Genomic DNA, 72,089 nt, shown 5'->3' on the forward strand with positions numbered 1-72,089 from the left:
ATGACAAAAAATGAGCTATTTAGATGAATATCTGAGTTTTTTAATTGGTTTCAGGTGTTGTAAAAATGAAGAATAGGATACTGGTGTCACAGCGCCTCCTTGTGATAGCTCAGCATTTTTGCCCCCTAGGCCCTACATGGTCACATGACTGAAAGCTATGAACTGCATAATGAGGCACAGTGTCCATCTCTGCCTTGGGTGCTTTTATTATGAAACTGCTTAACCTACATGAAGCTGAATATTTCCAGAGCATCACTAGAAGGAAGACACTTGTGATATATTAGAGTGTTTCTTTATTTGAAGATTATCATCACAGATTAAAATTTGGCATTGGAAAAAAAGGTGTTTCTTTGACAACGTTAACTTTAAAGTCCTGTTTACATAGCTGTTGTTTTTGTTTTACAAGATTTATTTTTAGGCTTTTTATGTCTTTATTCAAAGAGGTAGAGGAGCCACAGGCCAGACTTGAACCCAGGCTGTGACCCCATCACTAGACCGTCTGCAGCCCCCAGCTGCTGTTTTTTTGTGCTGATAGCTGCGTTGAGTTAACAAAGTAAATTTCTGATTAACTGTGTCCACCCCTGGAGGTAGAGCCTTTTACTCATGTAGACACGTGTTTCTAAGTTTCCTCTTACTAGTACTCAACTGAATTCAAGTCCAGTCTAAAGCACTCCCACAGTTACTTCACTGAATCCTATAGACTACTCCATTTCTTCCACAGTCTATTGTGCTACATGTATGCATAGATGAAAGAGTAAAAACCTTGTACCAGACCCATATATCAAAATGCTAAAACATGCACAGAACCAAAGTCACTGAGAGCAAAAGAGCACAGCTTGTAATTTCCGACACTGTGCTCAATGGAAGTAGAATAATCTAATGGGTGTTATCTTATCTGTGGGGAAAGTAATTGAGGTCGCAAACTCTGGCGCAGTCAACATTTCCACTTCTGCGAGGGTCCTCTCTTTATCTAGCTTCAAACAGCAACTATCAGACAACGAAACACTGAGTTGAAAGAACTGTACCTGAGGTCAAAAACATTAACAGAGTGGGAATATTACTATGCAAGCTGCATAGGTAACTAATGTTTAGGCTTGAGGGATCCTACAGGGCTTTCTGATTAAATGTGCTCATGCGTTCTGTCGCTATTTCCATCATACAGACGGGGATGTGTTAATAAGAATGCAGCACCATGCTCCTGCTGATACCGCGGGTTGTGTGAGAGACAACAGCAAATCTGCATTCAGCTACGGCAGATGTTGTCTTATGCTTAACTTCACTTAATGACCTCTGCAGAGTCTTTCAAAGCTGTCCCTCATGTCCAGATCAAAGACTGGCACCTACTGCCCACTAAAATGAAGAGGACACTCTCTTTCTTCCTGCTTAATGGGAATTATTCGTCTCTTGTGTCTTTTCACTATACCCCACTGCATATTTGCTGAAGCCAGACACTTAACTGGAGAAAGATTTAATGACTGCATTTACATACATGCAGTCTGTATTGATCCACCTCAGATCCCTAGCAGTCAGCAGATTCTGAATCACCAGCATCAACATTAATGTCATAACATGCCAGGTTTAGAGACAGGCCTGTAATGGCTCCACAAACAACTTTAATAGCACACTTAGCTTTCAGCTACTGTGCATACAAAACAACCAGCAGCATTGTCAGGCTTCACATGGGAATCTCATACAGTTGCAGGAGAATTTTAAGGATGTTTTGTTGCTCACAATTTCCTAAAAATGGACAAGAAAAATTCCACTTATTTTGAAGTTTTCTGCTTCAGAGTTGTATTTCCCCTCTGTACCCCATAAAAATTTAAATATGTTATGGAGCCAAGCTTCCCTTAAAGCTTCTCAAAATCAAATTAATCACCACTGTGTGAGAATTGCAGTTTATGGCTGAAGCCAGTAGAGGTGAACCATGTCTGTAATTGCCATATAATACTGCAGCATGACTCGTTGGAAGTGAAATGTGAAAACTGCACAGCCATCATTTTCTCTCTCATATGTGATTTCATGCAAATGTTCTAAACCCTTGGAAAAAAGCGCTCCGTTTTTATAATGACTTTTTATGCCACATTTCATTAGAGATAGGAGTTGGCCGCTTGCCTTAAGGGCATTAATACCCCGTTAAGGCTCAAAGGTAGGAAATCTTATTCATATATGTATGCAAAATAATAAAAAAAACTATGTCTTAGGGGAAAAAGGATTTAAGTGTATAGCACTTTACTGTCAAATTAAATTTCTGTTGTTAGTCTTAAAGCCTATGCCTGTCACCACAACATAATAAAAGCAAACTGAACCCCCTCCTAAAACCAAGTAAATTTTCATGTTTACTCCTTGAATACGTAGCCAGATGGTTTGTGTTTGTGAGGGATTTGACACTTCTCCCCACTGAATCTTCCAGTGCAACAGTGAAGTGAAATGCATTTGGTTTGTCTGAGTCAAAGCATGGAAAACATTTACAAAAAGCTCATCAGCTATGTCTCTTAACAGAACAATGTCCCTGTTGTTATTCAGACTAATCCACAAACATCTCAATAAACTATAGCATTAACAAGAACAGCTAAAAGTCCTAATCCTGAACAGAGTAGTTATTTTAGAGGGTGGAATCTAGGCTTGTTTTTAAAAAGCAGATCAGTAGGAAAAGAGCCAGGTATATTTTCTGTCCTTTTACAATAGCCTGATGGTCATATCTGTTGGCCATTAAACAAAGCTTATTAGTATCAGCAGTAGGAAGAAACATGAATGCCTGTATCCTTGATCAATGCTACAAAAGCTTTCTGCAATCACATTTTAACTAGAGCTCTTCTACAGGTATGAAGTCTTAAAAACGGGGGCTGCTGTTGGTGGACAGTAACCTTTGCCAGACTGTCATCAGGCAAATCTGTCTTGCAAAGCTCAGATCTACAACATTTCTGCTGAACCGAAAATGGTTCTGACCAATCAGCGTCATTTTAGGAGAACAGGGCGGTAGCTACAGACTGCCATTGTTGTAGCAATTAACTATGCTATTAATCACCTACAGCAGGGGTGTGAAACTCAATCACAGCAGGGGCTGGATTCTGGATTTAGGTCTAACCTGAGAGCCTAACAGGGTCAACATTTAACCACAAACTATCAACCTCATTTTCACCAGTAATAATAATAATAATAATAATATATATATATATATATATATATATATATATATATATATATATATATATATATATATAAAACAGCTATGATGATAAATCATTTGCAGATTCAAAAAAGTAAAAATGATAAGGCGCAGGGGTTGGCGCTGTTGCCGCACAGGTGGTCCCTGGTTTGCTTCCCTGTCAGGGTCTTCCAGTTTGGAGTTTGCATGTTCTCCTCCTGTTTGGTTGGTTCTCTCCAGGTTCTCCAGCTTCCTTCCACCCCCAAAAACATGCTCATTAGGTAATGTGGTGACTCTAAACTGGCCGTGGGTGTGAGTGTGCCTGGTTGTCTGTCTCTGAATGTCAGCCCTGCGGTTGACTGGTGACCAGTCCAGGGTGTACCGGGCTGCCTCTCGCCCAATGACAGCTGGGATAGCCCCCCCCCCCCGTGACCCCTAACGGGATAAGTGGTATAGAAAATGGATGGATGGAAATGAATAAAGAGCAAATAACAGCTATTGGCAGAAAAGATGTTTTCACTTTTCTCCCAACCTTTGGCACGAGTTTACGATAATGCCGGTGGAGTGATTGGCTAAGCTGGAGCCACCACAGCAGTTTAATCAGAACTGCACCACATTTCTTTATTAAAACATGAGATAACAGCAACACTGAAAGCTTTTCATGGTGGAAACAATGTTTTTCCTCTTCTTCTGACCTGCTTGGACAGACTTGGCAATTGTTATGGGTGGGTTTCTGTAAGCCTGTATACAACAGCTGCAGGTGAAGTGATGGCTTGGCTGTACCTGTAGAAAAGTAGCAGTTTAATCAGACCTCGACTGCATTTATTTATTCAAACAAGATCAAAGTGCCAAACTGAAAGCTTACTTTAGCAGCAGCATGAATTTTAGCCACAGACCCTTTGTTCAAATGCTATGGTGGCGTTAGCCTGTACAGCTCAGGTTAGAAGAAGGTTAGAAAAGAACATAAACAACATATCAGATGTTGAAAATGAGATATTTTACAGTTTTATAAAAATCAATAGCCCATTTTATATTTGATGGCAGCAGCACAACTAAAAAAAAGAAGGGGCAGGGCAACAAAAGGCTGGAAAAGTAAGTGTTAATGAAAAAAAACTGAAGGAGCATTTTGCAGGTTAATTGGCAACAGGTCAGTACAATGAATGGGTATAAGAGGATCATTTTAGAGAGGCAGAGTCTCTCAGAAGTAAAGATGGACAGAAGTTCACCAATCTGCAAAAAACTGTCTAAAAATTTTGGAACAATTCCAAAAAATGTTCCTTAGTGTAATGCTGTGAATACTTTGAATCTCCCACCATCTTCAGCACATAATATCATCAAAAGATTCAAAGAATCTGGAGAAATACCTGTGAGCAAGGGACAGGGCTGAAGGTCAGTATTGGATGCTTGTGATCCTCTGGTCCTCGGGCATTGCTGCATTAAAAGCAGGCATGACTTTGTACTAAAAATCACTGCATGGGCTCAGGAACACTTCCAGAAACTACTGTCCATCAACATAGTTCACCATGCCATCCGCATTAAAGGTATCATGCAAAGAAGAAGCCATATGGAAACACAATCCAGGAACGTTGCCATCCTCTCTGAGGCCTAAGCTCATTCAAAAGGGACTGAGGCCAAATGGAAAACTGTTCTGTGGTCAGATGAATCAAAATTTGAAATTGTTTTTGGAAACCAAAGATGTCATACCCTGTAGACTAAAGAGGAGAGGAACCAACCAGCTTGTTATCAGTGCACAGTTCAAAAGGTATGGGTATGGGTTACCATCAGTGTCTATGGCATGGGCAGTTTACACATCTGCAAAGGCACTATCAATGCTGTAAAGTAGCTAGAGGTTTTAGAGCAACACATGCCCCTATGCAGGCCATGGCTCTTTCAAGGAAGGCCTTGCATAATTCAGCAAGAAAGAACTTAATCACATACCGCATCCATCACAACAGCAGTCCAGACCTTTGACTAATAGAAAAAAGAAACTGGCACATCATAAAACAAAAAATCCAGCAAAGAAATCCCAGGACCGTTGAGCTGCTAAAATCCAACATAAGATAAGAATGAGACAACATTCCTCTCCCAAAACTCCAGCAACTGGTCTCCTCACTTCCCAGACATCTACAGACTTGTTTAAAGAATAAGGGATGCTACACAATAGTAAACATGGCCCTGCTCCAACTCTGAGATGTGCTGCTGCCATTAATACAAAAAGAGCTTATATTTTTCATGAAAAGGTAAAATGTCTCACTTTCAACATCTGATATGATTATGTCCTATTGAGAGTGAAATATGGGTATATAAGAGTTACAAATCATTGCAAATCATTTTTATTTACATTTTACACAGTGTCTGAACTCTTTTGGAATTGAGGGTGTACAATTACAGATTACAGCAGAGGAAATAGGTTGAAAACTGTATATTAAATCCCTTTGTTAAATTATTTACTCATATAAATTGTAGTTTGACTCATAACACTCCAGCACATACCCATTTATAATCAAGCAAACCTCTTTGTACTCTTGGTTTCTGGATGTGCACCGTCAAGATGGAAAATGTAGATGAACATACCCTAAATTTCTGCACACCATCCACTTTACAGCATCAAAACAGTGCCTGAAACCTGGATCTATGAAGAGAGAATGGTTGATTTTCATGTCTCACCCTCTGTCGTCATATTTTGTTAATCTCTGATCAATTCCCTCAAAACTTGGTGCATGTATTGTCCTCAGAAATCAAATATCAGTTGGCATGTTGTTCCAAATGCCAAAAACAAGATTTCTCTGCCCCATTGCATTGATCGGTCTGAAGTCATAACAATGGAGACTGAAACTTTGCCAGACAACATAACTAGATTCCACAAAGGTAAAATTCAGAAGTGTGATTTTACTTCTTTAGACATTATGTAGTGTTCAGTCAAAATACTCATTTAATGTCTCATAACTGAGCAACACAAGTGTTCAAAAAGGCTCAACAATGTCTCTCAGTGTTCTAATTTCTCTCCCTTCCATCTGCTTTTTAATGTGCATTCCTCTTTGTAATGCCTTGTGCTGTGTGGCTGTTTAGTCAGTAGTGTACGTTTAAAAAAAGTCTCTCCATCTCTCCATCTCTCCTTCAGTCAATCTATCAGGTCGCCCGCTCACGTCAGGCTGTCTTGTGGCGGCGAACTTGTGAATGACTGATCGCCGTCTGAGGTGCGTTGAGAGCGAGGTGCTGCCAACAGAGAACCCTTGGCGGCAAAGGGAGTAGTCGAGCACGTCAATCAGACCTCCACATGACCTTGTGTCAATTCAAAGAGCTGCACTCCAAGAAATTCAACACAGAGGATTCAGAGCTGAAAAGCTTTTTGCTACAGTGGTCAACAACAAGTCCAGATTCAGGAGGTAAGGGGTCAGTTTTATGAAAATGTACATATGTCACATGTAAATCTCCATCCATACATCTTCCTCTGCTTATCCAAGGTTCATGCAGTGGCAGCAGGTGAAGTAGGTCAAAAAGTAGGCGTATGGATAGTTTCTTGGTGGTCATTACATATTTAAGTCACGGATGATGGGAACTACCCTGATAAGAAATAAAAGACTCACAAGAAGCTGTTTATATGCTGGACTTTATGGACATACGGGCTATATGCATGCACTTAATATGGAGTTGGCCCCCCTCTTGCAACTATAAGAACCTGCACACTTCTTGAAAGGCTTTCAACAAGATTTTGGAGTGTTTCTGAGGGAATTTGTGTCAATTCATTTTAGAAAGCATTTTTCAGGCCAGGCAATCTCTGGTCCAGTTCATCCCAAGGTGCTCTATGTGGTTGAAGTCACCATGTCTTTATAGTCCTTGCTTTGTGCACTGGGGCACAGTCATGTTGGGATGGAATAGGGCCTTCCCTAAACTGTTGCCATAAAGTTGGAAGCATAGCATTGTCCAAAATGTCTTGGAGATAAGGAGCCCAGCCCAAACCCTGAGAAACAGCCCCATGCCATTATCCCTCCTCCACCAAACCTGGCACAATGCTGCCAGGCAGGTGATGCTCTCCTGACAACTACCAAACCCAGACTGACTGCCAAACATAGAAGCTTGATTCATTACTCCACAGAACATGTTTCCACAGCTCCACAGTCCAGTGTTGATGTGTTATGCACTACTTCATCTGAACTTGGCATTGAACTTGGTGATATGAGTCTTGCATGCAGCTGCTCATCAATGGAATCCCATTCCATGAAGCTCCCATTGTACTGTCTCTGTCAGGACAGGGAAGTTATGGGAGCATATGCCAGTTTGGCACTTCACCGTACTGCTCTGACCTCCTGATGGATAGCCCTCCTCAGGTCTGTACTAGGCCCATGGCCCATCCCTCCAAGTATCCTGAAGCTTCCCTTTTCACGACGCACACGGTCACCCTGGGATCTGGACCAGCCCACCAGGTCCTGGACACCCAGCATGTGGTGAGCTGGATCAGAGCTGAAAAAGCGTGGCAGGTGCCCGTTAAAGTGCTGCTGCCTTTCTCTTATCAGGCAACTTCTTGCTCCTTGCTCTTGCTCTTCTGAGCACATCAGCATTCGACACACCGTCTTGCCAATAATACCCAAAGTTGTGCTGAAGGGTAGGAGTCCAGTCAGCACCTCTGACTCTGGCTCAGTCAACGTCCAGGCCTCATAAGCCAGTGGACGTTCTGAACCCTTCAGCTATAAAATCAGCAGAGCGTCGGCAACTTTTGTGCACCGTATGTCTCAGTGGTCCTTGACCCAGCTCTGTGATTTTATGTGGTTTTCCTCGTTGTGGCTGAGTTGCTGTTGTTCCTAAATGCTTCCACTTTCTAATAATATCGCATACAGTTAACTGTGGAATGTCCAGCAGGGTTGAAATTTCACAAACCATCTTTTTGCTAAGATGGCATCCATCACAGTACCAATTTTAAAGTCTCTGGGCTCTTCAGAGCGACACATAAGGTATCACAAATGTTTGCAAATGGAGACCACATGGCCAGGTGCTTAATTTTAAACACCTGTGGCTACAGGTCTGATTTGAACACCTGAATTCAATAATTATCAGGTGTGGCCAAATACTTTTGTCCATAAAGTATATTATTCTATATGTTGATCTGACTCTAATCTTAAATGGAAGAGAAAGTATTTACATTATTGTGTAAAGATCAGCACTAGCCTGAGTCTTGTTACTTGGCTCTGTTTAAAATATATGAGACAAAATTCTTGCACAGCACACTCATGCCTGCTAATCATTTTATGCTGCGAACAAGACAACTCATTTAACATCACCCCCTGTGGAGAACAAGCCTTTTGATGTTCTGTTTCTTTTTTTTCTCTTCAGAGGAAGATTGTGAGCCTTTCAAACTATGCCTCATATAAGTGTAACTGCACATTCAGAGCAGAGTTGGAGCACGATGATCAGATACATTTATAGCATAAGCCAGAAAAAAAATGCATGAAAAACCTTTGCTGCTGTGAAAGAATATACAACAGTGTTGCATGGCAACAGTGCATTTTTAAAGTAAATCACAAAAATGTTTATATTTGTTTCTAAATCTATCCAACCCTGTGTTTGCTTGTAGTCACAAATGTGTTAAAGTTTGAATTAAAGCAATTGTCAGCTAAAAAACTCAAGGTGAAGCAGCACAGCGGGGTGCAAACATGGTTTGTTAGATATTATGTCTCATAATGAAGTTTTGTTCAGACACTGGAGCATTTTGCTTAGCAGAGAAGTTTAGAAATGAGCATTTTTCTCTCAACTTTGTGGTTTAAAAAAAAAAAAAATAAAGCTTTGTTTTCTATCTATACATTTAGATTGAAACACCCACACATGCACACACATGTAGCTAGAAAATTTCACAATGGCACACAGATATTCAAATGCAAAGATTGCATCCAAAAGCAAACATGCCATCATATGCAATGATTCTTTAATTAAGAGGTAAGACAGATGCTTTTTTGTGCAAAAAAAATAAAATGCAAAGAGAAAGGACATTAAACTTGGAAAAACTACCCACACTGTTGTCAAATGTCAGCAAAGTTTGACCGTGGAATCCCTTGAATATGAGGCTCAAGAAATGAGTCTTAAAGATGGGTAGAAGGAAAATAAAGTAAAAAAGAAGTCCTGATTTCCACATTCCCAGTCAAAGGTGCCATGTAGGTTGGTTTTAGGATTAGTTGACATGGCTTGAGGGATGTAATCTGTTGTGACAGATGTCAGAGCAGGGAGCATTACGGGGTAGAGAGCAGGGCAGCCGGAAGATGGAGAAAGTTCAGCTTCAGAACAACACACAAAGAGGGACAGCAAAGAAACGAGGGAAGTCCTGTTGAAACAGAATGATTTGATGGGTGAATGCAGTGTCATCAGCATCAGGTTATGAACGGACATTCATCGGCTTCAGACTGAGCTATGTTCACGCTTTTGTTCAGCCTTTTAGGCTGAAACAAGTAACAAGCCTGTTTGACAATGTAATGAGTAGAAAGTAGAGATGTTTGTGTTCAAATGTAGGGAGTAAAAGTCAAAATTGTTGGAAAAATTAAAATACTCAAGTAAAATACCGATACCTAAAAAAATCTACTTGAGTACAATTTCCAAGTGTTTGGATTTTGTTATTTCCCAACTCTGTTCAGTGGGTAAAGCAGGCTGAGACATTATGACTAAGAAACAGCCTTCTGTTTGTTTCTGCTTTGGCCTGCTTTGCATTGTAACAATGTGATCACATCTGGGGCTGGGCAATTAATCTCAAATGAGGTGAAATCACAATATAGCATGCTGCAATTTTCAAATCCCAGATGGTGCAATATTTCTTTAACCTGAAATTTGAAACAACATACCTGTTTAAAAGTTTTTTTTTTTTTTTTTTTTTTTTTGCAGAGACATTATGCATTACCTATCATGCAATAATTTTAGTGGCATATTTTCAGAACAGCGTACAAAAAAATCATATTTTCTTCAGTTTTGTATGTTTTTCCTTGTTAAATACAAGAATTACTAGTATATTAAAATGACTACTCCCTTTAATCCAACAGTTCATATCCAATCTGCAAAATGAGTCAAAATCATCACAGATATTTTTTCTAAATTTTCCAGCCCTAGTTTAATCTAATACAGTGTTGGTTATAGTTTAGAATGAAGTGTAACTTAAAAAATAATTGCATATTAAATTGTAATAGCAATATTGGGTAAATAAATCACAATTAGATTATTGTCCCAAATCGTTCAGCCCTAATCACATCATGATCTACAGCAGTGTTTCCCAACCATTTTTCCTTGGAGCCCCCCAACGCCCGCATGTACCCAAGAAAAGCAGAGCCCCCCTAGGACCCAAGAGAGAGAAAAAGTGACACACTGCCGCAAAATATCAACATAGATTTTAATTGTTTCACTGATAAAGCCATAAAAAAGGCCTATGCATGCTTTTCTTATCAGAAAACCTCTGTAGAAACTACTTAATAACTGATTTATCATAGTTTTAGTGAGTATTTGCAAATCTTATTTTGGCAGCCTCAGAGCAGACAAAGCGTCAGATCTTTGGTGCCCCCCGGGGGGTCCTGGACCCCAGGTTGGGAACCAATGACATAAGGAAAATCCAACAGTGCTTCTTTAATCAGCTGAACAGGAACAAAGCAAACAACTGAAGACTCACATCAAAACACTGATATCTTTAAAATCCATCCATCCATCATTCTAGCTGTAAGGATTTACCTCTAAGCAGGAAATCTGCCAAGAACTGTCCAACTTCTTCAGACTGAGCAGTATTCACCAAAAATCCAAGAAAACTCCAGAAGCTTGAGTGATTGTAATGCAGCACAGATCTATTTATGGCAGAGGTATTCTTGAAATATAAACATCTAACAATCTGAACAAGCCTGATACCGGAGTGTGGTGGATTATTGCACATTTCTCCATTTGTGATCTCTGGCTCTAGCATTGTGTTATGAGCACAAAAAACCCTCATATTTCCTCCTCACACATTCCTCAGATCTCAGCAAAATAGGCTGGTATCCAATAAATTGCCTCTGCGCTAGGAACAAGCCCTTCTCCTCATACACAATTTAATGCAATGCCTTGGTAATATTATATGACTAAAGAAACTCTCTTTGGGAAAATAACTGGATTTTACCCCCCAATATAACGTCTCTGAGGGGCATAGAGGAAGATTAATGTGGTAAATATGAAGCACTATTTTTAGGTTTTCTCAGCTGCTTAGCATTGAGTCAGTGCGATAGCTGCAACACGATGTAAAGCAGACTAACAGTAAACCTGATAAGGAGATTCATACTTCACTTCCCATTCTCCCATTGCGGCTTTTTGTAATCTAATTTCTGGCTCATTTCCTCTCATTTGGCCTCAAAGTGTTGTTTCAGATAGTGATTCAACGATGTTTAGAGCGAACGGATGGATGTGAAAGTCTGTCTGGGACATAAAACCTGCAGATGGTTTCAACTGGCAGGGTTTCTTTGAAAGAGGTCCCACAGCCTGATAAGAGATAGGATCAAGTCAGCACAGATCATCAAGTCGTGGCACTTTACAACCCCTGCTGGGGGACTGTGATTTAGCTGTGGGCTTCAGGACTCTCAGTGATATCTGAGAGTCTCTTTACCCACACGCCGTAGGAGATGAACACACAGATTGGAGCTGATAGACTTCAGACGTCTGTCAAATGGGAGAGATAACCGGGCTGGCCTGTAGGTTGAGCAAAGCAATGGGACAGTCACTTGATGTGAATTGAATTGATTTGTGCACAACAATATTATAGCCTATTTGGGCAATGATGGATCAAGAAGTCTTCCTGTCACTGCATAGTACATGCACAGCATTGGCACCATTGTGTGCACATAGAGTATACAGAATCTATAAGGAGTATTCACCCCTTTGGATGTTTACCCTGTTAGTGATTTATAAATCAATCATGGTCAATGGAATTTTGCATTTTTGACCAATAGAACTCTTTAATGTCAAAGTGCAAACAGATTTCTACAAAGTAATGTCCGAGATACGAGAGTTCAGCTAAATCCACCATCAAGAAATGGAAGGAATATAGCACAAGTGTAAATCTGCCTAGATCAGGCCATCTTCAAACTGAGAGTCTGCGATGAGTTACAAGTTTCAGCAGCTGATATTGGAGGGACTCTGCATACAACAACTGTTGCCCTGGTTCTTAACCAGTCAAAGCTTTATAGGAGAGTGGCAAGGAGGAAGTCACTGTTGAAGAAAACTTGTTCTAAATCTTGACTAGTTTACCAAAAGTTATGAGGAAGACTCCATGGTTAAGAAGAAGTAAGTTCTTTGGTCTGATGAGACAAAAATTGTGCTTTTTGGCCATCAGACAAGATGCTTGGCGGACACCAAACACTAAAAATCACCACAAACACGCCCTCCCCACTGTGAGGCGTCGTGGTGGCAGCATCACGAAGTGGGAATGTTTCTCAGCAGCTGGCCCTGGAGGGCTTGCATACAGCGATATTTACACAGAAATGGTTTAAAGACAAGAAGATGAGCGGCAGAGTCAAAGCCCAGCCCTCAATCCAATAGAGAATTTGTAACTAGACATTCACACCTGATCCCTGTACAACCTGACAGAGCTTGAGCAGTTTTGCAAAGAAGAATAGAGTAAAATTGCAGTGTCCAGCTCTGCAAGCCTGACTGATACCTGTCCACACAGACACAGGGCTGTGGTTGCAGCTAAAGGATCTACTAAATACTGACTTGAAGAGGGTAAGTATTCATGCAGTCAATTATTTTATGAGACATTTTTATTCAATTGACATCACTTTGTAGAAATCTGTTTTCCAAATCTGTTTTCCTTGGCATTAAAGAGAGGTTTTTATGTAATTTGTCAAAAGAGTGAAATTATATTGTATAATTATACTACTATACTACTAAACCAAAGTAGTAAAAACCAAGCAATATTTCAACACCAAAGCAATAAAAATGACCTCACTGGCTCCCAAAACTGGTTTATTTTGTTATTTTTTTAATTTATTGCTTGTATTTTAGATAGGATTTAACAGCTGAATGCATACCAAATTTAGACAAACTATACAAATAAAAGGGAAAAAATAATTTCCTAAAGGTTATATGCGGCCAAAGTGAAATATTTCCTCACTATTATCAAACACAATCTATTAAAAGTCTGCAGTGTTTCTGCTCTGTCTGTGGTTTCTAATTCTCTTACTGAGGACATTTGTGGGTGTCATCATTTGTGTAGTGGTGTGAATCTGTCAACAGCCCACTGCTCAGGACTTATAGAAACCATAGGGACCAGGTGGCATTGCTGTCTCTCCCCTCCCCTTTATCTGTCTGGAACAGACACTGACATAGCATGTGCATCTTTCTACATGAAGGCTTTGACATGTTTCTATTTTTTTTTTTTTTTTTGAGCACAAACACAGTGAAACAATCAGAAAATGATAATTACTGGCACTCGTTCTCTCTTTTTCCCCATCCATGCCTTTTGTTACCAGCAGCTTTGGGCTGATATCCAACTATATGTTTTTTTTTTTTTTATCACTATGGTTATTTTATTAAATGAAAATAATGGATATGATATCTGTTGAAAGCATGTGTTATTGAAAAATGATGACAACTTTTTCAGTAATGTGTAAAATATTTCAATCAGGAGAGACTTAATAAGAGTTAACAATTTATTTTACGAGTCTTGAAATGTTTGGAAATGTAAAATGTCTTTGGCGAATCTACACTATCGTGATGTCTTAACTTATTTGAAAGGGTAGTGAGGCTGGCAACTGGACAGGATGCCCCCTTTATGGAGTCTAGACATTGGTGGTACTAATGGGAGGAGTAGCATAAGATTAGGAGTAACTTCTGACACCAATGAGATGACTTGGAGGTGGTGATGAAGGGGTGATGGATGGCACAGAGCTGGATCTGGACACTGATGAGATGTAATGAGGTGGCTGGGGTGGAGGAGGGTTGCAGTGGTTGCACTGAAACAACAGACTGACTTCAGAGGAAAGGAGAACAGATTTTAAAATATGACAGCAGCAGGATGACTAGATTGAGAGAGGTGGGATTGATTCAGAACTTAAATGCCAGGACAGGGAAAACAGAGTGGGGAATGGAGGCCATGTGAATGAGTGATCATAGTACTAGTTCAAAATGAAAACAGTCCTGCTTGAACTTAAGATAAGCTTCATTTGGGTAACTGGGAGTTTTAACTGTGGATTACAGGGCCTTTCTACAGCAGCAGTGATGTAAATAAGTCCACCACTGCACCTTGATGTCTCATTTTCCCTTTAAAAAACTTAGAGGCAGTTGAGTGGACAAGTCAGAAGTTATCAGCACCTTGTGTTACCAAACATTCAATTTTTACTGTTCCCTTATTTCCTTTGCAATCCATAACTAATTCCTTTTTCAGAAGTTAAGTTGATGTTATAATCTTCTGTCTCACTGAAGTTCTTTATTTCCTTTCAAAATAAAAGCAGGCCTGCAACCAGAGGTTCCCTTAGTCAAAGACAAAATAAATATTCAGAATTAAATTAAACCTGTTTTTGATGTAAAATAGTAGAATTCAGAATGTGACAAAAAGGGGGATAAATTGTGATTAGCTCCAGAAGTTCTGAGTTTAGTTGCAAGATTTCTTATTGTTTGACAGCCATGCTTTAGCCACAATAAGCATCTTTCTGTTTGTGTTAATGTCCTGTAGATAAAGTCATATCTGTTATCTCTTCGCTATTTTGTCTATCTTTTCCTCATGAACAGTTTTCTGATTAAAGTTTCACTGATATATTTAGTGGTCAGACATAAAATGCTATAAAAAGTCTTTTTTTAACAGCGTGCAATTTGGGTCTTTGTCCACAATTGCCATTTTTTTAGCCTGGCAGCAAATCAAAGTGGTCCCTTGTTGTCAGCACTCAAAAACAACCTTGACGTTTGCTATTTTTTGTTAATGTGCTCAAAGCGCTCTAGGCTGAAAGTAGTTTAACTTTTGGAGTAGTGCCACACTCGACTATGTCACTTCAACCTCAATGACCAGCAGTGGTGAGCAGAAATCTGGCCTGACTTGTCTTTTTGAGGACACAGTTTCCAAGTTTACAGCTGCAGATGCCAGGGCATAGTTCCTTGATAGAAGTTCTTTGCAGATGACATCATGAACTCCCCAAGAAGTCATTAATGCATAGAACAATGCTATAAGGCCATGTTTTTAGCTGTACATGACTATGGCAAGCATCCCAAATGCGAAAATAAAAATATTCTTGATTCTAGGCTGCATTTGTGCTCCTAAAGTAAATATTCAGGGGAAAAAAGAGTTTAAAAATACTCACAATGAAACAGCAGCAGGATTAAAAAGCCTCCGTCTAAAGCCACAGTGCACGTTTACGATCTGTTTCCACAAAGTAGTCCAGTTTTGTACAGTTTTGCAATGTTGTGGCACATTAAACTCTGATGTTACTCATATTTCCTCAGCTGATGTCCTTCCAGCCTCCTTGTTGTAATGAAAAATCAAGAGATCCAGATCATCTGGCTCAGCTCAGTAGAGCTGGTCGGTTGGCTCCCAAACAGCTCTTCATTTAGTAACAGTTTGACTTTTTAAGTGTGGATTAAATAACAGCAAAGGATGGAGGAATGGAAACTGGCACTCAAACGGGAGCTAGCTACTGCTGCTCTCATTGAAGAGCTGCTTTGTAGCACAGGCTAGCTTGTAAATGGCACGTCTTTACTCAGTCGCAAAAGGTTTATTCGTTTGAAAGCATATTAAACAAATAAACCATTTTAATTAAGAGCATTTGTGACAAAATCAGGAATATTTTATATGTTGCAGAAGTGCAGCTAGCCTCTTAGCTCAGTATAAGACTCCTCAAGACTCTTGTCTCCCTTCATTTAGCTAGATGACACTAAACACTGGACGGCCTGCATGACTGAGCAAAATGCGATATTGATTGCCTCCATGCAGTAAAATCAGTTAAAATATGGGGAAAAAACACTTTTTTGTAAAGTGTAGGATCATACTCAATGTAAGCAGATCTTTTCTGGTAATTGCAGATCCATTTATTGCTTTAAAGCACTAACTTTCCTCCATTCCTATTCATTCCTTATGGCTTTCCTACCCCCAAATGGACACTCACATGCCATCTCACATGCCATCAGAATCACATGACTGCAAAGAACCTATTGTTTATGTGATTTTATGTTGCTATTTCCTTAAATAAAGGATGATATTTAGTGCACAGAGTTATTTCAAAACAACCAGTTTCTACCTATGAAAGCAAAACTCAGCTTTTGTATCAAACTCTAGAGGAACACCTTGAAACTGAGATTGTTGGCACTGCCAGTGCAAAATATGCTGCCCATATGAATGCTGCGACAGTGTTCATAGGCAGTAAAAATAACCGTACATTCATTTGTCCTTGTAAGAGTCAGTTAATAGGACCTATCTTTCGACTATTTAAGTCAGTTTTTTTTTTTACAAAGCTTGATATAAAAATAATGAGCTTGGGTTTTACACTGCTAAACTTTAATTCGTTTATAAATCCTCTATCTTGGATAAGGAAAAAAAAACCCTCAAAATATAGACAAAGACTGTAAAATACAGTATAAAGAAAAGACTATCAGAATAGAAGAATGCATCAGAGAGGAGGTCAGGCAGCATCCAGGTGCCGTCGAACAGATAAGGACTGTTTGGCATGACCTCCTCCAATACCACGGAGATCTGGAAAAGGAAAACAGACTTTACAAAAACACAGGAGGCAGAGCTGAGGCCCACTATCTGTACCGATAGGAAAAAGGAAACAATCACACAGAGGGAGAGAGGGATAGGGACAACATGCAAAAAAAATAAGAGACGAAGTGTGATGGGCGGCTGAATTTCCTGAAGCTCCACATCCAAATCATGTTGGATGCACTGACACCTGAGGGAGAAAGAGGGTTTAAGTTGTCCCAATGGTCCAACAGGAAGAAAAAAATCTGAGTCTAGGAGGTAAGAATATGATGAAGAAAAAAAGGGAGTGCCAGACACACAGCGTAGACGTCACGTGCTTGTGGGACAGTAAACAGAGAGATGAGGTGGTGGCTTCCAGAAAGTAACTCTTCTGGAAGATATTCATGGATTTAGTGCTGGCTTAACAGATTCATCGAGAGTGACCTGCCAGAAGGGTAACGGTAACAGGTACAAGGCCTGAAGTAATCAAGGAATAAGCAGATTTAAGAGATTTAAAGGCCTCAGCAGAGTCAGACTGCCTGATGTCAGCAGGGATTATTCCAGAGGAAGGAAGTTATACGTTGAAGTCAGTGGGACAGTTTTAACAAGGTCTGTCACTGCAGTTTAAGGCAGCAGGGCTGCAAACAATGACTCTTCAAGTGCAGTCAGAGTTGACAGACTAATGTGGCCAATGGCAAATGAACAGCAGCAGAGGAGAGAGGAGAGAGTATTGTTGCTTCAGATTCAATAAATGGGTGATCTAACACCAAATTATGTGACAGACAAGACAACAGGGGCAGAAACCATTATTTTCCTATGTAGAATCCAGTCAAGGGTGATACCATTTCAGTGAAAAGCTTCAAGTTTGAATAGGCGGCAAAAACTTCACAAACAAAATCAGGGTCTCATTCCAGTGAATCTTGAATTTTCCAGTTTTCAGATCTCTCAATAATGGGTTATAAGGTCTCAGAAAATCTCTCTTGATGAGAATGAAAGAGCCTTAATTAATTTAATGTTGTTCAAGTTTGGAGTTTACAAATACACCTTTTAGATTCAGGTGACATTGGAAGGCTCAGCTTTAGTTAACGCTAAGCCAATATTTGGTTATAAGCCACATTTTAAATGAACTAATTCTTATTTCAAGAGCACTGTCAGGCAGTGCTTGGAAAGCAAAAATGGCTTTTTTCACTGAAAAAGAGTCAAGTCAAATAAATTTTCCAATGTCAGGTCAAACACTTATTTTGAACCACATCACCTGACAAATCCTGATAACAAATCTCATTTCTTCAAGACCAGAATAACCAACAGGGAAACTGGGAAATTGCTTAGGGGCCCAAGATCTGTTGAGGACAAAGGGCAGTTGGCGCATAACCAAAACATCTGATTACATCTTGCATTAATTTAGCTGGTCTGCTAGTGCCACTGCAAGCTGACATACCCCTCCTCAATGGTGTGGGGACAGGTCAAAGGTAAGGCTGTTCAGCTTGGCGTTGGTTAGCTATTCTCTGCATTCAGACAGTGCCAAAACAGAAAAAATCAGGATGACAGCTTAAGAGGAAGGGCCAAATAGAAAACAACACATGCATATACCGATTATAGGCCGGTTTGACACCTTCCCGTGTAAACTCTGGTCCTGTACTTCTCCAGCCCCCTACTTCTCCTGCCTGCGCAAGGCCCATGACCCATCTCTCCAGGTATCCCCCCAGCTGACCCCTCCATGATGCGCTTCCCTGGCATCTGGATCAGCCCACTGGGTCCTGGGCACCCAGTCTGCCATTAGGCCCAGGAAAGTGTGGCTAGTACCTGTGAAAGCACAATTACCGTTTGCGCATCATGCAGCTTACCCTTCCTGTCCTAATATGGCATTAGACACATGGTCTCAACTGTGATACCCAATCTATTATAATCTATTAGCCTTTGAATTTCTCTGTCAACACTGTGAAAAATATTTCACCAACCCCTGAAGATCTGAAACTTTCAGGGCTTAAGCCTGTAAGCCACCCAAGCCCAGTTTGTACACTGTCTCAGGCTTTCTGGATTTAACTCTCACTTACTGGATTCTGGTCCAAGATATTTGCCTGGGCCTATAAGGCCTATACACATTTTTTTTTTGTTTATCATCCAGATGCTGGACCTGCCATCTCTAGCTGTTCACAGTCAAGTGAAAGTGGGGATGACAGTCACAAAAAGACTCATTTTGTGAGACTTGAAGTCTTCCTCTCCTTTTCATAAATGGATTGCTGATATGATGTCAGCCATACAGCTGGAAAGTCTGAGGATCCTGAGGACTGGTTCGACTAAGGCCTCTCTGGCTATGGGACCCACTTTAACCTGCCTTGACAAGGCTGATATGGTGGGAGCAGCCACACTACTACTTTTCCAATCTCCAAATCAGAGACTTAAAACACATAGCACACTTGTATGCACTGTACGATTGATGCAGGTATATGGAAGTGTATAATACCTGTGGTTATTTTGATATCTATGCCTATACATATGTCTAAGCCCAGTAGTTAAAGTTGCTTTTTAGTTTTTGTGTTGTTTTATCTGTGACACGTGAAATAATTTTTAACACAAGTAATTTGTTGCTCCATTGGGATTTTTTTAAAAAAATTGCTACTTGCGATACAGCCCTTGTTTTTTATAATATATCATAATATCAATTTTTGATGATTAGCAGTGGCTGAAAATGCCAGTCTAAAATTAGTAGTAAATAATCCCCTACAATTTTATCTTTGTTGATGGAGGTACAGAGGGCTGTTAGGGTCAAGAGGACTCTAATGGGGCTGATAACCATTAAAGAAATGATTTACTCTTGGGACATTATTTGCTTTTAGGATCCCTTGTACGACAGACAAATGCAAAACTGCATCATCTGCATGTGGACTGTTTTCAAGCATGAATACATCTAGCCAGCCCCATGACATCAATAGTGACGTGAGAAGATGTGCATTTAGACTGGAACAAATCTATTTTGGGGCAGTTGATAAACAACATTAGCTACCGGTGATTTAAGACAACCAATCTGGCTAGGATTTTAGCTTTCAGGGAACTAACAAAGGCTTTCACCTACTGCTTGGTTTGGATTATTTTGAGACAAGTTAGCCCATATCAATATCAGACAATACTGATACATGTTACAATGCCATGTTAACAAACATAGATGTTCCAGGCATTCAGTATTGAGAACTTTGGTGTATTCAGAATATGTTGGCAGGGTTGCATAGCCTGTTTATAATTCATTTTTGACACCAGAGTCCAGCTCTAGGTATTTCAACATGCTGACACCCGTGTGTGTTGTTCAGAAGCCAAGGTCAAGCTCAGCGGCATCTCTTTTGTCCGGTCCTGGAGACTGCCAGCAGTTTTCAGGCCCTTGGGACTTCCACAGTATGACCAGTGGCTCTACTTTGACCCTACTTTGGGCTTAAACAGTATTGGAACTAAAGCCAGGCATACAAGCCAACCCTATGACAGTCTTGTCTGAATGTCAGCTCATAATGTGCAACCGAATCACTTATGACATGTCAATTGCACACAATTAATGTAAGGTCCAATAGTTGTGCATGACCCTCTCACTATTTCACACTGAGATGGAAATTGTTTCGACACATGCTCTCTTTCAATCTCTCTCCCCTAGGTGGGGGAGGGGGTTATTGCCAAGTAAATTTACACATACAAGAATTTGACTTGGTGTTTGATGCAAAACAAATAGCAAAGAAGAGGAATAAGAATAATCAGAGGCTAATAAAAATGTTAAAGGGCTAGGCTTAAATAGATAACTATAGAAAAACTAAGTGGTAAAATAGAAATATAATATACAACATAAACAAGGTGCAAAAGGAGAGACTGCACAGACCTGCAGGTACTGATGATAAGGTTAAAGTGCATTTTTTCCAAAGGGGTTTTACATTGTGAAGTTAAAGATATAAAGTTTAGTGTGCAATAATGTAATGCATAGAGTCTTTATAGGCATACATTGTTTTTGTCCACTGATTCTTGGTTCAGAGAGGGCCTGAGTGGGGAGGGCAGGAGTACTGCTCATGAGGCTGCCAGCAGAGGACAGACAACCGTTCTTATGGCGTAGGTTTTGGACTTCAGCCTCATGTTAGAGAGGAGTACCTTAAAAAAAATCCATGTCCAGGGTGAGAGGGGTCAGATGTAATTTTAACAGCACGCCTCAGCATTCTGGAGGCGTCCGGGTTGTGGAGAGTTGGAAGATTGCAGCCAGTCACCCTCTCTGCAGAACGAATGATGTGCTGCAGCCTGTTCCTGTCCCTCACCTTGCCTGGAATGATCAATGATGGTGGTGTAGAAGAACACCATTATCGTCTTTGGCAGGTTGAATTTCTGCAGCTGCAACATTTATACTGGTTAATGTAAATGTCAGTGCAAATGTTATTGTCAGCAAATTACTAACTGATAATGTTCTGTCAAATTAATGTCCTTGTAAACAGATTAATAATTAATTAAGTAAAATGTCTGATTATCCATGCCCATCTCTGTGTATTTGTGCAGTTTACACCTTTTTTGTTGGAGTTTGCTTGCAGTTACTTGCAGTCTTTCCTCTCCTAAGCCTCATTTCCACATCTTTAATAAACTACATGTGGTATTAAAAAGCACTGATGAAGCAGAACTTTGGACAAATTTATGTATAGAAAAACAAAAAATAATAGGTAAAGGGGTGTAGATTGTTGTGAATGTGGCATTCATTTTTAAAATGGGGACAGGGAAAGGTAAACTGTGGCTTGTCAATCTCAGGGAATGCAACTTCACAGCATCAAAGTGTTCTTTGTCCTCCACTGTGAGAACAGTTCATTAAAAGTACTAATCCCAACATGTACCTGTTAGTTTGTGATTATAATTGAGCATCCCATGTAGATTTTAAATGTCACAGGCATACAAAATGAATTTGATAACATTAATTCAGTACATGGATTTGAAAATATTAGGCTGACCTTTATAAAAAACGTCTTTGAAAGGAGTAAATGCACAATATACAGCTGGAAAGAATTTAAATGTAGGAGAGAAACACTCAGAGAGCAAATCAAATCACTGCAAAATAAAACAATATTATGACAAACTGTGTGATGCGAGGAGTTGAATTTAAGTGAGCTGTCTCTTTTCTGCAGCTCTAAACATAACCAAAAGAAAAAAAATAGTGACAACTCTTAACCCAAAAACCTGCCTTCAAACTGAACCACTGTGTTTAAATGCATCAGTATAAAGCGGAGAAACGAGCGGCTTGAAATCCACACAGTAAAACATGGATGATGCACTATTGATTTGGGCCTCCGGTAGCTCTTCTTTGATCTCTCCAAACTGAGAAGGGTATGTCTGGCAGGTGTGTTGATTTTAACCTCGGGCCTGCAGCTTTCTTCGACATAGCTGAGAAAAATACACGGGTACAGTTATACATAGATCTGATAGAATCTTATACAGAGTACAGATACTAAAGCTGCACTGAAGCTGCAGGCTGCGTTTGATAAACTTTATCTGAGCATTGGTGTTTTGTTTTTGTTTGAATATCTAAGGCATGTAAAATGGATTGATCATCATTTGACAGTGTCCTCTGGGTTTGCTGCTAATAGTTGTAAAGATTTTACTGAAAATAATTAATGTGAATTTTATTTGACTGTGTTTACTTTATGTATTAGAGTTTTCAGCCTTAACATGTTAATCTCAGTGAGATTAAGGCCCTGTGTCCCTAGCCACTGTTTTTTCTTCTCTTGGCAGTATCCGTAAAATCTTTTATAGCTTAACACCCTTAAAATGTTCTTTTAGTCAATCAAAAATAATAGGAAAGATGAACAATATAAAAGAATGAACAGCAGTTGAACACCAGGGAAATAAAGCCCTTTAAAGACAAGTTGGTATGTCTCCTGCCACTGGTGCTGACAAGCTGATGTCCCACCCCTTCTTGATTTTGATTGGTCACTAAGAGAGAAGTGACATTGATGAGTTCAGTGCTGTCCCAAAATGATAAACTGTTTTCAACCAAGAGTGTGGCAACAAAAACACAGCTGACGTAGAGGGCGTTCAGCTTTCTGAGTGCTAAATCATCGGACTACATTCGTTTTGAATGGAAAATTAGTTGCCAGCAGAATGAAAAGTGTCTGTGGACACAGGCCCCTGAATATTTTTAAGCACATCAATCCTGTGCTATTTTGTGTAACGTAGTTAGTAGTGGGGCAGCAGACAGATGCTCCTTTCCTTATCTTCAGTCTACTCCACCTGTACTGTGATTTGTTTGTGAAGTATATTGCAGAGCAAATTTCTCCCTCTCCAGTCAATCTCTGCAACTCCACTGCCCGTGATCCAGTCCATCTCTGGTGTGTCCCAGAAGTGCCACTCCACTGTTCTTCGCTGGAGACATGCACCAGGTCTGTTTTCTAGGGGTGGTCTCTTATTGAGGCTGATATTTGGCATTTCACGGATTACTGATAACCGATGAAACTGATTGACCTGAGAGTGTGCTACTTGTGTGTGTGTCTTCCCCTATGGCTTTTTTACTCTCTGCAGTCTCACCAAAGGTTGTGCACACACCACAGTCTGACTTGTTAGATATCACATGAGAACCAGCCAATCAGCCCTTCAGTCTAGGTGTCACTGACACAATGATTGATGGCATCACTTTCTGTTTTCTTGCAGCTGCTGTGTTGCTTTGTGCCATTTCTCATGCTGATAGAGCGAGGACATTTTTTAAAATTTTCCTTCATTTTTAGGTCAAGCTATTTTACTTATGCCACATTTTGTGTGTCGTAATAAATGCATATCTGTTCCAAATGTCCGTTATGGGTATGATGAACCACTTATAATTGGTACAACCAAAACCAATATTGGTCGGCTCCCACTATTTCACGCACTGGGGGCTGCCAAATTGTGTTGATCCTCATATGGCAGATTGACCCAAACAGCCTGAAAAACATGCAAAGTGTTCAGTCAATTTTAATATACAACACAATGCACGGACTCCAGATCATAAATCATCACTTTATCAACGTAACGTCTCATCCTGTGGCACAAGCTAAAGGTCACTGGGAGGTAAGTGGGCCACAGAGTTACTGTCGCACCACTGATGAGAAAAAGCTCACCTTTAAGGTAGAGAGCCAAAGGATTTTACATATGATCATACATCCTTTGTAGAAAACATAAACCTTTTAACTACATAGTGCACTCACCCATGGTGGAAGCAGTAGAATCGTGGAATCATGCTAAAATGAATGGCAAGTCAACAACTGGAAGGCAAAATAATCCACTGTTGACATACTATACATCGTCATAGTTCTCTGTGATCTTGAGTCTTGTGCCACTCAGAGTGCTATATTCATAACTCCAGAACTGCTTGTTCAGTGCAAAGTGCTTCACACATGCAGGCAGAATATGTGGAAATTAGAGGTTAGTGTCCTGTTCTCACAGCGATGAGAATTAAGGGCACTGCTCCTCCTTTGAAAGTCTCATTTCATAAAAACAAAACAACAAAAAAAAAACCTCAGTAATCAGCACCTTGTTATATCAAACATTGAAATATTTTACGTTTCTATTCAAAGCAAGTTCTATTTTTATGGTTAATGCTACAGATTGCAAAGTGAACACTTAGCAAGGAACAGTAACTGGATAAACATTCTCAAACCACCTTAACTGGGTAGTTACACAGAGAAAACAACTAAAGTGGAACTAGTGAGAAGACCAGATGCTGCTACATTAATTGGGAGTAATTGCATTTCAGTGAGTCATTTTGTACATGCATTCCAGCATATTTCTAAATGTTAAACACTATATTTGACAGGATAAGCTCTTTGAAGCTGAAACCTACCCCTAAGTCATGGTGTCAGACCAAATTGATGTAGCAGTGCAACACTGATTTAAGTAATAAATGTGAAAACCATGATCAAAGGCACATTTCTTTGCATTCCTTTGATTCACAAATCAAGATACTTGTCAGGACTGCTATGCATTATCAATACAGACAGTTTTAAACAAGCAATCATAGCTGTGTTTAATTGTCATTAACTATCAGAACTCATGATTAAGATTTGTTTGACAGTCCTGACATGTATGCACATGAGTGTTTTATTCCTGTCTCTGCTGAGGTGCATACTGTGCATAGTTCCAACTCTATATTCACAATGAGCGTTGTTGTTTTAATGTGTTTTTATCCACCATGAAAACTTGCCTGTAGGGATAAATAAAGTTTATTGGATTGAATTAAATTGTATTGAAATGGCCCTGCTATGGCTACAGTGAACTCCAATGAGTCAAAGCCTTCCTAATTTGACACACAGCACAGACAAATCTTAATTAAATAATAAGAAAAAGTGATGGAGTTGGTGTGCAGCGTTTTGCTGTAAAGACACATTATTGCTCATTTCTGTATCTTGGCAGGCTTTTTTAAGGGTTGGTGGTAAATATCCTCATATATTGATGTAGACAATGCTCTGTCTACATCAATATATTTGATTTTCCACATTCTGTGTCTAATGTCAGCATCTTTTTTTTATTAATTCTTGCATCTTGGTCCTTTTACATCAATTTTCCTTGTGCAACCTTGTGTATGCTAATTTCATGCCTTCCTTCAAAGCAGTCCCTTAAGCAGAAATAAGTTCTGTTATTTTCTTTTTATTAGGGTTAATCTTTCATGTTTTGGATTACTTGGTGGAAGTTTTAAACCATTCGGAAAGCAAATTCTTAGCTATTCCACTCATACAGTATGTGTGTTATGAAGTCCTTGTCTTCTTTGTGTCATTTTTTCAAATATAAAGAGAATTTCAGCTTCAATTTTTAAACATTGCCTCCAGACTTCTTTGTCAAGAGCTGTGACCACCCACAGGGAGAACACTGGAGAGGATGAGGAAGTCACTATTACAACTCTACGGATAGCTTCCTATGACACCCATATAGATATTCTTTTTGCTGGGGTGAGCTTGTGTGAATAAATTATGCTGTCCATATTAACTCAGGATCAACTTTGATGCAGCTTTCATATGCTCTCTGCTGTTGGGAGAGAATGAGTTGTCCTGGGTGCTGGTTTAGGATCGACTCAGAGGCTCCCGCTGTTTTTCTTTTGAAAATGAGAAAACATTCATGATGCTGACGTACACTGTGTAAAATTAACAAATCATTGCACTTAGTTTAAATTAAATTTTACACTGCGCCTCAACTTTTTTGGAATTGGGATTGTAAAAAACATTTTTGTTAATGTTTGTTTAGCAGCATTAAGGCAGCTCTTAGTCTTACTTTTAATTATAATAAATTTTAATTATAATAGAATTATCAATTATAATAAAATTTCTGCCTTAAAAATTAGACAATACCCACAATGCTAATCTGGAGTCAGCATCATAAAAACTTTCTCTCTTTCTGTAAGGTTTAGAAATGGGGAGTTGTCCATGGTGCTAATTTGTGATCAGCTTGTCAGGTGCCATATTCTTTGATTTAAAAATGGGAGGTTTCCCATGACAATTATAGCCTGCTGTTCAGTCCACTAATCTCTAAACACAGTTTCTCCATACAGATGTAGAATCTGTACACATGGGTCGGGATTTCCAGCATGTTAAGTGCTCTGATTTCTGTTTCATGTCCAAGCTTTATCCAGGAAAGACAGTTCTTGTAGAAATAATTTTTAGAACCCATCTGTAATCATCTTCTGATAATGCTGTGGGCCAACCATTTTCAGACAAAATTTTCTTTTCCATGTACCATAGTCAATCTTAAATCCACAGCAGAATGCACATAAAAAACGTGACTTTATTTCCGTACACTTTGAACCTGAAACTGAAACACATCCTGACGTTGTTTTTCATCATTACCACTTACTTTTCCAGCCTTTTGTTGACCTGCCCTGACTTTTTTGAGATGTGTTGCCCCCATCAATTTCAAAATGAGCTAATAATTTTCATGAAATTGTTAGATAGTCTAAGTTTCGAGATCTGATGTTTGAATAAAACATGGGTTTATGAGACTTGCAAATAATCACATTCTGTTTTTATTTACATTTTACACAGTGCCCCAACTTTTTTGGATTTTTTTAATATTTGAAATTACCTCACCTCTACTTAACATTCTCTCATTTATGAAAAATGAGAGGTTAGCCATGATCTTGATGTGGGATCAGCTCTCTCCTCCAGTTTGGTGTTGGAAAAAGGATCTGTCCATGGTGCTGATTTTCACAAACGACCCTCCTGCCTTGTTAAAAACAGTTTTTGGTGCTGCTTGACAGAACTTTGAGGCTTCCTTTTTAACGGGGAGAAATTTATCCTGGTGTTGACTTGGGATGAGCATTAAGGCAGCTCTGTCTCAATGACTTCTTTTTGAAATTGAGGAAATATCCATAATGCTTACTTGCAACCATCTGTGACACAACTCTCTCTTACAGCCTGCAGTCTGGAAAGGAAGAGTAGTTCATGCCGATTAAAAAACAGTCCTGAGTCAGCTGTCTGCTAAAGTCTGGACTTAAAAATGAAGAAATGTCCACAGGGCAGTCAAGTTTGAAGCATTCCTTTTTTTTTATGGTCAGTCCCTCCAGACATGAGGACTTGTCTGTGTTACTAATAATTGGAGATCACCTTTTTGGTTTACCACCCACTATCTGATTTTGATGATGGGACTCCCCAGGAGATTTGGAATCAGTTTTCCAGCAGCTTTCTGCCACAGTCATCGAACTGAAAATGAGGATCTGTCCGTGGTGCTGATTTGGGATCTGCTGTAAAGCAGCTCTCTCCGGGCTCTTGTCTGGGAGTGAGGAGTTGTCCATGGTGCTAATTTGTGCTGAGTTGTTTTAGCTGTGAAGTGACTTTCACTGTTGGACTGTTGTGAAGAAGGACTCTGTCCCACACTCTGCTAATTGGAAAATAAGGAGTTGTCCAATGTGCTGATCAGCTGTGAAACATTTTCCTGCTACAGTCTGCTGTTTGGAAATGTGGAGTTGTGCATGGCGCTAATTTAGAATAAGCTTCGTTTCAGCTCTTTGCCACTATGATGATGACTTGAATTCAGCCTCGGAGCATTTCTTTGCCAGTGTTTATGGTGCTGATTTTGCCAGAAGGCTGTAAACACCAACTCACAACATTTTTAGCCTTCATGGCCTTGGATGAAAACACGTTACGACAGTTAAAATGTTGCAGGTAGCTGCTCTGTGTTGCACATGCCAAGTAGATTTGTATTGTAAGAGTTTGAGCAAGATGTGTTATGAATCAGCCTGGTTTCTCAGAAACAGAGGAATGTGGTCTTTTACATTTGTTTCCAGCTTTGCAACCCTGTGGACCATTAGTTATAGACCGGAGAAAGCAATACAAGAAGTGTGAGCATGGACAGAGTGGTGGAAGGAGATGACATAATACAAGATAGCAACATGGCAGCTGCAGTAACCTTTGGCGAGTATCTTCCCTTATAATCATTTTCCCAAAGGAAATAAGCATAGCAGTGGTGTAGTATGCTAGGAACACTTCTCTTATCATATTTGGACCCTTTACCCATAGTCCCTCACCCCTCTGCCCCCTCCTCTCCTTCTCTCTCAGCCCTGTATTGATCCACTGCTGGTTGTGTCTAACAGTAGTATATTCACAGATATTTATGTTTGTAGCTGCTGGTCTCCGGTTCCCATTATGGGCTTGAGCGATAGACATGGGCAGTGTTTCAACACCTCGCTGCTGAGGAAAAATGTAATATTCAAGAGACATGTCCTTACTCAGCACTTCCACTCAGAGAGCTGGCTATGTAAAATGACCAGGGACAGCAAGTCTACAGGAAGCATAAGCTGCAAGGAAAGAGATGATTGGAAGAAAAACCTTTGCTTTACCGTGTACACCACATTCATACTTTTCTGTCCTTCCTGGGGATTTCAGTGAGTTAAAGCCAAACAAATTACTTTCAGCTTAAGTATAAAATTGTTGAATAAAAATCTTGAATTTGAGACTCTGCAAGTGTCAGGCCTGAGACAGAAAAAAATATTTTTCTTACTGGTTTGGTTTGAAGGTTAAATGGTACCTCTGCTGTGCAGAGGTTATGAGGGTTTGACTCCGACCTGCAGCTATTTACCACATTTCATCTTTCTCTCTGTCATCCATGTATCTGACTCCCTCCACCATCCTGGGCTGGCAATGAATACACGAAAATCTCTTCTGAAAAGACTCATTTTTAAAAAAATGTTTTCAAGATTTAGATTCTTTCACCAGAGTATTGGCTAAAATCAAAGAAACCTTCAGTGCTACTGCAATGAAAAGTGTGCATGGCAATACAGGGATTTATACATTTTACAATTTTTGAATTCAATTGCAGTCTCTATTAGCACTGAAATGTGTTCAGTGTTTCACAACAATGAACCCTAAATCAGTGGATTTTTTTTTTTTTTTTTTTTTTTTTGCACTGGCAAATACATTCTTCATGCTCCTTGTTATGCATCGGATGTTTTCAGCAAATGTCTATGTGCTACAGGGTCAAATCAACATTAAAAGAATAAAACATCAGTAAAAGCAAGGAAAATTCTAATTAAGTCTACAATATCGTCAAAAGAATCTGAGAATCTGGAGAAATCTCTGCAGCTAAGGGTCAAGGTCGAAAACCAGCATTGAATGGCCATGACTGTCAAACCTTTAAATACAGATATTATTCTGTGCTGGAGATTACAATGTGGACTCAGGAACACTTTGGAAAACCATTCTGAGTTACCATAGTATGTTGCTAAATCTACAAAAGTAAAACTAGACGACATCCAGAATCATCACTGACTTCTCTTAGCCCAAATTTATATCTGAGATGGACTGATCTAAAGTGGATGTTATTCTGCAGCCAGGTGAATCCACAATTTAAAATCTTTCTTTGGAACTAACGGCCATCAAGTCATCCAGGCTAGAGGAATGCTCAAGTTTGAAAGCCAGCATCTGTGATGGTGTTGGGGTGTATTAGTGCCCGTGGCATGGGTAACTTGCACATCTGTGAAGGCAGGTGCCTTATCAGAGCTAAACCAGGATGTGAACAATAATAAGGATGCAAAAAAATAAAAAATAAAATAAATAATAATAATAATAAAGAAAAGAAACTCAGACAACTTTGATATAAAAGAATTGATGATTGAGTGAACAGGCTTTTAAAAAATAGTCCAAAAGTGGAAAAAAATGCAAAAGCAAAACAAAAAAGGGTCAAGCTTTACGCAAAAGTGGCAAAAATGAGCAAGAAGCTGAAAAGTTGGTATAAAGTGTTAAAAATGGGTTCAAGGTAACAAACAGGGGTTGAATAAATAGGTGAGAAATTGCAAAAATGTCCCCAAAATGGGTTAAAAGTGGCATAATGAATCTGCAAAATATGGGCCACATGTGGCAAAAAGAAGCAGAAGTATGCAAAAAGTTGGTTAATTGTTGCGAAAAAGTGACAAAAATTGATGGAAGATGTGGTGAAAAAGGTAAAATACAAAAACAACAGTAAAAAAGAATTATTCCAACATCAGAACCCTAAAATAGCTTCAAACACTTCTCAACCAGCACCACTGCTACTTATCAAACACACATGCAATGACATCATCAAAAAAATCAAAGCTGTGGAGGACCCATTCTCTTGGTTTTTCAGACAGTTCTGTAGGAAGACCTGCCTGTTAAGCTGTGTTTCCATCGGGAGTCCGGTTTGATTCAGTTCGGTTTGGTATGGTTTGGTATGCTAAACCCCCAAATAGTTTGCGTTTCCACAGACACCTGTGCTCTCACTTGGTGGGCGGGGCTGTAAAAGCATGCATGTGAAGTCACATGCAGCGCGAGTCAGCTGTTCCAGCCGCAGAGTTATAGAAAGGATGAGTGACAGATATCAGTCAGGAATAAGCAGTTAACAGCTCTATTTCAGCTGAAAGTGCTTTTAAAAAAAATAACCACATCTGAATTATGTTAACTGCTGTCAGTAAAAATCATCAGCTGATGGAATATGTGTACAGGGACGGTTTGAGTCGTACCGCTACGTTAATATGCGAACATATCTAGTCTAGAGCAGTTTATACGACAAAATATGAAAGTTTCGAGCTGTACTGTGAGAATTCGCTGCATTAAAAATAAAGTAAAAGTTCAGCTGGTATTAAAATCAAGATAGATTAAGTCAGAAATCCAGGGTGCGCTGATCTTGTTTTAAAATAGGCTGCAGCCTGAAGTTTTATCAACATGTTTAACAACTACGGAGCGATGTTTTCACAGGTTACCTAACGTAAGAAGTGGATTAATAACTAGTTACAGATGAGAATGAACTGTTCTAAGGCTTCATATTCACAAAACTTCAGCATTAATTTAGTTTCTCATCCATCGTGGATGGATCAGGCTGATTTGAGCCTTTGGGCTCTGCTTTGTGTTCTTAAAACCAGGTCCAGATAAACGTCAGGAAACTGGATTTTTGGCCAAATATCAATATCCATAGACTAGGAAACAGTTTGGATCTCCGTCGAGCGTGAGAGTGGCCCCTTTAAAGGTCACATGTTATGCAAAATACACTTTTCAGGCTTTTCTAACAAAAATAATGTATCAGTTTAGACGACTTTATTAATCCCTAAAGGGTAATTCAGTTTACACTTTACCCTGCCTTATTCAAACATTCTAAACAACTGGGGAAACAAAAACAAACGCCAAAAATTCACAGCAGCATATAGACAACCACATAAGTACCAGAAAAAAATCCTTCCCTCCCTGCCTCTCTGCCTACACTTTTCATAAAACATGCGCTAAAACAAGTTGTTCTCTGATTTTCCCCTTATAATGTCATGTAGGGAATTTGCACCGCCCCCAGGGTCAGTCTGTCCTCCCTGCTTGGGAGAAAGTTCCACCCTCCTCTCCTGATCCTCCTCTCAGCTGGCAGCTGAGTCTGAGAGGGACGGAGTCAGGGGTAGAGTCAGACAGCTCATTAACATTTAAAGCTACAGACACAGAAACAGCAGGCTGCACACCAGCGCAGGACTTCCTCCCACCACCAAAAACATGCTCGTTAGGTTAATTAGTGACTTTAAATTGGTCATAGGTGTGAGCGTGAGAGTGCCTGGTTGTCTGTCTCTAAATGTCAGCCCTGTGATTGACTGGCAACCAGTCCAGGGTGTACCCTGCCTCTCGCCCAGTGACAGCTGGGATAGGCTCCAGCCTCCACCAACGGGATAAGCGGTATAGACAATGGATGGATGGACACAAAAACAGCTTGTTCTGAGAAGGGCTGAAACAGAGGATTTTTTAAGATGTGCAAAAATCTAATACTGGAGTGTTTTTTTCAGCAACAAACTTCACAGGTATGTTTTGGGAATTCTGAGACCAATATAAACTTGTCTTAAATGGGTTAAATATGTGACCTATAAGGAAAACTGGCCTGAGTAACTGCATTGAATCTTGACCGTACAGCTTTGCAGACAAGACCTTTGTAATTATAGGAAAGAGTGAGTAAATGTAGACCAGATTGAAAAAGATTCCCAGCACTTTACTGCCAGCGTGTCACTTTATTTTAAGCACACCACATATGTGTGTTTTCTGCTACAGCACAGAAAGGGCTGTGAAGTTTTCCCATATACAGTAACATATATTTACTCCAACATGGCCTTTTTTAGTTCAGTTTTTCTTAAAAATTAACAAAAATACACCCACATCTGCACAGCCTTATAGTCTAGTTTCCATTGCTGACCTCAGACCATCTATCCTTAAATGGATCCCGCTGCCTGGCATCTCCTGTTGCTTATATACTCATTATATACTTTTTGATGATCGATTCTCTGAAATTAATTAAATAATAAAATATAAAAAATGCAAACAGAGTGATTATGTGAAATGTATGATTAAATCATTCCCCATTCTATACGCTTCCTACTCGTAATCATTTGCCTGAGGCTTTAACAAGTTTATCAATTTGTAACCAGCCACTCATGAAGTCCTCGCCGGGGATTAGCATGAGAACAAAACTCACCTGTTTTTCTCCTCACCCTTTTCCCATCTCTTCTTTCCCTCCCTCTCTGTCTCTGATTCTTTCTTCTTCTATTCATCACCTCTCCATGCACAGCCTCCGCACACCGGCTTTTTGGTACACTAGCGTCGTAACCTTCCTGACCTTGCTGACTGAGCCTCTGAGAGACTCCAGCTGGTTGTGATTGGTGGGCAATCTGCAGCGGAAAAGCTCTCACTGCCTCTCTTTGTCTCTGCGTCTCACTCCTTCTGTCATGTTCTCGTTCCTCACTCAATGCATGTTTCACACACAAAGACACACTTTCCGATTAGCAGGTGAAATATGCCGATGGCTCTGGCGCACTTGACATGTTCACCTTCTGAAACATCCAAAGAGGAATTTATCTTGAAAGCTCTATACTTTATTTCTGTCCATTGTGCTCAAGAATTTCTTCATTTTGTCTTGCTGTTGTTTCTAACATTCATGCAGATTTCTAAAAAAAAATTAAGCTTTAATTTAATTTTCGTTTTCAAAAAGAAAATTGAGGGTGTTGGAAGCAGATGCTTTGACCGGCAGCTTTCAGCCTTATGACCCTAGGTATGTTAGCCTGTAAGAGCTTCTTTTGTAAATACAAAAAAACAAATACTAATTTCTACGATTCTGAATAACTTCAAAATGTCCAAAAATGACTACCTTTAAATGTAGCTCAAAGAAATGGCCAGGCCCCTGAAAGTCTTAGAGAATAGGCACTTTACGTATGTTAATAATATCAATATATTCATGTTGTTGGATCAGTTGCCTTTGCACTAGCCTCCTCGTCTGCAGTCACCTTCTTAGTCTGGCTCTAAGGTGACTGAAAAAGCTAGTACGGACCAGGAAAAAGCCCTCTCTTGAGGCAGCTGGACCCTGGAAAGCTTTCCCTTTTACCCTCCAGTTGGGCAGCCTTTACTTTTTTCACCCTAACTACATTTCAACTGCAACCAGCAAAGCTGCTGCAAACATTTTCCTCCAGTCTCCCTGGTGCACAGATACTTCAGAAGGTGTTTTTTTGCTGTGCTGCTAAAGTATGCTGATGACACAGTTGTATTTTCGGAGGCCCCTTCTCTGAGGCGAGCTGTACATGAGCCTCAGGAAGGTTTCAATCAGCTTCAACTCTCCCTACATCAGCTTAGACTAGTTCTAAATGCTAAGAAGACCAAATTCATGGCTGTTTTCCATTTCCACAGACACCACAAATTTCTACCCTCTGCATGGGAACATAATCAAAGTTTTCTCATAAAAGTATTTAGGCGTTGGGTTGGATGAAAAACTTTCCTTCAAAGTTCATATTAAAAATTTTATAAGGAAGCTTAAAAAATAAGGCTTGGTGTCTATTTTAGAAACAAATGCCGTTTTAAAACACTAGCCAGATTAAAACTTGTGCAGGCCACTTTTCTTAGTGGGCTGGACTATGCTGATGTGATCAAAGAGTAAGGAAATGTGTTAGAACAAACAAATAATCTACCATACACACATTTCCTTACTTTTTGTGCTAAGTTTATATGCATGCTTCCTCTTCTGTACTCCACCATCTGTGTATCACAGTGCTTTAAAATCTTTAACAAACTCTGGTGCACGTACTCATCATTGTACACTGTGACTCCTGTGTTAGCCATCACTAACTCTACACAGACAACTTTATTTGCATATTTTTGTGTATAAGGTGGTGCTGGGTAAACTCCCCTTATACTAGTGTAACCTCATGGAGGCCTCCAGTAGTTTTCAGCTGTGTTCTTCATTGTGGATTTCTTACCAGGTTCCATGGGCTTGTTCTGAGCTGAGTAAAAGAGCTATGCTGATTTTAGTTCCTGGACCTGCAGCAACTTGCAGAACATCCTATTTAAACAGTCTAGTCTCTTTCGACCATTTCAAAACAATATTAAAAGGCGTTTTAACTGAAAAATGTGACTTCTTCATGTAGCTGGTTTTATCCTTTTCTCTGTCTCTCGTGTTTTTTATGCCGTGTTCGGTGTATTTTAAAGATTCTCTTGTTGTTTTGGCCAAGTCTCCCTCAAAAAATAGGTCATAATCTCTTATCCAGAGAACCTGGTTGAATAAAAGTTGAATAAGAAAAATAAGCAAAGGTAGTACTGAGGGTCTGTGATGTTTACATGGTTGTGTCTGACATGTTGCTTTTCTGTACTGTTTATAGAGATGTGAGACCTTTATCCCACCCCGTTCTCACTAAAGCGTGACCCTTTTCATTTGCTAACTCTGCTAAATGAAAGTGAGGCATTGAGACAAGTCAAATGCCCCCTAGACCACCACATAGAGTTGAAATAAGCAGAAAAACAGCCGCACCTGCTGATCTCCACTTTAGGGATCTGCAAGTCAATGCTGAATGGAAAATTACAATAACAAGATCCATTGTTTGGTTTCAGCTCAAGTGCCTGCCCTACAGCTTCAACATCATTGAAGGCTTTGGCTTCCAGGGTTTTTTATTACTGGCCAGTTTCTGAAATATAATTACCTATCAGGAAATAACAATGATAATCATACTAAAGTTTTCTGCAATTTCAGTGTAATAAATGTTTTTGTCAGGTTTTCCTTTGTGTATTTAAGGTGGTGATAAAATGCAGGCCAAAAGCTACATTATCTTAAACATGAAAAGCTTTTCAATTGGCCAATAATAATTTGCAGCTCCTTGGTGCACAAAAATTGGGGTAGAATTTTGTGGTAACAGACTAGCTGTGAAAAACAAGCGTTCTGTTGTGAATTGTGAGGTGTTGGAAGGTTCACACCATGAACTAATATAAAGGCAGAAATCATGGCTGTAGTTCTGAATCTTTAAAAACTTTAAGTAAAGGCTGTTTCATATCATATGTGGTCTGCTAGATTTCAGTGACAGCCTTGCTAACATTTTCTTGAAATTTTCAGCTGTGATTACTGTGTGAAAACAGCATTTTTAAAAATTCCCTTCTGCCTGCCTTTGCCAGAACCCTCTTGATTCAAATAATTTTTAATCTCATAATCAAGATGTCCTTGTTAAATGGCATTTAGATTAAACAAGCTTTGATTTGAGGGTTGCAGTCAGCCATTTTAATTAGGAATGTGCACAGTTAGCCATCTAAACTGCTAAATTTGTAAATCAGTTTAGCTGGCATGAGATTTACGAGATGATCAAACTAACTTTGTCATTTTTTTAAAAACCGGCCTTTAATCCTGGTCAAATGCTCTTTTAAAACTGTAAAGAAGCCCTTCCAGCAGTGGTAGCTGCTGTAGCTTCAGGAAGTACAGCTGCCTTCCTGTGAGAGCTTTCCCAGGCACTTTGCCAGAGAGGCCTAGCATTGAGCACGTGGTCAGAACTGCGTGGTATGGCAGAATTTATAGCTAGAAAATGGAAATAAAGTTGTGTGTAGGCTTTTGAGGGTTATACATATGAAGTGCTGAGAAACCACACTGAGGGAGTATCAGTCTGCAAAGAGGAACAAAGGCTGGCAAAGCTAACGGCTAACTTTAGCCACACTGTACTAGGCAAAGCAGCCTCAAATCATACACCCACTGACACATCAACCCTGTGATAAATTTGAATGTTTTCTGAGCATTTGCTCCACTTTAGACTAGCTGGTTCAACACAATTAAAATGTGCATGCAGCCAAATAGGGAAAATGTGGTCTGGGAACATCCTTATTTTAATCCATTACTCTGTATTTTTAAAGCACTACAACACAACTACAGCTATCTTATGGCGCTCTAGACATGCTCTTTGTTATAATATCTAGCATGGGCATAGCCAAGAGGTGGCTAACAGTTCTTCAACAGGCTCCTCCTGACTCAGTATTAGAGAAGTGTCACCATCTGTTATTCTGTCCTTACAATCTGCAGAAGTTGAGCAGGAATGAAGCTGTAAGACAAGATTCATTAAGTTGTTTCATCTCGGTTAACGAATAAGACCGCTAGCTGGCTCATTTACTTACGATATACACCGTAATGAACACGCAGTTTATATTTCATCAAATAAAGACCTATCAACATCCACTGGCATTGAAAGAGCTGTGGTTAGCTCCCACACTACTTAAGTCTATTTTGTGTCTTGCAGCAATGTTCCCAATAATGAAAGAGTGTGTGTGCGAATTGGCTGCATTCATCCTGTAGAGCATTTAAGGTGTCAGGTTGGACGAGAATTCCTTACTTGTCAGCTCCTTCACACTTCACCCCAAAGTTCCTCAACGGGACTGAGGTCAGTGCTCTGTGTGGGCCAGTCATGTACTTCTACACTAAACTGTTCAGTCATGCTGGGCCAGAAAAGAGCCTTCCCCAAACTGTTGCTACAAAGCTGGAAGCATTATCCAAAATGTCTCAGTATGCTGAAGCACTAAGATTGCCCTTCACTGGAGATAAGGGGCGCAGACCAAACCCTAAAAACACCCCCAAACCATTATCCCTCCTTCACCAAACATAGGCTGAAAAGTTTCAACCAGGTTTCATCCACTTTAGGCACATTAGAGGACATTTAAACACATTTTATCCACATTAAAGGCACCCTGGAAGGCACTTCATCAACTTTGATGCACCATAGGAGCATCCTCAAGGGAAGTTCAGCCTTTTTTTTTTTTTTTTTTTTTACATTGGGGCGGCAGGGGGGCTGATAGCTTCTCCTTCTCCTGCCTCTGAGTCCACCAGTGAACCACAGAAGATGGTTTTATAGTCATTTTGTATAAAGAGTCATGGGACTAAGTACTTTAACTATCCAACCAACAAATTATGCCTTTTTTCTAGCAGGCAGAGCAGAAATTAATGATCCTCAACATGTTGTTTAATGGTTTCATGATGATGAAGACTGAAAGTAATTAGATATTCAAAATAGTTCTGGCTCTGAGGGTTTATTATCATAATCATAATCATAATATTTTAAGGGAGAACTATTATTTTCCCAGAAATTATGTAAAAATTTTTCATTAAAATGATTTGAAATTAATACATTTAACTGCCCGACTGGGAAAAAATTCTTGGAGTTGCATGCCCCTTGACCTTCTCAGGTTTAGGCCTAGCCCAGATTATTGCCTTTCCAAGCACCAACCCTGATGGCTAAGACCTGAGCATGCACTTGGAAATAACGGCGAGGAAAACTTCATGTTAACATCTGGCAAAACCAGATTTTTATGTGCACAGCAATCTGCTTCAACTCAAAACAAAAGCTGAGTTTTTAAACAGCTAAAGGCAACCTTCATTTTGTTTGTCAGAGCCATACTTTCCTTAAACTTTCAAGGTTATGGATTCGGTGTTGTTAAGCAGTCTCTGCTTTTGTTCTCTTTTTTTGGATCAACACATGTATTCTCTTTAGTGTGTTGGCTTTTCTGATCATGCACTAATATATTTAATCAAGTCACAGAAAATGACAAGCTTTAAAAGAGAATTTCTGTAGGGTTTTGCTCTCAAACACATCTTGATTTTGTCAGATTTACAAGTTTTGTGTTAAAATTTCAGAGATCACACTGTCAAGGATTCTGCTCATATAAGCTCCTTCACTTTTTATTTCTATTGGTGGCACCGTCTCTCTCTCTCTTTCTCTCTCTCTTTCTGAGTCTCTCTCCTTCGTCCGTCGCTTCCCTCCATCACCACCAGGGGCTTTCCACACCGCTCCGTGCCGAGAGCGGCTTGGCCGTCCCTCTCCCCCTCTGCGCTCCTCGGAACGGAGACTCCAGACGCGCAGCGCGGCGGCAGACAGGGCGCACAGAGCGTCTGTCCCTCTCAGTCTTATCTCACAGGGGATCGTACACCTTTCATCCCAGGAGCAGCTGCCGGTTGAACAGCCGTCACCACATCCGTCTGCAACTTGTCAAGACGAAGACATTTCTTTCTGCCATCAGATTACAAAGGTAGGACTTTCAGGGATGTTTTTTTTTTTTAATTCGGGGATGGGAAAGTTGAGAGTGCCGTGGCTCGGTCTGGGAACATACAACTCTGCTGGACTTGCACGATGCTGCTCGTCGTTGCAAAGGAGTTGTGAGCGTGTGCTGCAACAGAAGAGAAGAGAATTGCCCAAAACCACACAGAGTGATATTTGTGTGCGCGCGTGGATGTGTAAGGAAGAGGCTGAATGGTGGATTTTGCATTTCATTGAAGCTTTTGCATCTGTACTTCAAGGCTGAACATCAGCACTTAACTTGTTGCCTCACTTGTAACACAATTAACGGCGTCTTAACGCATTCAGTAACGAGCCGTGCGCAGAAGGCACGCCGTGGTTCAGATCAGAGAAAACAGGCGAATTGTAACGATTTCCAGTCTACTCTGAAGTACGGTTGGGTCTCCAGTGATATGATAACTGCACATTAAAAATGGCTTTTATTAGACACATTCAGCCAAATCTCCACAGGAAGAATTAGAAGCTGCTGTAATGTGCATGCATTCCGTTTGGCACAGCTGCAGAAATGTATTTCTCCAGTATTAAGCGTTTGCAGTGAGATGAAGTCAAGTATATAAATAAGCAAGTGAATGTGCAATCCAGCCTAATTGTTGCAACAACACTGCTGACTCTCCTAAGTGAAATTACCGGGGTGTAAAATGCCTGCACGCGCCGCTTGCACAGTGGGATGCGTTTCCGAGGACTGCAGCCACTTGATGCGCCAACAGGATGCATTTAGGGAAGTTGGATGTGTGCCACCGGGCAGTAAAACCATGCTGTTAAATGATTGAATGCATATTTACAAGCATATCATATCAAATTTATCTAGATCGATGCAATAAAGTGGCATCTATTTGGATTTATCCCATTCACTGTAAATATGTGAAAGCCTCATCATAGAGATATTAGAGCTGGAAAGCATCTTTTCTCTGTTTTATTCATGCTTATCCACATAAATATTCACCACAAACTAGATTTTTCCTCATTCTGAATGAGAATGCATTCTTATTTAATCTCCACGTGGATCTCACTGATCATTTTTTGGATAACATCCAGAGTGTGTGCATCTTGCCTTCTCTGCAGGTCTCCCTCTTAATATGGAATATCCTGTTATAATTTGATGCCTTACATTTACTCCCATGCAAAGCAGTTTTATATCTAAGAAAATGCTCCTATTTGATGAAAAAAATCCATGCTGTGATTTATTTAAGCAACACAGTTTTGTTTTACATGCATCAACAAGATTCCTCCAAATCTGGCTTAATATTTGTTTTGTGGCAAGTCAAACAGACCTTCTCTGTGGAGTCTGATCAAACAGCACAGATTCCAAATAGTTCAACTTGCATGTGTGTTTTATTTTGAAGGATATGATTTGTGACTATAAGTAACAGCGCCCTTAAAGCTTGTGTATTACTGAGTGACCTTCAGTGATGATAGAAATACTCAAGTTTTCTCCTTCAGGCTGCCTGCATTCTTAAGCATGTGCACAAGCACATGTGTATGTGAAGGGGATCCTTCATAACACCGCTGGCATGCCCCGTTTTCTCATTTATCCTGAGCTAATTGATATTTAGGAAAGTGAGCGCAATGCCTCAGGTCCCAAAAGCCGATCAATGACTTTAATTTTCCAATTAGGTGCTGATCCGTTCAAGAATGTGTCAAAGAGGCGGGACCTCTGGGCGAGGACCGTGACCTTTATGACCCACTGTTTGGGGGATTGATTTCTGCAGGGTCACTTTATGGGTTGGAAATAGGTTTGTGTAGAGATCAGCAAAACTTGAGGTGGCATCGGGGCAGAATTCAACCTTTGGAGGCTTATATAAAATCCATTTTTCTATGGAATGCAATGTTCATTAGGAGTACTGAACTAAGCCTTTATTTTGTGTTTTTGTACGGTGAAAACGTCCACAAACACAGCGGGTAAAACTTTCCCGAATGCTTTTGAGTTTGCAGTCAAGACAGACAGTCATTATTTAAAATTTAATCAGAGGGCTGTCTAGATTTCTGCCATCTGAAATAAATGTCAAATGTCTGTAACATTTTGCCTTGCAGTCTGGAGGTTGTTGCTGGCTTCTTTTGAATTTATCCATCCTTTCACCCTCCTGCAGCCACATCTGATTGACGGATATGCATGCACACAAAGCACACATTTCCTAAAAGGTGCAAAAATAAAACCTTTCTCTGCGGGAAAAAAGGACAACATTTGGTCTTTTCCGTCCATTACAGAGGAGTATCCACTGTGCATCGTGGACTCCTCATTTATTCAGCTGGTGGTCTAACCAGCGTGTACATTACAAGGGCCATGTAGCAGTAACCCAGATGGCAGAATGGGCTGATTGTGATTTATGTACCAAAAGTGAATGCATTACTGTGAGCTTCTGGAGTCAGTGCCAATTCCAGGCAGGCGTTTCACACATTTTTAAACAGAAATACACACTCACACAGAAGCCGTAGATGTACAGAATTAGACTTTTTGTTCCATAAAGCAATTTGTTTAATGCTGGCACGCGTGCTGCAAAAGTTTCTTTCTCTTTTGCTCCGTCATTCCTGTCTCCCTTGCTGTCTTTCTTTTCTCTTTGTCTCTCTCACACTTAAACAGGCACACACACTTGCACTTAGACTGGAGCCCTCCTGAAAAATCGTTCAGATGAAGCAGTCCACCGTTGTGAGACATTGATTACCGTTTACCAAGCTGGAGCATAAACGTAGTGTGTGAAGGAGAGACAGAAGAAGAGAGAGTGGGAAGAAGAAGAAAGAGAGAGGAGACAAAGAGAGAGGCTGATAGATGGCAGTGCTGTAGCAGTAAAGATGACAGATACAGGAGTAAACCAGGGGGATCTTTATAGCTAACACAGAGAGGACAGATTAGGCCAACTAATTGATCTAGACCCATGGTTAGGTGCTTGGTTCATTCACAGCAAGCTTAGTGTACTCCCTCACACTTTCGCAGTCACACCCTTCACCGCTCACACCTGCTGTCTTGTCGTGCGGTCAGGGCCGGTCAGCCCTTAGTCACTTCATTACCCCCACAGGGCAGGGACTGCATCAGCCGTATTAACTCTTGAGCTCTGTGATGGAATCGCCGGGTAGGAGGAGATAGAGAGCTGAGGGCTGTGGACAGTGCTCCATGCTTGATTTTCCACTCCTGTTTGCACCTGATTTCAAGGAGACGCTTACAGGCAACACTTTGATCCAACTATCCTATAACACTGTGGCTTTGCTGTGGAAATACAGACAGTTTTTTTATGCTTTCACTTGTGATGAAACAGGTGACTAATGCAGGCTTTTTCTGTCATTGTTGCTGTGGTGTTAGAGGTTACATTGCTTTGAAACTGCTCTGGAGTAACCTATAAATGAAAATCTTTCCTACTATGTGGTTCAGACTATCATTGACATTACATTTATCACCGGTCATTCAAATTTCAAAGATAGCAAGGGCACTGATATTAAAAAGTTGTTTACTTTCTTTCAAATAGAGCAGATACTCCTCACTGGTCATATCTTTAGCTATGACTTATTTGTGCCATCTTGGACTCCTTTATCTTCTAGAGGTGCCTTAATTCTTTGCAGGATACTTCTCAGGGATTTCCGTCTATATTGGCATGATAGCATCACTCAGTAGGTGCAGATGCAGATCTTACGTTCCACGGCATCCTAAAGATGCTCTGCTGGATTGAAATCTGGTGACTGTTGATGCTATTTGAGTGAAGTGCTCCTTGTCTCAGCTCACTGCCATGTTCAAGAAACCAGTCTGAGATTATTTTAACGTTTGACATTGCTATCTTGCTATAAGTTGTGATCAGAAGATCGGCTCATTGTGGTTGTAAAGGGATAGGCGTGGTGAGCAGTAATACATAAATAGGCTGGAGCATTGAAATGATGTTCAACTAGTACTAAGGGACCTAGAAAGTATCCCCCACACTGATGGTGGATGCTAAACCAGGATCAGTACCATCATCGGTGGGATTTCTCCCACAGAATGGATTTTTGCAAGACTTTTATCTCTGGTTTAAATGCATTGTCTTGTTGTGCTCACATCAGTCTGGCTCTGACACTGTTGAGCACAACAAGCCAAATATCACTCATTTGTGTCAGTTTAATTGAAGTGAGGCACAGCAGTGAGATAAAATGTTATTCCGGTTCAAGTTTATATTGTATTATAACAGCAACATGCAGTGAGTGCACCTGCATTTCAAAGCATCACAGTCAGCCTGTCTTGGGCTTTAACAAAAACTGTGAGCCACATTGGATCAACTCAGTTTGTCTTAATCCCACCATTACAGTGAATTTGTATCAAAATAGCTTAAACCAGTGGTTCCAAACCTGGGGTCCAGGACCCTCTAAGGGGGTGCCAAAGTTCTCAGTGGGACCCTGTCTGCTCTGGCATTGTCAAAATTGATGTGCAAATATGTTTATTTTAAAATCATGATTCGAAACATCATGAATGTTGAATCAGGGCCAACATTGAAGATTTAAAAAGAGAGAGAATTTGATAATTTTGGGACAGAAAGTCAAAACTTTTGATATGATAATGAATATTTGCAAGAAAATTTACTTGGAATTTCAGAGTTGAAAAACTTGGAAATTCCGTGAAAAAAAAAAGTAATTTCTGAGTTTTATAGGCTTAACTATTGCCGTAGAATCTCAAAAAAGTCAAGTTGTTTTAAGTTATAAATTTGCAGCAGTGTAAAGTAAAAAAATTACAAGAAAGCAAACTGAAAAAAGTGGTTGGATTTTCAACTTAATGATTGCAGGAAGTCTAAGTTTTTGTTTACTACATTTACTTTTTAAAAAACATGAGAATTTTGAGTTTTTTCTTGAAAATTAATACATCTTTATTATTATTATTATTATTATTATTATTATTATTATTTCTAGAAGCCACTATACACTGTTGTAATATTGGGTAGTTTATATGTAGGTCTTTTGTCAAAAACAAGTGAATGTATGCCTATGGTTGGATTTTGTCAGTGAAAACAAACACTAATGTGTACTGTATCCAAGTAGTTCCTCGGAGGGCGTAGGTTTTCTTAAATATGAGTAAGGGAGCCCTAAGGAAAAAAATGTAGGGAACCACTGGTTTTAACAACTGTTTAAATGTGTTTTTAACTCATGTCTTGCTAGTTATAAGCCTATGATGATTCAAAGAATGAGGCTGTGGTTTAAACAAGATCAGAGAAGCAGCTGTAAACACAGTTGCTCTGTACACTCACCGGTAGCACTGCTAAAGCAAAGTTAAATCAGTGATAAATGTGCTTTTCCCTGCAAAGACCTTCACAATAAAAACCCGTAGTTGTTAGTTTGCCAACAACCATGTTAGTTTGAGTACCTTTACTGTGAATGCACACATCAGGAAATGTAGTGTTGTTTGTGGCAGCTTGACACACCTTAGCAGGAGAGAAATGAAACTTAACCTACGGGTGCAGTCACAAAGAAGTAAACACAGAGATTTTTAAAATCATTTTTGTGTTATGTTAAGCTCAGATATAAGTAGCATATGCCGTCACTGGTTTGTTTTAGGGGAGAAGTGGGGTTGTACCACCCAAATATGTATTAAACTGGTTATCTCATTTAACTTTGTAATACAGATATATAATAGACTTTTAAAGAACAAGAAATGCCATATGTAAATTTTAGACCATATCACCCAGCCCTAAGCCACTCCATCTCACCATTACCAGCAGCCTGAACTGTTGATATAAGCAGGATGGGCCCATGCTTTCATGTTGTTTATGCCAAAAACTAACATTTTCACTTATGGCTTCTTTACACCATCTACTTGAAACCACATAGCACTTTGAATAACAGTGAACTGGTTCCATATTATAGTATAGCATTAGTTCAGGCAGGCCATGGAGTCGAGTGTTGCCATTTAATCGAGATCAGCTGACCTCACACAAGCCCTCATCAGCTGATTGGCTCAGCATGCGATTGACTAACTGCACTCAAGCCACTTTTTGCAACTCTCCTCCACCCCAGCTCCTCCCTCATTCTGCTTCAGACTTTATCAGTGCCATTCTGTTGTCACTGATTCTCTCCAGGCCAGGTATCATTTTCCAGTCTTCTAGGAGTGGCACCTGGTGTGGTCTTAAACAACTGTAGCACATCTGCTTCAGTGATAGACTTGTTTTGCATTCAAAGGTGCTTTTTCTCCATTTCTTGGTTGTAACAGTCATCATTTGAGCTATTTTTGCCATTCTGTCAGCTCAAACCAGTCTGCTCATTCTCTTCTGACCTCTGCCATCAACAAGGCATTTTGGCCCTGAGAGCTGCTGCTCACTGGATGTTTTCATTTTTTCTCACCATCTGTAAACTCTAGAGATGCTTGTGTGTGAAAATCCCAGTAGATCAACAGTTTGTGAAATACTCAGAGCAGCCTGTCTGAACCAACAACCATGCTGCGTTCAAAATCACTTGAATCGGCTTTCTTCCTCATTCTGATGCTTGGTTTGAACTTCAGCAGATCTTCCTGACATGCCCACATGCATTGGTTGCTGCCATGTGTTTGACTTATAAGACATTTGTGTAGATGGGCGGTTGAACAGTTGTGCCTAATATAGTGATCAGTGAGTCTAAATCTACCACCAGTAGGCTTTTATCACTTTGATTTACTGTATCAAGTAGCAAATAGAGTATGCAGGACAAAACAGCAAGTATTTAGTCCCAGTGATGTTTTTTTTTTTTTTTTTTTTTTACTTGGGGAGAGTAAAGTTTTCTTTATTTGTTATTCTTAGCCAAGCTAATCTCCAGCTACCTTTAAGTTGGATAATGACACTTACTTATACAATAGACTTGACTTTTTTCTTCTTTACTTTATTTTTAAGCTCAAAGGTATTGAAATATTACAACAGACTATTTTGAGAGACTTTAAAGTCCCATACCAATAGTTTCTAATTAAATCATTTGACAGGATGCTGAATTTGATTCAGCTAGTTACCATCTCTCAGTCCCCAAAGTGCAGCCTGAGACAGCCACAGAGATACTGAGATTTATTGAGAAAGCAGTTTTAATCACTGCATCCATTGTGTTTAAAAGAACACAAATGGTAATTTACCTTTGTAAAAACACAAAGCATGAACCTGGGGTTTACATAAAGCCTTATCAAGATCACTGGCCCTATCATTTTAACACCCAACCCTTTGAAAACACCTAGTAATGCTTTATATGATGCAGCACCAGACACTTTGCATCTGTGAAATATTGAACTCTCTGTCCTGTGAGTATTGTTTTCCCTTGACCACTATGACATCTTGTTGTGTCAAACTACATCATCTCCTCTACACTCAACTATCTTGACCACACACAGGAAGGAGGGTTTCTGTTTCTCAGGAACTTTTTCCTCGCCACTGTGGCTTTGCCAAGTGCTGAGCTCATGGTGGATAAATTTTGAGTTTTTGTAAATAATATAAGAGAGAGTACAGTCTAGACCTGCTCTTTTTTGTAAGTGCCTTGAGATAGCATTTGTTATGAATTGGTACTGTAGAATTAAAGTCTAAGTGATTGACTGATATGTCAGCATTGTTGTACAGCTTTGGCAAAAGACTGCTTTTTGCTCTGCCCAGTGTGGCTACAATATTCCCTTTCATCTGTTTTCATAGTATCTGTCACTCTTCCTCAACTCTTTGGTGATTTTCTTTTCCTCCAGTATTGATTTTGCCCAGGCTGTGTTTTTAAAACATTTTACCGTTCTAGTTTTATGAGAGAAAACCAATGCCACACTTGGCCACTGGCTGTACAGTCTGAGCGTAGTGAGCACTCATGGGACTGGCTACAGTGAAGCTCTCAGCAGCTCGGCTGCTTTTCAACTATGACACACATGTGCAGGCGTTTATGAAACTTTGATGTTACAGCAGTAAGTAATGAGAAGACCCCACTGTGAAAACACAAATATCATAAGAAAACAGAGTGAAATGACCAATTATTATTGTTATTTTTTAATATTAGGTTAGAGTAAGCCAGTGGAACATGTAATCAGCTGACCTGCAGTCTTTAGATCATGTGTTTAGGCAAACAGGACAGTGATAGTGTTGGGGTTGCAGCTTGGATTGCAGCCTATCCAAGGAGGAGGGGTGGAGAAACACAGACATCTGTAATTCCTTTATTTATTGGTAAATGGCTTTAATTTGTCTTGGAAAGGAGGGGACCTCTGTGGATAATTCTTTAAAAGTTGATAAATGTTAGAACTATTTTAAAAAGTAAAAACCTTCCAAGCTTTTGCTGTGGCAACAATCAGCGTACAGGTGCAGATAATAATAAAGTTGCATATAGTTGACTGCCAAAGTGAATGCAAGGGGGCAGGAAGTGAACACCAGTTAGGAATTATGGGAATGGAGAAAAGTTAAAGCTTAAGGTGGACCTGCATGCTGCAATTATCATATTATTATCATATCTATTTATACAAGTTTATGAGTCAAGCCTTGTCAAAACACAAAAGTGTACTAAATTCAACACTGTACTGCACAAATACTTTAAAAAATCCAATAGAAGGGTCTATTTTAATCACTGGTGTCATTGTATACATAAAAGTGCTGAATAAACATTTATATGGTAATTTAGAGGTGATATAAATGATTTCAATAAACTGTGCATCCTGATATATCCTAAAAATATTGAGATTTTCGTTTTAGGCCATATCGCCCAGTTCTACACCAAGTAGCTGGCTTCTGATTGAGAGCCAGTTTTCTGTCCTCCACTTTTGTACTTATTTAATACACATTTAAAAAGCCAAACTGGTACTAAATAGCCATTTTGGGGCCTAAAGACTGGATCTTATAACCTGGTTAGGGATTACCATTGAACGAGCGAAGCTGGTTGGACATCGGCTGTTGAACCACAAGCACAATTTGTATCTACTGTGCCAAACTGAACTAAGAGTGCATGAATATATTTCACATTCATCTGGGAAAGCTCCATTTAAAAGCATGTAGGACTTTAGAAAACATTCTCAGAGGTGATTGGAGGAACGTTCTGTCTGTCACATTTATGACTGGCCAATCAGAGTAACACGACAAAATGACAGTGTATGCATGTGCTTCTCTTGGGCTGTAGAGTGTTGATGGTGGAGATGCCCAGTGAATGATATCGATGCCAAGGCTGGGCAGAAGACATGTACAAATGTCTTCTCTGCCAAGACAAGCCTTCAGTGTTCTTTGCTCTTGTTTTGAAAAGAAATCTGATCCAGTTCCGACTAAACTGCCACTTTTCTACAGCTACATCTGAGCTAATAGCTACCGTGGCAGCAGCCATAGAATAAACCCCAGTTGTCACAAGCTCACATCCGTACTGTAGCAGACCGAGAGAACAGCAAAAACATCTTCTCATCGTGAAAAGCTCTCAGTGTGGCTCTCTGGCCTTGTTTTAATAAAGAAATGTCCAGTTCTGACTGAACTGCCACTGTGGCTACATCCAAGCTAATCGCTCCACTAGCAGCCATTGTATACAACCACGCACGGAACAAACAATCCTTTCCCCCATAACTGTCACAAAGCAGCAAGTTTGCAGAGGAGTGAAAACATATTTCCCATTTTGTAAAGCTTTAAGTGTTGTTTGTATTTTTTTATTCATGCAGAAACGTAGTCAAGTACTGGTAAGATTGACACTATACTGAAGTTACATCCGAGCTTCGAGGCTTCCAGTACAACTAAACCCTGCCAGTAGCTACAGCCTCATTCTCCTAAAACTATTAGTCTGAACAGGGTTTGGTTCGGCGCAAACACTGTGGATTGGAACTTTTGAAGTTGGATCTCCCTGATGACAAAGATGGAGTCTTGTTTAGTACTGAACCAAATCGGACTGCTTGGTGGAAACAGAAGTGGACTCTGCTTCTCCAGGCTTTTTTAGTCCATGTCTGATATCAATTCTCCAACTTTTCACAAACAAAATTACCTAAACATATTACTACTTTTGGGACTCAAGATTTGTTTTTTGTCTTTCAATTTGAATTTAAATTTGAGCAGTTGACACAGTTGTAAAAATCACAACTTTGACCTTTTAGTAGGGCTTCTGTATGCAGACATCACTAACTGTCCCCATCTGGAGTTTGCTCATTGTCATGTGGTGTCATTAGTAAAGAACCTACAGTGATTATTCCAATCATGTAGCTATCAAAGTGTACTAACATAATTGTGATGTCAATGTTTTCATTTAATTCTTACAACTGAAATTCGACTGCATTTTGTGTCGCAGTCCTTTCATTATAAATGTTCACATCTAACAAGCTAAGTCATGGTCACATTCTTCTGCTTTTCAGTTAATTTAGACGGCTCAAACAACTCCATGTTGACACTGCCAATGACTTTTCTTTGAGAGATGAGTGCATCAACATTGGCGCTTTGATGACTTTGTATTTCAGTTTGAAAGCAGCTCACAGGCTTCCTCTTAATGATCCTTTTTTTTTTTTTTTTCAAACAAAAAAATCTGCAAGGCCATAGGACTTGTTAGATTCACATTTTTAAAGATTAAAAGCATGATATTGTAAATTATAGCTCAGCCAAAGCAACAAAGTGCTAAGCAACAAGAGGAGAAAATTGTCACTAACAAGATTCAGACAGCTGCCGGGTCCATCTGTCCTAATGATGCAGTCAAATCTGTTGGTGTGGGATCAGCGTCTTCAGCCATTTGAAGGCAAAGGAGAACAATTGAAAGGAGAGTTCAGAGAAAGGAAACCATCAAAGGATTTTTAGGCCAGATAAGAAAAAGGAAATTTTAGGCAATTATAGCTGAGGTATGTGTTTTTGTATGCATCAAAATGAAACTTAAAAGAAAGCAAAGATAACAAAGCCTTATTTTGTTACGTTTTACATTCAGCTCTTAGCATTGAAAGCATGATAACTCTTGTGGATATACGTCTTAGTAGGTCAATTGAGCATGCGGTTTAAGTGAGTGATTGAAGATCAAAGGACAAACATGTTTGATCTGATCAAAATCATGATCTGATCATCTGATCCTGGGATCCAGAGACCTGCAGCCTCACGCACAGCTGAAAATAACAAGATTTGCTGTGGCATGCAACGATAAGCCGCTCTGATTACTAAGATAAATGGAATTGAACTTGATGCACAGTACAGTGTTGATGATTGCAGCAGAGGTGGTTATTCTCTGTCTCTCTTCCTCATGTGCAAGAATTCCTAAAGGCATGGTTCCAGCGCTGGATATGGGATCTAGGCAGTCAATGTGCCTTGTGTAGCTGGTCTGCAGGTCTGCGTTTTTGCCTCTTGCACTGGAGTGGGAAGAACAAGCGCTTTGTAAACCGGCAGTTCTTCACCTGGATGTCACGGTTCACAAAGACTCCTCCTCGGAGTCTGGCATAACCCCACTGGCAGAGCTTATGCGGTGGTGTATTTCTGCGTCAGTGTCGGCTTTGGAGGGATGAAGGCTGCCAAGGTAGGAAAAGTCATCCACATTTTTGGAGGCTGAAAACATTTGATGTGTATCGAGACACACAAATGCAGTGATTCACCACACACATGCATGCACAGGCACGCACGTTAGAGCACAGATGTCAGGGGATCTTTTTTTTTCTGAACACAAGAGATTAAAATGAACAATGGATTAGAGGTGATGTGAAGAAGTTATTATCGTATTGTTTTGTTTTCTCAGATTTATGCATGCAATCCAGTGTGAGCGAAGGCTTTGGGGGTCATTTCAATAAGCAAACAGTCCACGCTCAATAGTTGTCAATTTTTTCTCGCTCTGCAAGTGACTGCTATGACAGTAAATATGAAGTTTATTCTGTGTGACAGGGATGCCTCGAGTTTTTTCAGCTCTTGTCTCATCTATGATTATCTACTGGCAGTATAAGGTGACATTTTTGCAGACTGGGGATGCTCATTGACAACGAGAGTCCCTGAAATGAGATTTATGATGGGCTGTCAGTTTCAAAGACTCGCAGAGTGACTCAGGTACAGACATGACAGAAAAAAGGACTCTTTTCAGTGCTGTTTTGTTAGTCTGCAGGCTAAATATTTGTTTTAAAGCCTTTTTTAATGAGAAAAGTAAGTTTAATAGTTTGCAAGATTAATTGATCTGAAATAAACAAAGTGGTAAACATGACTGCTTGGTCTTTGTTGACAGTAAGTGTGGCCACAACCCTAGTAAGCTTAAAACATACTTTATCAAACATACAAGGATGAAGGACTGGACTTGAGTCCCTGATAGAGTGAGTGGAGTTGACCAGGACTAGACTCCTATAACAGTCATTGTAGTTAATGTCATTCACAGTAAAACAGTGATGCTACATATGGAATATAAGGAAACTGTATTAGAAGCATGTTCAACTGATTTTCTGCATCTTCTTTCTGACATCCCTGCATCTGTCCAACCATTCTTGTGAATGCAGTATCTCAGTAATGGTTTCACAGGTTTTATTTAAACTTTGAACAAATGTTCATCCTGATGTGAGGATAAAATGCTCTGGTTTTGGAGGCCACAGGTCAGTTTGTGGTCACTGAGTTGCGTGTTCAAGAAAACAACTAAAAACATTCTAAAAAATGTGTGTTCTTTCCATGTTTTCCTGGCTGCTCTAGTGAACACAATATCTGTAGAATGCTTTTAGGGATTTTTTTTTTTTTTTTTACCTTGGCATGATTGTTCACACTGATTTAAGGATGAACTGATTTGATTTTGGAGGTCATGGGTCAAAGGTAAAGGTCTGAGTGCTTTTCTTCCTAAGACCCCGCATGTACATAGAAGGACATTACAGTTTGGCTTTCCTGGGACATAGTATGGCTGCACGGCAGCGCAAGAGTTAGTGCTGTTGCCTTGCAAGACGGTTCCTGGTTCACTTCCTGTTAAGGGCCCTGCTGTGTGGAGTTTCCATGTTCCAGTCCAGGGTGTACCCCCCCCCCCCCCACCCCCCACCCCCACCCCCAAACCCAGTGACACCAGGGAAAGGCTCCAGCCCCCTAAGACCCTGAATGGGATGAGTGGTGTAGAATATGGATGGATGGATGGAGGACATAATGATAATTTCTGCTATTAAAATTTTTGGGATAATTGTCCAGAAAGTCCATTAAATTTTAAGTAATTCTTTGAAATGTTGGAAAAAAAATGCAGTATGGAAATTTGGGGGAATTTGCATGGAAATTTTCAAGTATTGACATTTGGGGGATATGTGACTATATTTTTCAGAGTGTCATGGGAAGCTTTGGGGAAATTTGTTTTTCAGCATTTTTATGAAGATTTGTGAAATTTCTTTGAAATTTTTATGGAATTTTCAGGGAATTTGGATGTTAGGGGAATTTCCATACATTTTCTGGAATTGTGGGGAGTGTATTTGCAAATATTTGGGAATTTATTAAGAGATTTTAGGGGGGTATGCTTTGAAATTTGGGAATTTGCTTGAAATTTTCATTGGATTGAAAATGAGGTTTATGGGGTATTTTTTATTGAGGCTTTATGATAAAAATTTCACTGAAACATTTGAGGAATATTTTTGAGGGATTTTTTTTCAAAACCTGTCAAAGAATGTTGTCAGAAATCTAAAATATTTCCTTTAAAAATTTAAGGGAATTTGTGTGGGTTTTGGTAAGAAACACTTCCAAGAAATTCCTGTCCAAAAGCAAGGCAGATGTAATGAATTATCAAGTATCCCAAATAAGTGAAAGAAACCAACGATGCATTCCAAACAAAAGCTCATATCTCAGGAGGTTAGGTGCATCCTCTGCTTGTGAATGCAATAGCATCGGTCATTGTCAGTGGGCTTCATGGTCCCCCCTTACCTGTAGCAATTCTGCAATTCACATGCTACCACAAAAACACCACAGCCCTTCTTCTTCATCCACAACTGTACTTTCACTATCAGTTTGACTCCTCACAGAGGCATATATCTGCCAGCAGGTAGTTCTAGTTTCCTTCAAATCAATCCCAGAATCCATCAGCTATTGTCTGATCATATTATTGTCATTGGAAGGGACAGCCAACTTGATGGGGCTTCCTGTGAAACCAGCAGATAAGACTTGTTCACATCTTCTCTGTGCTTTGCCTGTGTGAACAGCTGACTAGCAACTTACAAAGCGAGAACAGAGTTGGACCTTAGAGACACTGAGCAACAGTATGTTTAAATCTTTGTTTTAAGAGTTTAGTGGAATGCAAAAGTGTCTCTAATGATGTCCATACTAAAGTTAACGGTGAAACAATTACACCATGGCACCAGATTAATGATCTGATAACCCTAACAAATAATAATCTAATGTTTGCTCTCAAAATGTTAGGCAAATTTGTGCCTGAACTAGTCAAGGCTGTAGCCATGGCTAGTGAGCCTCACCTTCTGGCTCTACTGCATACATACAGTATATAAACAAGCACAATTAATGGAGTGTAGCATCTTAGTAACTGCTCTTATATAGTACACTTGCATTTTTAACTGAGCAACACATGACCACATTTATCACATGCAAGTGGATACTAATCTACAGTACTAGTTGTGCTAGCACAGCAGTGTTAATTCCGTTGACTAAAACTATGACAAAAAGTGTTTGTCGACTGACATTTTTTCACAAGGAAGACTAGATTAAGACTTGTTAAAAATAGATCTTAGGTGATAAAACTCTGACAAAAGTTTAGTTTACTTCTCATCAGACTAAAATAAGACTAAAATGTTAGTGCTGGAATGTTGGGTGTTCAAAATCCATTAAATTTGTCCGCTGTGCATATGAGGTGTGCATTAATATGAGTGATTTACAGTTAATTTTACAATTTTGCTAAAGAATTAGTTCAAAGAAAAATGCCTTGACTTAAAGTAAAGACTAAAATGTAAAGACTTGCTATTGACTAAAATGGTTTTAAGTTCCTGTTAACTAAATCTAGACAGGCCACGAGCACTCACCATAGCTTTAACCGTTTTATTGCAAAATGGATGTACAGTTTTACTTGGCAAGGAAGGCCCTGCTCAAAAGATGCTCCCTGGGTTGGTCAAACAGCATGTTTTGACTTTCCATGGAGTGCAAAGCTAGAAACCACCACATAGATAAATACATTTATGACAACGCATATTGAATACAATAGAAGTAGTTCAGAAGCAATTAATCCATAGTAGCATGAATGAAATATGAGGGTGCAACAAACTTTATGCTATAAAGGAGGAGGCTGGGGTGGAGGGGGTTAAGCTTTGGCAGTACTTGCAGCATGATGCATCAGCAGTGATGCAATGCAATGGTGTGATGAGAGAAAGAGCTGTGATTGGCTGTGTGAGCTTGGAGGCAATAATTGGGATCAGCTGGCTATCAGTTGTTCATGGCTGGGCATATGGCTTCCTTGTCCTGAATGAACTAACACTAAGCTTCATTAAAACTGTAAAGAAGAAAAATGACTAATATGTGACTTAAGATAAATAGTGTTAATCTTAAGACTAAGATTCGATTCAAAACAGCTGCTGAAATTAACAATGCCCATAACCAGATTCTTCATTTGTGTGTCTTATCCATAAATCAGAACGACCCACAAATTGACTCATGGAGTCAAAGGAGTTGCCCTGCTTCCCTTCTGGAAGTATCTTCCTGATACCAAACCTTCACATCACTGCTAGTTCACCTTTGGTTTGTGACGTACTGATTTAAAATATCAAAGTCTTCCAACTGGACATTACTGTCTTGTTTGAATATTTACAACTTAAATACCACGTATGAAAAGAGACTGGAAATTAGAAGTAATGCTATGCTCTTATTTTCCTCCAATCAGACTTCTGTTTATAACCTAGAGAGTCACCTGCTGCAGGTTGAAGACACTGACCATCCACTTCTTGTAAACTTTGATTTGATGTGGTTTTGCAGAGAAGAACTAATTGAAGAATAACAGAAACAGTAACACTATTATAAGGTTATTTGGAACTAATTTGGTGTCAAAATCATTAAAATGATTCAGTGACCTTTGCAATTTGACATAAAATATTCCTCTGGGTTCCACAGGCTCCCAGACATTTAAATGATGGTTAGAATGGTAATTTTATCCAAAGGTCTCATCCTATCATCATCCTACCGAAGACTTAATTTCACTTAGGCTAAGACACACCAGAGGCCAAACGTAGTGACAAAGACATTGTTGCATAACAGGAGAAATCCACAGTCCTGGACTCCCTCCAGATGTCCCAGTTACCTGCCACAGTTCAGATTCATTCATGTTTGGGTGAAGGGAGATTACAGATCGCTCAGGGACACGGATGTTAAAGTCCAGCTTTGTCTGTCCATCTGTGGACTGGCTGCTCGTCAAGAGTATATTCCAGCCTTCTGTCCAATCTATGCTGGGACAGACTCCAGCACCTTGTGACCTGGAGTAGGAGTAAGCAGATAAGACAATAGATGAATGAGCAAACAACAGTTCTGTATTTGTATATTTGTCTAAATTACACTCTGGAGCTTTTCATTCAATGATTGGTAATTCAGCCCAGGGACAGACAGCTGGCTCCTGAGAGTGACTAATACAGAATTTGGCTACTTTTCCTGGTCTTTCTCTATCTCTGCCTCTCTTGCTTTTTTTTCATTTTCATCTCTGCTTGACATTTTAATCTTGTGGCTGATGAATAGTAGTGATGAATAGTATAATGATATTTGGTGCAAAACACAGACCTGATTACAGAAACAAAGTAATATTTGCCTTATCTGGTTTGACAAAAACATGCAGTGTCTAATACGTGAGGATTAAAAATGACTGAGGAAGCATGCAGTAATTTTCAGTGACTGTAGCGTTGTTGTTAAATGAAGTGCTACTACATGTTATGTGCCTGTCTAGGGGAGGTAGATGGGCAACAAAAAAACAACTTAAACCTAAAGACAAATCTCTAAATTAAACAGAACTACAGGAGAAACTGATATTAAAGAAAACTGATAGTTTTTAACAGACTATGCAGAATTTAAAAGCTCTTTACTCACATATTGAGATTTGGACACAAATAGATCAACAACATTACTAAATAGCTGTATACAGAGGTTTTTTTGAGCTGGGAAAAGTGGTTAGGAGGTTTTGTTGCTCTTAAATCCAGGCGTCCCCTGTCCTTATAGATATCACTTCCTCCTGGCAGAGTCATAACTCTTACTGCAGCCCTCTGAGGGGCTCTCAATGGTGTAACGAAGTTGTTTTCTAATGTGATGCAGTTGGCACCTTGCAGTGGCATAATGGAAAGGACATCTTGGTGTAATTGTGGTTAAAGTAATGCTGAGCTGTAGGAGCGAGTCTCCGTCTGACAGGGAAACGAACACCTTATGAATGATGATGCAAGGCTAAAATTACAAGTTCGATTGTACCGGGGAATCCTCCTCCGCAGGAAGGGAGTGTATGATTGAATAGAAAAGGTTTGAGTGCATGCTATGGTTTTATGAAATCCTCCTTAATGCTCTTTCCTGTTACTGCCACCCACTAGCACACAAACACAAACACCAAAAGGGATGCAATTTTTTTCAACTTTTTATGTGTTTGTTGAATTATGCATTGAGAACACACTCTTGGGGATAGTTGTACGGTCTTACTAATGGTATTAGCTTTTGCTGGGTAAAGCTTGCTTACCCAAACTTGCGCTGGAAAAAATACACGCACACACAAATATGCACTCAGATAAGTGCAGGAGCGTACACGTATAAATACACAGAGACATCACACAAATACGTTAGAGTAGTACAGCATGCGTCTGGGCTGAAAGGTTCAAAAGACTGCTCCCTTGTGAAAACATTTCCTACTCGGATATAAATTTAGGAACTTTAAAACGCTGTGATGAACCAGTCTGAACTTTAAACTAACTTTACTTCAAAAAGATACTTTCTGCTCTTTTTAAAAGGCATAAACATGCAAGAGACATCCACACTTGTAAGCAATAAACACTCCTTATTTAACCAATAAGTGATGATTTCTAGATTTTTTCTCTGCGGCAGCCCCTCAGGCTTCTCTTTGTGATGCTCTTTCCACTCAGTGAGGTCAACCTGCTTTAATAATCTCCATGCATCACAGATTATTGTCAGAAATCCATCAATCAAACTCCCTGTGCCGGACATCAGAGCCTTGGGTTCAATGTCACCGACAAATACCTGATAGGGCTGAGTTAGAGCTCATTTTTCTTTCAATAGAAAAAGCATAATCTCCACAATACTTCATTATAGAACAGAATTCAATAAAATCCTCCAGACATGTACCCGAGAGGATATGAAAAAGGCTTTATTGTTGAGAAGTCATGAAACTTTGACATAATACTCACAGCTCCCTCTGAGGCAGACAATGAGAAAGTTGCATAAGACTCAAATATCTCTTATTCAATGGTATCTCAGTGCTCTAATTGCACTGTGAATGTTTGGTGTCTGGAGTGTAGAAAGTCAATCCCACATGAGCTGCTTGAAATGTCACCAAAATTACTCCAAATTAATGGAAATTGATATGTAATGAGGAGGATTTTGACAGTTTTTGCACCTGGGTCAGTGTAACTGGATCTGTAGTGTTTTCTTTTTGGAGGAACTTGAAGGTGCAGTGTGAAACTTTTACATTTGTAGATCCATAGTCACCTGTTAAATAACATAAAGCAAAAAATACATAAAATGGCTATTTAAATGTTTGTTGTCAACAGCCAATTTTTATCTTTGTCATTTTTGTGTTTAGTCCTGTGAAACTTGCTGCACACTTCCTTTTCCTCTCATTTGCACGCCTTTGCCTCAGTCTCTCATGCTCAGTTAGAATAAGGGCAAAGTTTGGCTGTTATGTTATTCCTCCCTTTATCCCATTCTCTTCAATCCATTTGGTCGTACTGGCAGATAGCCAATGATCAAATCTTATTCTACCTGAGGTTTCTACCTGTCAGAAGGATGCTTTTCCTTCATCCTGTTGCCACATGCCACAGAGAATTTACTCACAGTGAGTCTACATTTGGTGTCTCAAACATAAAAGATGTAGTCTAGACCTGCCCTTAAGGGTCCTTTTTGACTTTTGTCTTTAAATGCATGATATGCAACTTTTAGACTCGATTTCCTGTAGATATTGCACTTTAGCACTGCTCTATACCTACCTTCTCACTGAGTTCTAATTCTGCAACAAAACTCCACAATTAGGCCCCTACAAACATTGTTCCTGGATGGGTGGGACCATCTACCATTACCACCGTGCCTGTACACATGAGGATGTTACATTTGGGCTTTCCTACAACAGTGCAATAATTTCTACTATTAGAAATATTTGGATAATTGTCAGAAATGTCCATTTTTAAGAATTTTCTTGGAATATTTAGGGAATTTGTTGATATTTTAGTGAATTGGCTTGATCATTTTGAAGTACTTTCATGGAAGTTTTGGGGCTATTTATATTTTTTGGAGAGTTTCATCAGAAGTTATAGGGGTGAATTAGCTCTGCATCTTTTGGCCATTTTGAATTTTTTAAATTTTTATAGAAGTGTGGTATATGATTGGTAGGTATTTGTCTGGGAATTTTCAGGTAGCCTATTATAATGGAAATATGAGGATTTTTTTTTTTAGTAATTCTGGGGACTCTGATTTGTATTTTAAGCAAATTTGGGGGACTTTGTTTGGGAATTGGGGTTGGGATGCCTTTGAAATAAAAAAAATGAAGCGATTTTGTTTTTATAGTTGAGGCGGTTTTACATTATTTTGTGGAATTGTTTTGTAGTTTAATTTATAAGAAATTTTGAAGGGAATTCGCTTTACAATTTTGAGATATCCACTTCAAAGTTGGTGTATAAGTTGAGAAATATCAGAAGAATCTTTTTGGAACTTTTCATATACAATTTTGAAAACAAACAAAAGTGTTTAAGATTTTTTAAAGAAATTACTGCTAATTGCTTTGAAAATTTTGGAAATTTGTGTGGATTTTTGAGAGGAGAATTTCCAAGAAGTTGAGAACTGTTACTATCCAAATAAGTGGAATTAACCAGAAATGCCTTCCGAACAAAAGCTCAGTTTTAGATTTATTGATTTATTGGCCAATACTCATGTCAACATTTTAGAATCAGAATGGCTACAACAGAATAAGAGCATTTTGTCTCCAGTTAGATTTTTAACATACAAGACTTTACAACTTTTTTTTTGCAACTTAATTTTTGTCACATGATTTATTGAGGCTACTTTGTATGGATATGGTGTGCCTTGAGATTTTTGCATTATCTTAGGTGTGCCTTGGGCAAAATTGGGTTGAAAACCACTGATCCAGGCAACCAGTGTTGACTTATTTCTGTTTTTAATTACAATATATCCGAGACGAGCTTTGGCTCATGGTCTAAATTGCAGAAATATTCTGGCAACCCATGATTTTGCTAATATTTTTGTGCAGATTAGACAGTGAAAGAGCTTGCTTGTACTTTTTTAATGGATCCATTCCTCTTCAACATTACTAAAGTATAAAAATATTAAACATTTTCATGGCCTTAGTCTCCATGCAGTAGTTGGAGGTATTTGCATATTTCTCTGCCTTTATCTGTCATGCTGGGACAGGCCACAGCCCTACAAATCCTGTACAGTATCTCCTTCAAAAATGGATGGATGGACGACATTTCTGCTTCTGTCTCTTGGTTCATTTGGTCTCTTGCAACAATCTGCAACATATCCAGCAGCCTGTGCTGTGCTGAGCCTGGACTATCATCTGTCTGCTTAATGACCGCTGAGGTGCCATGTTGAGTCATAGTGATGACATATTAAGGTATATTCCACTGTCCAATTTAAGCCTTGGTGAAGGAGCGTGGCCCATAATTTCATCTTCCATTTAACTGCTGCAGGTTTTACCTCCTTCATCCGACCTTCCCGACATAAAAAGAAAAGGTCGCCTCAGCTATGTGAACTGGAAAAACAAAAAAGACAAACAGAAGACAAAGAGAACGAATAGATAAACAAAAGATCATCACAAACATAATCAATACTTTCAGATCTTAATATTTTACATTTATGACATCAGTATTGAAGAATCCTAAACATTACTTAGAATTATGTACATTATAATACAAGCATTTAAAACTCAGGAACTGTCTTGGTTGATAGTTTGGAAACATCCTGGTTCAAGCTTTGTTCACAGTGATTGATCACGTTGATTGATTGCACATCGATCATCTCTAATAACCTTCGAATTTTGAATCGCACTTCACATCTGTGACCTGGTTGATTGTTGTCATTTATTTGTTTCTAATGGTATCAGCTTCTGTCACATCAGTGTTTTTATGTGTAGGTCATGCTATACAGTTGTTGTCCACACAAACCAAAATCAATATTTTAATCTCAGGCTGAGAGTGCATCGTAAATTAAATGTTCCCCTTGAGAGACGATAAAGATCTAGCAGTAAGTATCCATTTATCCAAGATAAATCAGTATATTTAAAAGATAATATTGTGTGGTTTGTGTCGCTGTGAAAAAAAGAGCATATTTCTTCTCATTTTATATCAAGACCTCTGAGTCACAGATGCTTGTCTTGTTTAAAACAAACAAGACACTACTTGAAATGTAGAGGTTTTTATATCTCTTTTACACCTGATATATGTCATTATCATAAATAAAAATAACCTGACAGCATTAGTATTACCTACATCTTGCACAGGGTCTGTGTTGGCAGTGTTCTGTCCTTGCCACTGTTTTGCTTTGTTAATTGCTGGCTTTGTTTCTGAAGTGGAGCGGAGCAAAGCAGGATCATGAGCAACTGAATCACAACATCACAAGCACAAACAGGATGCTTTGTTGCTTTTCTGAGGTTGATTATCTCTTAATTTGTTTCATGTTTTGATGAAATGTTGATACTGTGCTGAGATAAACAATCAGCAGTTTGTGCGGGGTGTTTTAATTTGAAATTAACCAGACTCTCTGGAAGCTGCAACATCTCACTTCCTGTTTGTGTCGAGCCGTTCTGTGCAAATTGGACAAGTCCTGGCAGCACCTTTGCTGAAAATAGACTCATGAGTGGAGCAGAGTGGAGGGATGCTTCTGGCACATGCTGGAGACAGACTCTAGCGCGTGCTATGGTAACTGACGATCCCACTGGTTGCTTGTTTGTTTGTCATGCTTTCTTTGCATTTCAGATGCCAGTAAGCGTCTCTTTCAATACTTCTAATCTGTTAGCATGCACCTGTGGATGCTCTGGCATTCAGTACAGTTCAAAACAGTGTTGACTTTTGGGGCGCTCAGATGGCCTGGTGCAGTGCTTTCAGTGGAAAAAAGTAAGCCCAGGTACTCTCCTTGATCACCTGTCGCCAGTGTGTCACAGAATCTCTGAACTAATTTTGCCAGTATGGAAGAAAGCCAGCCATTAAGTGTCAACATGGACATGGAAAATAATAGAAAAACAGACTACATGTTTGTGAAGAAACATATAATATTAAACAATAAACCCCATTAAAGACCCTGTGAAGTGAAATCCAACGTTTTTGTTTTAACACACTAGATATGTAGGAATATGGTCGCTGTAAACATGTGAAAACACTGAGATCTACCTGTAACTGAATTTTGGATTTAGACTGTTAGAAAATTTTTCCCCTCTTTCCTGGGTGGGTTTAATTTGGGCGGGGCTAATATGTGGGCTTATGATGTGAATGACCCCACCCCTCTAACGCTAAGCTATAACACATAGCAGTTCATCCCACTAAGGGGACAAGCCTTGAGCTGTCCCATCAGGCTCATGAAAACCTTTGAACTTTGACCCTCACTACAGTCTGTTGTTAGCTGATGTCACTTCCTTTATTGATAGTTTACAGCCAGTTAAATGTGGTTTTTTTTTCTTGTTCATTGTGAGGTAAATTTGCCAAATCTATCAGCTACAGTGGTCTATGGATCATTTAAAGAATCATAACAGAGATTTGAGCCAGGAAACAGACTTTGTCTCTTCTATTTGTCCAGGCAGCTGCACTCTGATCATAAAGTTAACATTCAAATTGTAACATTTTTTTTTTTTAATTTGAGAGGTTTGTATTTCTCTTGAGTGGGCGTGGCTTCAGCTCATTCACTGACACTCCCACATCATCCTGGAGCAGATTTTAATGCCTTATGTTGCATGATTTTGAAGCTTAATTTTAGATTTTTTATTTGACTGAAATTTGATTTAGGGTTCATAACACAGTGACCTGTCATACAGCATACAGTGCTTAACAAATTTATTAGACCACCTGTCATATATTCGTCTCAGAGACCATCCAGCATCATGAAGTGCTTTAATGCGGACTCTTTCATTTTCAGTGAGCTCTCCACGTTTTACCATTTTGAACAGGAATGAGGAATTTCAAACTGAATTCACCTTTTTATACCCAAATTTCAGCCAGCTCACTGGGCTTCTCTGAGAAGTCAGAAATGAATTTGTGAACATTCATGAACATTCAACCACTAAAACTCATTTTTCTGTTCAGGAATGCAAGTAAATAACTATAATTTGACATATTAATCAAGAAATATTAATGTGCTTTACTATTTTTTCAGTTTAGTTTTTAAATCAGTAAATTTCAGAATTCATGGATAACAACAATAATTATATTTTAGCATTGAAAATATAATATATAAACCTTACTTTGGGTGGTGGTCTAATAAATTTGTTAAGTACTCTACCTAAATACAGATTCATTTTCACTTTACAGGCTCTTTATATATAATGAGAAATATAAAATGATATTTCCCCATTAAACCCAACTTTTGAAATAGATTATTTTGTGGCCAATAAGCCTTCAGCTTGTAGTGGTTCGTACTCCAAAATAAACCATAATCTGAAATATGAAATGAGAACTTAGAAAAAAATGCCCATCTTAAAGATCAAAAACATCTTTATATAAAAATATCTTGCATTGCATGTTTTTTTTTTTTGTCTTGTCAGCACCAAATGCAGGGATTAAAAAGCCCTACAATGGGAGGTGGGCATCGATTTACTGCTCTCATGCATCATCCATTAGAGCTGGCAGTGGTGGAGAGGATAAGAGGTCATACCAGCAACTGGTGAGAAGTACGCGTACACTGAAAGAAGTCCTGGTATGCTTGGGGCAAAATTTTGAGATGCCGGAACTGTGTACCGGTGCATACCAGTATTGAATGTCCTCCTCTGTTCTAAACTGATGTAAAAGGGGGAAAAAATAAAACTTTACATTACTATCAGAATATAGCCGTCAAAACTCAGAAAGGCTTTAGGTTTATTCCAGTGAAGTGTTTTATGATGGCAGGGACTAAAAACACCCAAATCATCTCATAAACATTAGTTTGAAATTTTTTTTTTTTTTTTTGGTAAAGGAATGCTGGCAAATATCTGGTATTTCTCTCATATGTGGTGCAGTTCACTGAGTCTGAAGTTATTTATGTGGAAAAATACTTGTAGACATAAAATCAAGCTATACATGAAGTTCCTGCTGCTTTACTCGAATAAAACCTCCACGTTAATGGAGGGTGCTTCATTCCTGACATCATACAGAGTCCACTTGGTGGATTTATGAGGGAGCAGTTTTATAAAGGTCTCTAGGCACAGTGTTCCTCAATTCAGTTTCTCAGACGGTGTGGGGAGGCACACTGGTGTACTTTGATGCAAATTTTTGGTATGCTCTGGAAACTCGTACGACCATGCACTTTTACTGCAAGTACAAAACAACTTGAGTTATTGTAACACGTCTCAAGGAGGCTATTTTGCATGGATATGTTAAAAAGAAAGTGAAAACTACTATTCTAAATCATAAAAGCAGGCTCCACTTCCTCACCGTGGGAGACACAAGAAAGAGAGCAACAAAGACACTTACCCCCCACATAGCCATGCTCCACATTTCTTAAATTTACTTCACAACTGATGAACTCATTCACAGTTAATTTCATGTTTGTTTATGTGGTTATTTAACTTGAATGTGAAAAATTTATTATATTTTGTTAACTTTGTTTCCTCCCATCATTTGTCATTGGTTTTAAGCTGGCCGTGAAAAATCAGAGAGATTGGCTGTAAAGGCCATGAGATGCTCCGTAGCATGTGGAGCAGACAGAATGTTCCACCTATTTACGATACTAAATACACAATATGGACAAAAGTATGTGGCCAAACCTGTTTGAATCTGATCAAACTTGTGGCCACAGGTGCATAAAACAGGCCAGTCTACATTTACAAACATTTGTGATATAAAATGTGTCGTTCTGAAGACTTCAAGCGTGGTGCTGTGATGGATGCCACCTTTGCAGTCAGACAGTTTGTGAAATTTCATCCCTGCTGGATATACCACAATCAGCTGTAAGAGATATTATTAGAAAGTGGAAGCATTTAGGAACAACAGCAACTAAGCTGCAACCCCATTATGAAGTACATGTTTTTAGATACAATGTCAGTACGGTCCCTGTTGCTGATGGTCAGGTGGTCGTCGTGTGTTATTATTATCTGTTCTCTACACTGATCTGGATTTTTAAATATTCAAACAATGTAAAGAACTTAAAATATCCAATGTCATGTTTTTAAAGGAATAGCACATTAATGTGGTGAGTTAATGTGCATTTTTGGCATGTTCGTCCATGAATACTCATCTTGTTGTGGTGCTGGTAATGATTTTTTTTTATCCACTCAGCTGATTTCACAGAAGACTGCAATGTTTAGTGTAAGCAGGTTTATGGAAATCTGAATCACAATACTCAACCTCTTCCAGTCCATTTAAAACAGACAATATGTTGCTGTTTTTCTGCTGACGCCATCACTGGTGTTATAATGCTGGATTAAATCAGTCATTAAATATAAAGTACAATATAAGCTGATAGTATCCTCCCCCATTCAGCAGCCCTGTTACTAAGCCAACATGTGCTCACAAACATGTCTTGTTCAGCTCCTCGGATTGTACGCATGAGTCACTGCAAATGACGGCCATTGTGTCTAATTTGAGTCAGGTTACTTATCTGACTATTTATGGAGGACAGAAACATTTATTCAACAGTTAAATGAGCTGATTTTGAATGAAGGAGGACAGAGGGCGATATGGAGATAAAGCAAAAGAAGGCACGGAAAAGGCAAGTCAAGTCACAGAACCAGGAAAGTCATGGATTTATTTCAAAGTTGAATGTTAATAGAAAAACTATTAGGACAAGAGGCTCTGAAAGAGGAAAGGAAGAGAGAAACTTGAGAAAAAGAAGAGAAGGAGCGTGTGTTTTCTGTGTGGGTTTGTTAGACTGTTTAATATATTCCTAATCTCCCCATTAGTGCTTGCTTTGGGACTTTCTGCTGTATTAGAAGAAGTATGCTAAAAACCCAATTTTCCATTGAAAGAACATTTCAAGTTTCCATGTAGATATAAGAGAGAGCAGCTCAAACACAAACACAAGCAGCTCTGGGGAGCCGTACACAAGGGTAATTTCCTTCTTTTTTTGTACTTTCTTGTACTTTATCTTACCTTTCCTTGACTAAAAATGTTCCCTTTTATTTATTTATTTCTGCAAATATGAGAAACAGGATAATTAAGGGGAGCAAAATGAACATGCAAGGGAGAGAACATTAAAAAACAATGATGCAAAACGTCATTAACATAAAACAGAATATACTGTGTTTGTCATCATTACAAACAAAGACGAGGGATGCTGGGTAATAAGATCGGCTTGCTTTGCAAGTTGACAGCTGTGTTAGCATAAATCGGTTGTGCAATCTACATGAAAACAGCAAATTACAGACAAACAGGCCTACGTTTTTGTTAGTTTTGGTCTGAAGACAATCCCGAGAAAAGATCTCTTTTTACAGATTCTACATAAGAAATCGAGAATCTGCACATGGGGTTTGTATTCTTCAATATGCAAATGTTACAGCTTTTATTTAAGGACTATTATTTTTGGCTTTTTTTTATTTTCAATTAGATATATTATTGTAAAAAATATATTTGCCCCATATCTGATTTCTGATTTTTTTTTTTTTGCATATTTATCACACTTACATGTTTTGGATCATCAAACCAATTTTAATACTGTATGTCACAAATACAACCCAAGTAAATACAAATGCTGTTTCTAAATGATAATTTTATTTATTAAAGGGGGAAAAATCCAAACTAATCTGACTCTATGTGAAAAGTAATTGCCCCCCTTGTTAAATCATGAGTTAACTACGATTAACCACAGTTGTTGGAAAGCTGATTTCAGTTTCACTGGCCACACCCTAGCCTGATTACCACCAGATTTGTTGAATCAAGAAATCCCTTCAATTGAACCTGTCAGACAAAGTGAAGTAGGCAACAAGATCTCAAAAAGAAATGCATCTAACCCTCTGAGCTGGCACTGTTGTCATAGCTCATTGATGTGTAGTGCTGTCCGTGGTGCTGATTTTGTGTTGCCGTGATTTCATGGTGTAGTCATGTCCTCACTGAGGCCTCAGACCCTTTGTGTTTGAACCAGGCATGTGGTCCCCTTACCGTGTTGTTAATAGGCTGCACTACTAGGTGCTGCTGCTGCTGGTCGCAGGTTCGTCATGATGTTGTGCCATAATGTGCAAAGACAGGTAAACTCGGGCACGTATCATTTGAAAGCAAACATTAAGTATTTAAACAAGAGAAACAGCGTAGCATAAAGGAAAGGAGGAGAGCAGCCATGTGGTTTCCCTTGGTTTGCACACAGTTGATCTTCCTGTCTGTCTCTCCTGCTCTCACCTCAACTTTCGTCTTGTGCCACAATGAGCCAGCTTGAACCAATCAGACAACAAAAACCAGGATCAGTCCAAGTAAGGAGGGGCTGCTCGTATCCACCCTCAACTTTTAAAGTATTTGGCCCAGTCTCACAGGCAGGGTGAAATGGGTTGGCTGTCCGGGAGAGGTCCCAAACCTCCTGATGGGTGCCCTGCCCCTGGCTGTGGTACATGCCATTGAGTTAATGTTTTAGTGTTTAGTGATATTTTTGCCATTGAGGTAGTTCCTTTTGTTTATTTAGTGTTATTATTTGTCATTAATATAATATATTTATGTTTTTTCACTTTTTTTCATTTTTTGTTTGTTTTTCAGGGTGTTATGAGTATTCAAGTTCAATAATTCATTGGGTTTTATTATTATGGTCTCAATGCCAATTAAAATTATGGTGATTGTGATTTTTGCCACATTCAGAGAAGCCCTACGGCACACCACTGCCAGTATAATACTTTCAAAGTAGATGTTGAGCTTGTGAAATGAAAAAGAAACAGGCTGATTCGGTTATACAATAATTTCTAAAAGCTGTAGTGAGTATAAAACATTGGATTATTTCACTTCTTTGGACAGAGCTGTCATAAAACCAATGTACTTGCACTCTATTTAGAAGATGATGAAGTAAAATAGTCATGATAAATAAGTGAAAACAGAGAAGTGCTGATTATAGCTTGTATTTTTTTCTATGTAATTAAGATTTGATGGTGTTTTTATACAAAAGCGGTGCTTTGTGACAGAAGTGTTGTTATGATACTTGTGTAAAAATGCAGGCTTTTATTACTGCTGTGAGGTGTTGCAGTTCAGAGCAAACACTGCATAACTGAAATAAAAGATGACCGCTCTGGCATATTACGACTCCAACGTGCTAAGCATGCTCCCCAGAGCTCTTCTATTCTGTTCAAACGAATATCAGATAAGAAAACTTTGTGAAATGGATGTACATTTTTAAAGAAGGAAGGTTTAAGAAGATTTTCAGCACAAATTTCTATCTGTTTGGTGAATGAGACCCATTATGATTCCACAAGGTCATCCAATCTGTGTTGATGATTCTGAAAAAAAGCTATAAATATAAGCCAGAGAGGAGGGAAAAGTCCTAGTCAACAATATAAAATCAGATTGGATCCTCAACTGCATGACACCCTCAAGAGTAAGTTCCCACTCAGATTTGCAATCCTACAAAAAACAGCCCTTAAATCTCCCAGACGCTCTGCCAACAAAGTTAGTAAGGTTACAAAGCAGATCTGCCAAGACAGTTTGGAAAGTTCCCTCTCCAGTGAGACGAGGCTCTTTTCACAGAGCCGTGTTGACTAGACTCTTAAACATAGATAAGTCGAGCTTTTAGATGGAGATTCGTGGCAGTTTGATTTGAAGCATCTTTGAAGAGTCGCTGTGGTTGTGTCATTTTTAGCCAGAACATTCTCCCTCACTGGGACCTCCGTAGTCCTTAGTACTCCAGATAAAGTGCTTCAGCTGTATTTATATAAGGTGATTTAAACAGCAGCAGTTATCTGAAAAGCTATGGAGTTAATACAGTGTGAGAGTGTTTGTCATGCTCTCCAAAGGCCTCTCCAGCTGGATGGCTGGAAATCAGTGAAGGGAGTGACTGAAACAATCCAGCCTGTGAAAACACATTACCAGTTAGATCTTAATTGCAGAACAGCAGCGCAATCTGCAATGTTTATACTGCGACACGAGCACTCATTCAGCAAAAGTGTGGCTCACGTCTGAATGAGCAAGCGCATATGGCTCGGACCACGCCAGAGATTAAGACTGCAGCGCCTTAATCCAATGAACATCCAACAGGAAATTACAAGCTCCAGTAGGTCATGTGATGTAAATGTTTGTCTGGTTTTTACACATTGGTGATTTTGCTGTACAGATATTATCGGTCTCTTTAAAACATGAAGATGTCACATCTGGTTTTTAATGGCGCACAGCTGCATGCACACATATCAGTAATCCGGAGGACACGCTGGGATTTGTACTGATAATACACATCTTTGCAAAGATTAAACCACCATGTGTGCATGTGTTAGTCTCTGCTGTGTGTCTGTTTGCATGCACACTGGAGCAGCTACAGTTCTAGGCCTGTGTCTCCTCTTTGTTTCTGCAGAATAATGGGCTTTGTAAGATAATACCCAAGAGACATAACAATACTTCTGAGCCAGGGGATTGTGAAGCCGTCCCAGTTCGCAGCGTCGCTGTGGCTCCGAGCTCCAGCTATGATTGGAAAAGCAGCGAAACCTGGATTTACCGGCAAATGATATTAATCGCTGCTGTGGTCCTCTTCATTTTATCATCTCCTTTCTTTTCAATCACTCCGCTCTCAGTTCCTAAGCTATTTTCTCTCTAGCTTCTAATTTGCTTCGACAAAGACACCCAATGTCAAAATAGGTTCATTCTCTGCTCTGTTTTTGTTTATCACAGCAGACCTTGATGGGATTTAGCCGTATACTAGCAGTATCCAATTTACTATCGGCAAAACATTGTTAAGCTCATCGCGTTTTTGTTTCCTAAGATGACAATTTTTGAAGAGTTTCATCCATCTTTTTGGGATTGTTTAGGCTGGAAAACAGAAAATTGCTTTCTGTAGTTCTACTTAACTTGTTATTTTGCTTCCGATTACAATTTGTTTGAAGAATGTGCAGACTTGAGCATGTTTGTATGAAATGTACAAAAACAAACAAAAAAATTTTTTGAAATGCTTTGTGGAAGAGTAAATAAACCCCAAGGTTTCAGCTGAGGTGCATTTACCCTGGAATTTAAAAAAGCCTTCAGAACGTTAGACCACAATGGCAAGGGCTGGGAGGGAGGAGAGATCATACCATCCTCCTCCTGCTGTCCCCTACCAGCCACATTCAGCCTGTGCTGATTTTCAGGTGTAATATATTAGCCATTATGTCAGGACCGTTCAAGGTAGACTTACCCACAAGCTACCTGAGTATAAACCTAGGATATCTGCTCACATAGAAGACAGAGGTTCATAATTTTTCTGTCCATTTTGGATAAAAACATGGTTTATTTCCAATCCCAGGCATAAGCACTACATTACCCACAATCCTAGAGTGTCACAGCAGTAAATCTGATTGATCCTACTGTTACCCACCAAACTTCAGCATTTTGCTGCTCCATGTATATTTAAGTTAGGGTGAGGGACATTCTTGGCAAAGGAGGTTTAGATGTTAAAAGGATGAGCTGTGACCAAGGTCACTAACTAATGGACCAGGGTCCGGATCAGGATCCAAATGCTGTCCACTCCAGACCTGTTAGTACCTGTTATATCATCCTGATGGCCGCCCCTCTCTCAACATGTGCAACAATTATACAGTTGCAATCAAAAGTATTCAACCCCCACTGCCAATCAGTTTTACTGTGAAAATTTACAGACAAATAAAAAAAAAAGCAGTTGAAATAGCTCAACACAAATAATTCCCCAAATTCAACTGAAAATGTAACTGATAATGACTTCTTCAGTCTCAAAATTATTTAACCCCTTCATTTTGCTTCTATGACCTGCTGCAAACGAGATGCATAGCCAGCTTCCGGCTTCTGGCAGCATTCCTAAAGAATCTTAGCCCATTCCTCATGAGCAATGGCCCTCAGTTCAGTAATATTCTTGGGTCTTCAGGCTGGTGAACGTCCTGGAGTTCTGGCATTGAAACAGTCTATGTTCAGTACATGCCTTACTGAAACCTCAGTCCCTGTTGCCACCAAGTTTTGCTGGAGGTCTTTTGCAGTCACTCGAGGGTTTTTCACAACCGGCTTCCTCAGATATCTGGTTGCAACCATTGATAGCTTCCTTTTTCTGCTCCATCCACATAGTGTAACCGCTGTTCCTGTAACTTTGAACTTGCAAACTATGCTTCCAGCGGTGTCTCTCAGAACATTCTGTGCCTTTGTTTTCTTTTTGTATCCTGTTCCTCGTTTGTGAAGGGCAATAATCACTTCTCTTTGAAAACCATTAAAAGAATTTGTTGTTATTTAACTTCCTTTTGTTTGATTTGTTCATTGCAAGTAGCTCAAAGTCTATACATTTTCACAATAAACCTGATTTGCAATGGGGGTTGAATCATTTTGACTGCAACTGTTTATTTACAGCGATCTATCTCGACCTGTGCATCTTCTCTTTCTGTGTGTTTGGACAATCAGATACTTCACTCAGATGAGGCAGTGTGGTGAAGACGGTGGGTGTCAGCAGCCTACAGCACCACAGAGAGAAATTAAACGGCTCTGGCAGCCTACAGCTGCAGAGACGCACAGAGAGGTCAGGGAAGTCTCAGAAACACTGCAGAGAAAGTGAGTTAGGGCCGAGTGGAGACGCTGAGCTTTAAAATAAGAAAGGATGACAATAAAAAGAGACTTTTTAATCGTTATAGGTTTATTCTTCCCATGGGTGGATTAAAACCTACATTCCTCATATACTTCAATACACTTGCAATCATTAAATGTGGTAATGTCAAACAGTGCTACAAGCCAAAGCACACCTTTTTGAACAACCACACTGACATCTGATCTGAGGAAGCGGGAAATAAACGACCATAGCCAGATATAATCAATGACACAATCATCCACTGACCAGCAATACCCTCTTAAAGGTGTTTTGGCTTTAGGTTGACATTTAAATCCCATGATGGCTCCAGAATTCTCTGGTAGAGGCCTGATTTCAGCTAAGGAAGACAGAGAGAAGAACATTTAAAGCTGTTTAATGTTTTGGGATTTTTGAATTCAAAATAAGCTTTTAAAATTATTTAAAAAAAAAAAAACAAGATAGGGAGAAACCAAGACTTCACCATTAGATTTTAACCATTATTATTAATTTTAATGCGAACGAGGCATCCCCCACAATCCTAGAGTGTCCCAGCGATGCATCTGATTGGCTTAGCCTGCATTTACACATGAAACTTCCATGATCTGCTGCCTCTTGTAGATTTAACAGCCGTTTTTTTTCTTTCTTTTTGTTTTTTAAAGAAAATGTAGTTTAAACAGGAAAAGGTTGATATATGGTCATGTATAACAGGGGTCCCAAACTTTTCAGCCTGTGACCCCCAAAGTAATTCCAGAGAAAGACATCCCCAAAGCATTGGTTCCCAATATGTGGTCTGGGACCCCCCAGTGGGGGTGCCAAAGATCTTAGGGGGGGTATGAGGCTAGATTTGCACATATTTACTGAAACCATGATAAAGCAATTATGAAGTAGGGTATTCAATAGTCTTTTGATAAGAAAAGCATGCATAGGCCTTTTTTAGGGTTTTATCACTGAAACAATAAAAATCTGTAGATTTTTGATGGCAATATTTCACTTTTTCTTGTCTTTTGGGTTGGGGGGGTAGTTGGGAAACACAGATGTAGAATATGGATGGATGAACAGCGAAGTAATAATTTTTGCTATTAGAATTTTTGGGATAATGGTCTAGAAAGTCCATTGAAGTTGAAGCGGTTTGGTTGAAATGTAAAACAAAAAACAACAAAAAACAAAAACAAAACCAAAAAAAGGCAGTGTGGATATTTTGGAGAAATTGCATGGAAATTCTCAAGTATGTATTTCAAATATTTTTGGGGGGAAATGCGTGCTTATTTTGGAGGGTTTCATGTTTTTGAGCAATTTTCTGGAATTTTTGGGGGATTTCTTTGGATGTTTGGGGATTTTCCATAAATTTTCTGGAATTTTGGGAACAGTATATGCAAATATTTGGGAACTAAAATGTTTTAAGGGGTATTTGCTTTGAAATTTGGGAATTTGCATGAAAATATTAAGAAAATGAAAAGGAGTTTTTTGGGGTATTTTTTTTATTGAAGCTTTACAATGAAGTTTGACTGAAACATTTGAGGAATATTTGAATGAATTTAGGGGTATCTTTTCACAGGATTTTTTAGGGGGGCTCAAAGGAAAAATGGTTGGCAAACACTGGAGATGGTTTAAGTGGACAATCTTGCTCAAAGCATCATTTAAAAACTTACATTTTAGGACGTTTTTGTTCACATTGCTTACATATAGGCCTAA

At 39.3% G+C, this 72,089-nt stretch overlaps 1 long non-coding RNA gene across 1 annotated transcript; it reads left to right on the plus strand.

Moving 5' to 3' along the window:
• Positions 1-23,111: 23,111 nt before the first annotated feature.
• LOC121528850 lies at positions 23,112-23,580 on the plus strand. The gene is made up of 2 exons (XR_005993506.1): positions 23,112-23,173; positions 23,442-23,580. It is a non-coding gene; the product is annotated as an uncharacterized LOC121528850 (long non-coding RNA).
• Positions 23,581-72,089: the final 48,509 nt, after the last annotated feature.

This window comes from Cheilinus undulatus, linkage group 3, assembly GCF_018320785.1.
Source record: "Cheilinus undulatus linkage group 3, ASM1832078v1, whole genome shotgun sequence".
Taxonomy (NCBI): domain Eukaryota; kingdom Metazoa; phylum Chordata; class Actinopteri; order Labriformes; family Labridae; genus Cheilinus; species Cheilinus undulatus.